Raw genomic sequence first — 71,543 nt, 5'->3', positions numbered from 1 at the left:
GTGGTTTAAGGGAAATAAAGAGAGCTATAAGGCGGCAGTAGGAAACATGCTTATGAGTAAGCCCAATTGAAGACACTGGGGCTGACTTTCCAGTAACCATGATTGATCTGCAATCTGTTTATATTTAGCTAGAAGTTGCCCAATGAATGGATCAACCCGCATCGCCGCCTCCTGCCTCTGGAAGCTCTTTGCTTCTTTGAGGTCTACATATTAAAATCCCATAGTCCAACTGTACTGTTATTAAATGTTTTAAACTGTTACACATAAAACGATTCATTGCTCTGTTGTTCAGTTTCCCATCGATACTAAAGCTGAAAACTTTGCAAAGTACAAGTGTTTTCCGTTGTTATTATTTCTATTGCTGTTATCATCATTCGCAATCGAAAAGTGTTGTGTTCAACATTCCTTTTTTAAAAAGAAAAAAGAAAAGAAAAACTATATATTGACCTTAAGTTGGTCTCTTTCAAGCAACACATACCATGGTATTTTGAAAGGCTCAATGTGCTGGACCGCAACATTTCTCTTCGAGGGTAGATAATGAAAAATAAAACACGACTTTATATTCATTTTATTTGGTCATTCCTGATTCTCCAAAAATGATATCCGATAGAACTCACGTATAAAATATTTTTTGTTTTTTTGTTGTTTTTTTTTTTTGTTTTTTTTTTACAAATGCATTTTAAAAAATCAGATGACATTTCGAGTTCATAACAAAAGAAACAAATCTGTTCTCGGTGGAAGAATTCTACTTTTTTGTGTGTGGGGAAGGGAACCCAAACCTTTTTTTTTACCCTTCTGTACCCTTTCCCACCTTCTCCAAGAGTTGCTGAAAAAAGAAAAAGAAATCACAGCTTTTGGAAGTTGTCGTATGTTACCAGCCAGGCGTCTGGATTCACAGGTTTACGGCCCAAAAGACACGGGTTTGGATAAAAGAGAAATAATCACGGGCAGGGCAAGATCTCAGCTTTAAATAAATTCCCCCCTCCCTCTAGTCTGGCACACATACAGTCAAATACCATACTCACTGAATGGGTTGTGCCCTACTCAGAGAAGACCCAATCGAATTAATGAGCTTGACTACATTCAATTTCGATGGGTCTACCGTGAGCAGGATTTAGTTAACTGCAACCATATTGTAGTTTAGTTAACTCCAACCAGCTGAAATTATTCGTGACATGCAGCACGAAACTACAGAAAGTTTTCTCAGAAGTAAATGCCATTGACTTCAACGCCGCTCAGCCTTTGACTGCAGTCCTGCGTTTACTGACCTGCGAGTAAGTTCCAGTGTACTAAATGGGGCTTACTTCCGAGTCAAGATGCCTTAGGATCGGGCTGTCGTCACGAAGGACTTTAGCTGGATCGGGGACAGTTTGGTGACTTGGAAGAAGTCGGTGGCCAACGGTCAACTCTACTCAGAATACATGGAAGAGATCCGTGTATGGTATTTATTAACCGAAAATAGAAAACAAACATTATTTTTCCTACATCATTAGGTGCACATATATGTGCACATATAAACCGGAAGCTACTCTGAATAGGTTCGCTCACAGATATTTTTCAGAGGAGCAAACTGTTTCAAAAAATAACTTTTGAAGTCCCGTCCCACACCCGTGCTCCGTTCAAACTTGGGTCTTCAATTTTCTGCACTTATACCGAACAAAGGTCAAGAAACACACGCAGCTAATATATAGTTCATTTTATTCAGAGTATCCATTTCCACATAAGACCTATCTTATAGTAAGGATTTCTGAATTTAGCAGAAAAATACAACTCTCGATTTGTTAAAAATTTTTGGTAGACTCTTTTCTGTCTTGGTTTTTGTCTAAAGGCTTGATGCCTTGATTTTAGTTTAGTTTATTTATTTTTTTAGCAGCCGTGTTTCAGGAAAAGAAAAGGAAAAAAAGGGAGGGGGAGAAACCTCATAAGAAAAATAAGTAATAATTATTAATAATAATACTTTTCTGTTGTTTTTTTCCAGGTTTGTTTTATTTGTAGGTGTGCTGGGACAGATCTCCCTGTGGAAGAGTTTGGCGTACAGAAATATTTCTGATGGAAATTAAAAGAATATATATATATATAATTTTTTTTCCTTAAGAAAACATCAAGAAGATCCAACCAAGGAGAATGCTCAGCAAACATACATGGACAGGTAGATAATTCAGTGACACGTGGTTGAAATTCGTAGCCATTTTGCCCCCCTCCCCCTGTGTATTAAAGAAAATATTTACAAACATCTTCCTCATTTATTTTTTGTTGCTGCTGTTTGTTTGCTTGCTTTTGCGTTAAGATCTAAATACAAGTAAGGTGACAAGGACTCGGTGTGTTGGGGTGTGTGCTTGTGTGTGTGTTTTGTGTGTGTATCTCCCTGTGTGTGTGTGTGTTCGGTGAAAAAACAGGCAGTCCACTGTGCGAAAATCACATCCATCATTCACAAAATAAAAAAGGGGCGGGCGGGCGGGCGGGAAAGGAAATAAATCGCTGGAAACTACTGCTCTAAGTTTTCTCTCTTTTTTTTAGTGCTCAGTTTCGAATGCATAGGACGTTTGCTCTGCAAACAATGATACGAAGAGAAAGAAAGAAGGGTAAAAAGAAAAAAAATGCCTTCGACACGCGTTATATAAATTATGAAACCATAAATACTCGCATAAATAATTAAATAAATAAACAAACGAACAAGCAAACCCCCCCCCCCCCAAGACCTGATCATGGAATCTTTCTGCGCCTTCTCAGGACATGACATGCATAATCTCAGTCCCTCCCCCTCCCTCCCACCCAACCCTGAACCCCAAATTTCTTTTTATAGGTATTATATTTTCCCCTCGAAAAAAAACCTCTTTTTCACGTTAAATAAATTCTTTCGGAGATCAAAGCATTTCCTGTAAAAGATTCGGAACTCGCCGCTCCCTCTTTCTTCCTCTTGTCTCCCTCCCTCCCGCGCCTTTCCTTCATTGTATACCCGGCTACCATTTCACAGAAGTTAACAGCCCTCCGGTTACGGATGGTTGTTGCCCAAGAAAAAGGAGAAAAAAAGAAGAAGCAAGAAGTCACGATCCTTCAGAAACTAGAACTCTCCTGGCCCTACGTGGGAAATCGTATCAGTGCAAAATTCCTTGGTCCCCAACATTTTGTCTATCTAGCTTTTATTATCGAGAGGAAACCAAACACGCAAACGCCCCGCGCGCGCTTTCCTTCACCTCTTAAAATCTAAACACCCATCCGAATTCTTTGCGGTGGCGAGTTTCACAATAGGAGTTCGGGTTCCCTTCCTGGATTAAAAAGAAAAACCTCTTCCAGTAGAAACCTCTGCACCCTTAACTCGGAAGTAAATCTCACTGGACTTGCAAATGTGCAAGGAAGGGCGCAGAGGTTTGCAGGAAAAACCAACAAACCCAAAGCAGGACTTTCCGTACCTGCAGGAAGCTAAAATGACCGGTGGGTTATAAGGTGATGCTAAAACGTCCATTCAAACGAACCCGCTTCCCAACACCAGGTACCAGAAAGGTCGTGGGAACACAGTTTTGTTTTGTTTTGTGCTACATAGCTACCCGGGTGCCTGAAAGGGAAGGGGGAATAAATAAAAGCGAATGGGCCACGACTTTTGATTTGTACGCTGCTTGTTTCCAACAGAAAATACAACGAAATAAAACAACTTAATGATTCTCCCCCCCCCCCCCGCAAACTTTCGCAGGGTAGGGAGGGGAGTTTGTAGCTTCTGAAACAGAGACGCTCTTTGGGCAAAATTCCTCACGACAAACATCACCAATAATCCAGGAGGAATCTCCTTGCTAACCACTTCTCCGCCTCGCCTAACCGCAGGCCTCCACGCCCCCCCCAAGTCGCCCGCAATCCCAAGAACATGGAGCGATCCACATCGGTCAACTTAAAAAGAAAAAATAGCTTCAATGAAATAAACCATTTGTGGGAAGGAGGGACAATGACGCGGGGGGAGGGGGCAACGAAAAGCAAAAACTGCAGGACGAAAACAAAACACGCCATGAGCAGCACATCTTCACACACACCCCACAACCCCCCAGCTTAGGTTTCTGCGCTCTCTACTCTCCTGCTTCCAAGCAGCGATTTTGTACAAATCCTTTTGGATGGGATATTGCGCGCGCGCAGGCGCGCCCGTCCGTCTGCAGAACATCTATGTGCATGGGCTTAGGCTGCAATTCGCCTTCTCTTTCCAAAGGGATCACACTCATGAAGTGAACTCTCTATCTCTCCCCCCCCTCTCTCTCCCCACGCCCCCCCACGCCCCGGCCTTTTAGACGCACACACGTGTTTGAGCTTATTTTCGGAATGCTTCCTTTCTCTGAAGCGACTCGCTTTTCGTTTGATTTGTGCCCCCCTCCCGCCCCCCCTCCATTGGTCCTCGGTCAGTCCCCAAGCGGTCGCCTCCTCCCAAGAGTCTCTAGTCCAAACGAGAAGTCCGTGGGGTCCCCCAACTCAGCCCCTCTCCACGCTCCCTTGCCTTTTGCGCCCCTTCTACAAAACAAACGAAGCCCCCCCAAAAAAGCGCGCCTCCTCCCTCTCTCCCTCTCCATTCTCTGGGGGAATTTTGACTGCGAGGGCCTTTTGTCTTAGGTCAAAGGTTGTTTCTGTAAATTTTTTTTTTGCTTGGGTGGGATCGGAGAGGCGGCCAGTTATTATTTTGTCTGTCTTTCTCTCTCTGCGTGTGTGTCTGTGTCTGTCTGTGTGTCTTTATGTCCGTCTGTGTTTTTTTTATTTTTTAAATTATTATTTTTTTCAGTAGGTGGCGGAGAATTTCATTCTCTTTTGCTTCTGTCTCTGGTTGCAAAACCAAACCCTCACCACGTTCTTTTTGAGGTCCAGTTTCTCGGCGATGGCCGCGATCTTCTCGGACGAAGGCCGCGGCTGCACGGCGAAGTAAGCCTCGAGGGAGCGCTTCTCGGGCGCCGCGATGGAAGTCCGCTTGCGCTTCTTCTCGCCCCCGTTGAAAAGCTCGGGCTTGTTCATTTTCTCGCGCTGTGCGCCCTCGGCCTCCTCCAGCCAGGCCTGCAGGATGGGCTTGAGCGCGATCATGTTGTTGTGAGACAGCGTAAGCGACTCGAAGCGGCAGATGGTGCTTTGGCTCAGAGAGCCCACGCCGGGGATCTTCAGGTTCGCGAGCGCAGAGCCCACGTCGGCTTGCGTGACGCCCAGCTTGATGCGCCGCTGCTTGAAGCGCTCGGCGAACGCCTCCAGCTCGCGAGGGTCCGTGTCCGAGTCGCAGATGGACGCCAGGCCAGCGGCGCCCACCGCCGCAGCCGCAGCTGCAGCCGCCTGGCCGGCCGCGCTGCCGCCGTGGTGCGCCGCCACCAGCCCCGGATGCGGCAGCCCCGACGGCATGTTCATGGCGGCCGCCGGGTGCGCCAAGTGGCCCAGGCCGTGCATGTGCGCGTGCGGATGCGCCGAGGTGGAGATGAGGCCCCCACCTCCTCCGCCGCCCCCGCCGCCTCCTCCTCCGCCGCCGCCTCCACCTCCGCCGCCGCCCGCCCCGTCGTGTCCCCCGCCGCCGGTCATGAGCGCCAGCGAGGGGGAAGTGATGTGTTCCAGCAGGTCGCCGGGCTCCAGCGCTTGGTGGTGGTGATGGTGGTGGTGGTGATGGTGGTGACCCAAGGGCACCGTCGACGTGGAGGTGCACGGCACGCTGTTCATGGTGTGGTAGGTGGCGTCGGGTTTGAACGGGTGGCTCTTGCCCTGCGACACGGCGATGTCGACCGCCGCCAAAGCCTCGGCCCTCGCCAGCAGCGTCTCGTCCAGGCTGGCGAAGATGTTGCTCTGCAGCTGCAAGCGACAGGGAAAGAAACGAGGCGGAGAGGGGGCAACGGGGCCGGGAAGGGGAAGGGGAGCGAGGGGGAGACGGGAAGGGACGGAGGGGAAAAGCCATGGGGGAAAAGAGAGAGAAAAAATTAGCGTCAAAACAGGGAGCAAAAGAAGAAGAAGAAGGGGGAAAGGGGGCCGAGGAGAGAAGCAAGGGTCAGGTTGGAATAAAGGAAGGAGGAAATTTTAAAAAATGGGATGGTGTAGAAGAAAGGAGGAATGGGATAAAAGGAAAAGTTGTTCGTAAATGTATTGGAGAGGGGTGAGCAGGTTGGAGAGAAAGGAGGGGAAGGAGGAACGGAAGGGGAAGGCAAGGAGAGGGGAAAGAGGCGGCGCACAGAAGGAAGAAACAGGAGAGCATAGGAATGTAATTGGGGGCAGCGGAGAGAAAAGGGTGGTCATGTTGGGACAGCATTGAGGGGGGAGGGGGGAGATGAATGGGAAGATCAGAAGAAGGGAATTGGCGGCGGGGCGGTGGGGTGGGGAGAGAGGTTAAGCAACAGGAACGCCGAGAAGTTTTTTTTTTTTAAATATATAAATGCAATTGCCCGAGGAGAAGGGTGGCGACTGGGGGAATCCGAGGCCGTGCCAGGGGCGGCGGATGCAGGAGTAAGAGAAAGTGTCCGAGCGAGGAAGAAGGGACCAAAGGGAGCTCAGCCGCTGTCGGCTGGGGCCGCCGGGTCTCTCTCTCTCTCTCTCTCTCTCTCTCTCTCTCTCTCTCACACACACACACACACACACACACACACACACAAGCACATTCCTTTCGTGGGGAGCGGGGAGATCGAGTTCCAGCTAGGAAGCCAAAGTGATGCAGAGCTGGAGGGAAGCCGCGCGAACCCCCGTTCTTAACCCTGGATCTGCAGAGAAGGGGAGAGAGGGAGGGGACGCGGCTGGATCCATGCAAGAGAGAGAGAGCGACTGAGCGGGAGGCGGGGAGCGGGAGGCAAGGCGCCGGGAGGGCGAGCGGGGAAGCCCGGCTGTCGGCGGGTCCCTTACCGGCGGAGTTGGAAGACAGGCTCTCCTTATTGCTTCGGAGCTGGAGTGCAGCGACGGGTACTTGTGCTCGGGGAGGGTGGGGTGCATGGCGAAGTGCGGCTGCTTGCTGTTCATGGACATCATCTTGAAGGCTTGCGGTGGAACAACAACCAAAAACGAAAAGAGGGAAGAAAAAGAAGAAGAAGAAAAAAAAAAAAAAAACAGAGAGAGAGAAAGGAAAAACAACAACCCCGAAATCCACCCAAGGCGCCGCAAGAGTGCGGGGAGAAAAGAGCTCTCCTAGCGCCGGAGCTCAACGAGGCGGCGGCGGCGGCGCATCCGAGGCTGCTTGGCGCTTGGAGCTCCCCGGGAGCGCGCACGCCAAGCCTCCCTGCAAGCCTCGCCGTCTGACTTATCTGCCTGCTCTATCCCAAGGCTGGCAGGAGATGCGCTCGCCTTACACCTGAGCCCCACATCCCGTGGCTCCCCGACCGGCTCTCCCTCTCGCGAGAACTGGCGACGCCAGTTTTGATAGACTGGCCCGCTCTCTCTCTCCTCCTCCTCCTTCCTCTGCACGCTCCCCCCTCCCTCCCTCCTCCTCCTCTCCTCCTCCTCTTCCCCCCGCCCCCGCAGTCGCATCTTCCTGCTCACGTCTAACCAGAGAGCCGGAGTCTGCCGCTCCGGTGACAAAGGCCAAGGCAGCTGCTGTTACACCTGGAGCTCCGACACGTGTGCCGCTGGCACACGGACAGATGTGCTGATGTGTGCGGGGGAGGGGGGGGTCTAGGCGCCGCGCGCGCCCGGTTGTGTGTGTGTGCGCGCGCCCTCCCGCCCATAGAATCCATTAGGAGGAAGCATGTCTTTTTCTAGCGCCAGAAGAGATGCAAAGCAGCGGCTGAGAGCTGGGTTAGCGCGTTTGGATACCTTTTCTCGCTCTCCTGGTTTAAAAGCAGCGGCGGGCTTCTCGCAGAACTGCGCTTTTTTGTTTTCGGTTTGCGATTTGTCCGTTTCCTGGTTGCTGTTGGCCAAACCAGCCATTAACTGTGTCGTTGTAGCAATAGGTTGTGTGAATGTGGTCAAAGCATGGTTGTGTTCTTTAAGTTCTCTTTTGCTGGAGGCGAGTCGTCCTGGTGGTCCTATTTCTCTGGGCCCGTCCTGCCTAGCCGATCCACAACTCCCCCCCGGAAAGAAGCGCTTGAAGGGTAAGCCGAACTGGCTCCATCGCCTTCCACAAAACGATTGTCCCGTCGTCGTCCCCACCACCTCCCTTCCTAAAACAAGCAATTCTGGAAGTAAGTTCCGTTGAAATCAGTGGGGTCTGCTTCCCGGCGAACGTGTTTAGCTGGGCTGGGACCGTAAGACGGAGAGCCCTCATTCTCCGATGGGGTTAGGGGGACTTCATGTAGGAATGTATACAACCCACACTTCACAAAGAAGTCGGTAGGGTTTTCCTTCTCCCACATCAACAAGCCGACAGGATCGGGTTAGCTAAATCAGCTTGAGTTCAGGGGTCTATGTTTAGCCGGGTTGTCGTTGCTCATTGGGAATTATTATTTTTTGCTGCTGCTGATTTCTTTAAAAGGGTTCCTTTAAAAAAGGAGACTTTGCAGCATTTCTATAGATGCTATTTGTCTCTTTGTGCTTCGGGAGGCGACATCTTTCGGGAGGGCATGCCTCTTCGAAGAGACTCCTTCTCATCTGTAATAATGTCATTTGCTAGTCACTCTGCCCAAACGCAGGCTGCTTTAGGAAATCAATAGATTCCTGTTTGGAACGAGTCTCCTAGAAGGTTTCACACACGCCCTCGCTTGTGTGTCTGTGTGTCTGAAGGACCTCAACCTCATTGATCTCCATGTGCATTCAGACCCACGTGGCATCACCTGGGTGCTGAGCGCCCACTCCCGCCCCTCGGATGGTCCTTGCTTGGTGCGGGGCAAAGACACGGCTCTTGACAGTGCAGACGGCTCAATTGAATCCGGGAGTCCAGACAGACTGATTCAAAAAAGACGCGTTCTCCTTCACGTTTACAAAGGGAGTTTGCTTACTCCAGGGAGCGTTAAGGAAGGAAGGAAGGAAGGAAGGAAGGAAGGAAGGAAGGAAGGAAGGAAGGGGTTAATGGAGAACAGGACTGGAGAGAGGGAGAGAGGGTCTGTTCCTCGGGATCTAGCAGGAGCACACTTACTTGGAAGCAAATTCAACTGGAATGAATGGGGTGTGTACGTGTGTTTAGAATTTCTCTTGTGGTTGTCAACTCACCCACCCCAATTCCCGGTTTCGCTTCCACTACTGTTGACACGTGATTTATTCATATAGAGTACTGCCCCTAAGGCATATAGAGTGAGGGCCATTTTTGCTTCATGCAACCTTACAACTGCGAGGCCAGCCCCTACATTATCCCCATTCCCGTGGAAGAAAAACTGAGGCTGAGCGGGCGGGAAGGCGGTCTTGGTAAGCCAAGTCTGCAAACGGATCTGAACCTGTCTCCATCGCTTAGACGATCCCCCACCTCCCACGCTATATATTCTAAGCAAAGGACCTTAAAACAGTGGCGACGACTTTCCGGAGTGACAGGAATGCAGGCTGATACGAATTGTTCTTCTTGGTGGCTTGCTCAGACGTTTGAATGAGGCCTCCGCCAAGCACCCCAAGAAAGAACGGCTCTGTACAAGCTGCGACACCCCCACCCCCCACTTTATCTCAGCAGAATTCCACCGCAGGCTGTAAAACCAGCCTTGCCTCTGAGTAATAACACAAGATAGATATGTAAAATAATTGGAGAAGGAGGCGTCGGCGGCGGGTCTTCAGCAAGGAATCTGCGTCCCCCGCCTCGAGTCCTCCTCCAGGAGCGGTGGGCGAGCCGCATGTTCCTGGCGCCGAGATTTGTGTACACACACCCACCCACCCGCCACGAAAACCCACATTTTCCATCATGCGCCTTCCCCCTGTTTTCTCCCGCAGCCAGAGAGGCTATAGCGCTCATTAATTTCTGTCTCCATCCTTGAATGTGTCCCGTGGGGTTCCTGGATTCAAATTTATCTCGGTGAAATATGTCCTGGGAACTCAAACATTCTGATCTGCTGTGCATGGAGGGCTGGCATTATTTATCTTGCTGATTCTCCTATATGATGGCTAATTATTGTTCTCTTATTAGAGACGTCTGCTTGGTACTGGCTCGAGATGCCTCGTCTTCGGAGCCTTGGTGCACAAATTATGCCTCAGTCGATAGTTTGGAACAGGCTGAGTTGTAAGGGATCCATTCACCAAGAGTAATGTTGGGGGTTTCCTGACCGCTTGGCGAGGGTCCTTGGAGAGATCTGGAAAGACAGAGAGCTTGCGGGGCACACCACCGAGGCAGAATGGCTCAGTCAAATTGTTCGCCTTGCGGGATGTTAAGGGTGAAGACAGGCATCTTAAGGGTGAAGACAGAAGCGTTAAGGGTGAAGACAGACGTAAAGTATTAATTGTGGTGGAAGTGCTTTAGACACACAACTGCTGCCTTCCTGGGCATGTTACTCTTTTCAAAAGAATCCCCACACACTTACAGTGCCAACCTGTGCATATCTAGGCAGGAGCAAGCCCCATTCAGTTCAGTTCAGTTATGGGACTTGCTCCCAGTTAAGTGTGCAGAGGATGGCCGCCTTAGACTATCTTCCCCGCAAATCAAAAGCTTTTCCAGTAGACCTTGTGGATCTGAATCACTTCTGGGACATGACTCTTGATCTTGAGTTGGGAAACGTTGGGTGTAAAGCCTTTACTGATCTTAAAAAAAAAAGAGGGGAGGGGAGCCAGTTTTCAGAGGATGCAGAGAACTTAGTCGTGGCACATAGATTGCAAAAAAGAACAGAGAAGGCGTTGGAAAACCTGCTAAGTTTGTGTGTGTGTGTGTGTGTGTGTGTGTGTGTGTGTGAAGACACAAAGCGGAAGCTGGCTCTGGGGGAGTATTTGCAAGATAAGGAGCATGTCATTAGGTTCATTCATTAAAGGTGTATTCTTTCCCTCTCTATAGATGAAGTTTTTGCTTTTATCTTAGTTTGCATCATAGGATATCTCTTGTCTTCTGAACCATACGTTCAACCATTGCCATTGGGCTTTCCAAGGAAAGACCTACTACTACATAATGTATGTGAAACTTTTTATTAAGCGGTGTACAAATGTTTCTTCTTCTTCTTCTTCTTCTTCTTCTTCTTCTTCTTCTTCTTCTTCTTCTTCTTCTTCTTCTTCTTCTCACCCGCCCCACGCATACTGAAATCTGAAGGCCAAAGACTATATTGAGGCTTTTCAGGAATTTTCGGTGCTGGACAGCTCCCCGTCCCGTCCTTTCATCGCCTCTCCCCAAACCACTTGCCTATAAGGGACAGATATACTGTAACAACGACATCGTGGTTCCCTTCGATCAATTTGCCTGCGTGTAACTTTACACAGCCTTCCCACAGAATTCTTCGCCAGAGACCTTTTCTACTCAACAGAAGCCGGATATTGTGTGTGTGTGTGGCTTTTCTTCCTACAGCAAGGTCTTTCCATAATCAACCTCTTCTCTCGCCCCCCCCCCGCTTTCCTAGCTGATGTCAGATGAGATGTGGGGGGGGGGGGAATGGACCCCAAAGACAGTAGGCGTACCCTACAAATTATATGAAGACGGCTTATTTGCATCTGTGTTTCTTGTCAGATGACTCAGAAAGAATCTCCAGGTTAGGAGAAGAGGGTGGCAAAGACCCCACCTTGGAGGTGCGAGGCCATAGAGGTGTACGTTCCCCCCCTTTATTTTATTTTATTTTATTTTATTTTATTTTATTTTGAGTATTTGTACCCTTCTGTGCAGCCGAAAGTCTCCCAGAGCCGCTTACACGAGATCAAAACAAGACAGTCCCTACGCGCAGGTTTACATTCTAACACAGAAACAAACAAAAATACAACACAAGGGAAAAGAGACAAGGGAGAAAGAGGAAGTAATCGAGAATTACTTCCGACACCTAGTTCCTACACGCAACTTAGAATGCCTTCTTCATCTATCAGCCTGGCTTGGGCTGCACACCTTCGAACACGTGACCTGAGAGTAAGTCCTACTGAATTCAGTGGGGCGTGCTCCTCTGTAGACACTAATACAGCCTTGCAGTGGAGGAGCCCAAAGTTTCCTCTAGGAAGAGGTTCTGATTGCCAGTTGCGCGAGGTTACGGTAAAGCTTGGCTAATCCGTGACACGCAGTCCTGAGAACGCGCCCCGAGGCCCATCATCACCCCTGTTTCCCCCCCCCCTGTTTCTTGCGGCGCTCACCTGGTTCTTGACTGGGTAAGCAGCAAGGGCTTGGGTATAAGCGAGCCCAACCACGATCGAGATCCCCTGGCTGCGTTTCTGAGCATTTGATCTTTCCCGGCTGAGATCAGGCCAGCCGTTTGTTTCCAAAAGGGGGTTAAGGTGGGGAGGAAGAAACAGAACCTGTCCCCGCATTACCAGAAACCAGCTGATCTGCCTTTCTCTGCTGGAAAGGGACCGAGAGGCTGGATAGATGTTGAGTCCCTGCTCTCGTTTGGTCCAGAGACCCCTTTCTGCACAACTTACACACAAAGCGCTTTCTCCCCCTCCAGGAACTTGGCTGACCTGCAGACCGCCTCTCCCACGGGCCTCCTAATATATTTTAATACTCGCGGTTATTCCTAATGGGCGCTTTTTTCCATGCTCATGAATACTGATGGCTATAAACACTCCAGCTTGGAGGACCTCAAGTCCACTGGAGACCCGCGGCTGGGCTGATCTTTTTCTTCTTCTTCTTCTTCTTCTTCTTCTTCTTCTTCTTCTTCTTCTTCTTCTTCTTCTTCTTCTTCTTTTAAATGATCACTCAATAAAACCAGAGGGAGACAAGTGCATTTGGTCTAACAGTCGTGGCGCACCACTTTCTTTCTCTTGCACACACTTGAAAAAGTAGGAAGATTCCCTTTAAAACAAATTGGGGACAGAAAAAAAGATCTTAAATTAGCCTCGTGTTGTCTCGCTTGTTCGGAGTAAAAAATAAAGCTCTTGCTATGTGGAACCCAAGATAGTTCGATTTCCTGTTGGAAGGCCCCGTGAAAGGCCTCGATCCCAAAAGGAAGGAAACCCCACCTTCCTTCCTAGTATTATGGACTGCCAGAGTGTCTTTCTGATAGGGGCAGGGGTGCCAAGTTGAATAAAATATTGGAGAGGGACCCCAGGTAAGCCCCGCCCCGCATAATCGATCACATGACGCGGTGCACGGACACTATGCCCATCAACATTGGGGGCCCTCAAATATTTTATTGGGGGGGACTGAAGACCCCTCGGCCCCTAGGAGTTGGCTCCTATGTCTCGCCATGGGCTTCAGCCCTTAGTGATTTCGTCTCAGCATTTATCCAGTAATGAAAATACCCATATTTCACCCCGAGGTAATAGATCTTTACTTCGAGGTAAGTCCCGTGAATTTGAACGGTACGCTTTTCAGCTGATCTTGAGGTTTTACGGCCCTCGTCCAAATACATCCGGTTTGCGCCACTCTCCTCGCCTCTTTGCATCTTCACCAGGGAGTAACACAGCCAGACTTATTTAGCAGTGTGACGTTACACGTGTTTAGGCCACCCACAGCTCGGTGGTGCAAACGTTGCAGCTCAGTCCTAAGTATGCCTAACTATGAAATAAAGCCCAAAGTCTTAAGGCAGTTTTTCGCGTCACTTTCCCCCCCTAAACGCCTCTACTTGGAAATCTCACTGATCCTCGAATTTGGATTGCGTCCTCTTTTTTGTCCTTTGGTTTGAGCCAAGTACTGATCTTGTAGATCGCTCTCTTCATTTTCCTTGCCTCCCCAGCTGCCAACTCTTCACGGGTGCAAGCCCACCGTTTGAGAACTGTAGCATCCTAGCTGCGACCTGCACGTGTGAATCGGCCACCACCAGGGTTCAAAAACAGCGCGAATGGGACCTTCTCAACTGGCTTAGGCCAGTTGGCTGTTTGAGTAGAGTCAGTTCACACATTCAGTGTCAGCCACCAGGTGCTGAGACATTGAAGGAACCTAGTAATACAGAGAGCGTATGAGAACCAGTCTTCTGTAAGTTTTGGGATATGGGATGCAGTGTTCCTCAAACGTGGGTCCCCAGCTGGTTTTGGACTACAGTTCCCATCATCCCTGACCACTGGTACTGCTAGTTAAGGATGATGGGAGTTGTAGTCCAACAACTGCTGGAAACCCAAGTTTGAGAAACGCTTCATTGGAACAAACTTGTGTGGTCCTCTGGCTGTGGTTGGACTTAGATTTCCATAAACCCTAGAGAGCATGGGCAGTTGCCAGGGATGATGGATGCTGGAGTCCAAGCACATCTGGGCGGCCACAGGTGCCCTATCCTTGTCCTCCAGCGTGCTGGAGGATGGCAAGCGCTGCCACTGAAGACCCGGCTTCCCTTTTTTCAGGATCGAGAGGTGCTGCCGTCGGGGAGGGAACTCGCCAATCGACCTTAAAACAAATCCGCCTGGTTGAGTGCGCAAAAAGTCTTTCCATGTCCTAATGAGGACTTTCCCTGACAACAGCAAAGGCCCTGCTAATTAAGTGGCGCGCGAGCTGCAATGATTGCTTTTGCAGCCAAAGTGTAGAATGTTGTCATATTAAATATGGAAAAGCTCGATTGTGATTGCAGGTCCCAAGGCAGCCTCCCCTTGTCCCCTTAGGGGAGGAGAGGACAGCAGCGAGGCTGGCTGGGTGGAAGCGACTAGGGAGGGGCGTCGAAAGATCACCCGCTTATCCGTCTCCCTGAGTAAGTGGATCCTAAACACACACACAAGCACAAGCACTTTTTAGGCTGAAAACGCATTCCTCTACATGTCCTCTGGCCCAGGACTGTTGGATGGAGTTTACTCCGAAGTGAGCTGGTATGAGGATTTACTTCCCTCGCTGAGATTTACAGTGGTACCTCGGGTTACATACGCTTCAGGTTACAGACTCCGCTAACCCAGAAATATTACCTCGGGTTAAGAACTTTGCTTCAGGATGAGAACAGAAATCGTGCTCCGTCGGCGCGGCAGCAGCAGGAGGCCCCATTAGCTAAAGTGGTGCTTCAGGTTAAGAACAGACCTCCAGAACGAATTAAGTTCTTAACCCAAGGTACCACTGTACTTCTGAGTCAGTGCACAGGCATAGTACCGGCCTGCACCTCCTACAGATTGCCGCGCGGGGAGTCCTGCAGTTATTTTAGTCTAATTTCGGTGGAAATCAATTCGTACCTTGGGCTGGGTCCACACGTGCGTGTCTAATCATTCTTTGGCCACTGCAACGCCGAGGGAATGGCTTGGATGCGTGGATGGGGCATTGCGGATCTCACCGCGCAGAAAGAACTTCCCTCTCACCGCAAGAAGCAAACTTTTAAATGGAGCCCATTCCCACGTTACGCGAGGAACCTCCAAAACTAGAGTTTAAACCAAGAGTTAGTTCATGCACGCAGATTCACCATTGCTGCGCCCTTGGCCAATTGCTGTTGGCTGTGTGAACAGATCCCTTGACGGCCCACTCACTAAGGTGTGGAAGCCATCTCTGAATGTTGCAGACACGTATGAAGCGTTTGCCTGCAGCCTTCTAGAACGCTGAATTTTAAAGATCCAATGATCGTGCCTTGCAAATGCAAACGCGCATGGCATTCTAAATTCAACCATCCTAGTTCAGCTCTGGTCAGTTTCACTTTCTGGACCTTTCCTCCCTTTCCTGGTAGAGACTTCTTCTTCTTCGTTTTTGATCTCTTAGGAGCAGCTAAATCACGCTGCTTCACATTCAAAGGAGGAGGGGGAAGGGCTGGATGGGAGGAGATCGATTAGGAGTTAAAATGCAAACGCCATCCGAGAGGTTTGGGCTTGCCAAAAAAAAATCCAGACCGAATGAGCTGCTCTCCAGTCTCAACGCACCCCCCCCGCCTCCTTCCTTTCTCCTATCTGTGCAAATCCGAGCACATTCAGGAAGGGGGGGGAGAGAGAAGAGACTGGCAAATAGTTGCCTTGTCATGTAACACATTGCGCTGATTTATTATAAAATTTTAACGAAATCATGCATATTTTAACAGCCTTTAATCACTGCATGAAAATTTAATTCATGAACTGTAGCACGTTTAAATAAATGAAGTGTTAATTCATTAGGATTAATTAATTTGTTAAAGGATTGTGGGCAAGGTTAAGGTGGAAGGAAAACTCTTTGTTAGTTTCCTGGCTTAATCACCAGGTTTTGTTAGCAGGAAGAATAATCTAAAAAAAATAAAAAAAATCACAGGAGTGGTTGCAGCTTGGGTTGTAAGCGAAAGTGTGAGATTCGACTCTATCGGTAGGGTTTGGGAGTGCTGCGTACAGGCAGTTGTTATATCAATCACCCCAATAATTCTTCTGATGGTGAAATGAAAGTTCACCCAGTTTGTTCACACCTTACATACACCCCAGGATTGGTTCCAGAGTCACCTCCTTTTTATCTGCTAAATTTGCATGCAAGTCCTCTAGTAATTCATATTGACACTGGTTATTTAAAACCTTTTTCAGCTTTGCAGTGATTTCCAAAAGGGCAGTAGCTGCTAATAGTCTGTTTTGCAACAGAAGCAAAGAATCTTCTGGCACTTTAAACGACTACATTCAAAACAAAACAAAAACAAAACAAAACAGCATTAGCTTTTATGGACTACATCATCAGATGTAGTCCATAAAAGCTACATCATCAGATGTATGGAATGTGATATTCATCTGTAGGTGGTGTGTGTGTGTGTGTGTGTGTGTGTGTGTGTGTGTGTGTGTATCATTAGATACATGTGGTACTGTAAGCACTGCAGTAAGAGAGGGAAGGGAAATGCAAAAATAAATAAAAAATAAATACAGACGGTGGCAATTCTGTTAGAGCTAGAGAGTGTCTGCAACATAAGCAAGTGACTCTAAAGGTGTAGAATGATTTTTTGAAGCGAGGAGTATAGCCAGAAAGTTTGTACCTTGAGCATATTACAGGCAAAATATAAGATACCACCTTGGAAAATGTTATTAAATCACTTGCTAAAGCGGTGCAAGTCGACCACACTCTCAGTCATTCTGTGCACAGGAAGCTAAATTGCACTGTTATGGATCTAATGCGAAATATTTTTTCTTCCATGGGTCGTCACCTGAAGAGTGACATGTAAATACTTTACATTCATTCATCCATCACTGACGTGACGACAAGAACACAAGAACACTTACGTATTCTTGGGGGGGCTGGGGGCTCACAATTTTGAGTCTAAGCAGAGAGTGACTTCCTTTGGCTATCTGTATAATATCAAATAGGAAAATATTTAGCTGTACACCAACCGCCAACCTCATTTTTCCATGATGGTGGAGTTTCTAAATATTTATATGAATAAATGTGTAGTAAAATATGTTCTCTGAGTGGTCTCTGCTAGTCTGCTTTATCCCAGCTCACACTTTAAAAGTCTGGGCTTTTGAGTAACAATATTCTCTTTCTGCCTATTTACAATACATGCTAAACATATAGTAGGCTGTTCAGCTCTGCCAAGGAAATGGTTCATTGATTATATTTCATCTGAGACACATACTCAGCCCCCAAATGGCACATGCAACAACGTACACAGAGCAAAACAAAAACTGCAAAGCAACATCAAATACAGCAATAAAATGAAAGCTTAGTATAACCTGCAGCCAGATCCGATGGATTGTTTACTTATGATTGCATAGGTTCAATTAAGGAGGAAAAGGGACTTTTCTACTGTGGCACCACCATGGAAATGCTCTCCCTGCTGAGATTCAGCAGCCACCAACAGTGGGGCGTTCTCTCCCACTCTGGCAAACAAAAACTTATCTTTTCACCCAAGCACTTCCTGATGGTGAATACTAATGTTGGGGGTCCTGGTCACCGTGTGGTTGTTGTTGTAGCATATCCAGAAAGAGCAGTCAAGTCCAACATTTCCTGTTTACTAGAATGGACACTCAGCGGAATGTGGGTCCAAGAGGGAGGACTTCCTGTCAACCTTGTGGGAGCCACTCCCCCCTGGGTGCAGCCAAGTAGAGATGGGCAGAACTTATAAAAAGACTGGTCAGGTCTCCATCTCTCTCTTCTACTGCATCTTGCTCGCTTGCCTTCATCATGCATCATGCATCTTCTGCCAGGACATCTCTACAGAGAGGTGGTAGTGACTTGCTGAATCTGAGGTCAAAAGACTCAGACTCCATATATATATATATAGTATATATAGTATATATATAGTAACTGCCAACCTAGCAGTTTGAAAGCACACCAGTGCAAGTAGATAAATAGATACTGCTGCAGCGGGAAGGTAAACAGTGTTTCCGTGCACTCTGGCATTCACCATGGTGTCCTGTTGCACTAGAAGAGGTTTGGAAACTGTCTGCGGTCAAACGCCGTCTCCCTCGGCCTGAAAAGTGAGATGAGCACTGCAACCTCATAGTCGAATTCTACTGGACGTAACTGTCCAGGACATAACTGTTTACTTGAAACTGCAACCTAAGCCTGCCTCCAGATTGCTACTGTATACGAACTGTGAGTAAATTGTATTTTATTCCAAGAGACTGTTTTTGTGCTGTTATGGTTTTAAGGAGGATAAAAGGGGGAAATACTAGGAAAAATCCAAGCTGCACCAAGGCTTGCTTCATCAAAAAGGCTATAACCAGCTGAATCAACAGTGTCCTAATTTTGTTGCGAAAGGGGTGTACTCTGCTAAACTCACAAACGTGTACTGTATAAGAAAGGATAATATCTAGCTAATATATCCTGCCCTAGTTTCTACGCACATCCCTACAGCTGTCACATATGTTTGTACGTACATTTGTTTGCACATACCCCACACTTTAGCAAAAGAGGCTCTCAGAGTGGCTTATAAAATTCAGTACTAAGATAACCGCTGGCCTCAGGTTCATCATCTGAAAAGTCACGATAGATGAAGAACAAGGAATTGTGGGGAGGGAAGAAAATGCAAGCTCAAGCAATTCAAGTTCTTCAAGTTATAGTTCTTGTAACAGAGTGTTATGGGTTCTGGCCATCTTGCCCTTGATAAACCAGTACCTGCTTCTCAGTTCAGCTCCAGACACAGAACAGGTGACAATATCTGGGCCAGGAACAGAAGGTAGCTCTTGCCACATAGATTTTCCTATAGCCATTAGCTTTCTCCCGTGCCAATGTCAGCCATGGCTCCGGCTGTCTTACTCTCTGCAAAAGCACTTGTTCATGTTGTTGTTGTTTTCACTGTTCTCTTTCATCCATCAATTTAATGGATTTTGTGTTGTCCTAATATGTTGGGAACTAGTTTAGTACTTTCATATAAACAAAAAGCTGTATATACATTTTTTATAGTGAATAACTATTCTCTCCCACCTGCACAAAGCATTGTGGAGTGTAGTTGTGTTTTTAAATGTCTGCAAGCTTTCTATCAAGGAATTAATTTTGGAGGGTGCACTAGGTAGAGAGAGTCAGCTGAACCCAAATTGTATTGCATTACCTGGTGGTGCAACCACTTTCACCCAAACTTAATTCCTAGCTTTGCTAAAATTAAAGACTGCCACGGTCCTCTTTACTTCTATTCTCTGCCAACCCAGTGTGCTACATTTAAGGGGTTTGTTAAAAGGCTTACAAGTCCAGATTTAATTTTTCAGAAATGGGTAACAGCCACTGCTTCTTGATCCTGAATTCCTAGGTGCATAAACTGAGATCTGCAGCTCCTGGGACGGCCATTTCCACCCTGCAATATTGGCTGAATACACACTATACTTTTATATGCCTGTTGTCTTTGTCCATGGTCTTTGTCCATGGAGTTTTGCCACCTCATGAGAAGAGAAGACTCCTTGGAAAAGACCCTGATGTTGGGAAAGAAGGAGAGCACAAGGAGAAGGGGACGACAGAGGACGAGATGGTTGGATAGTGTTCTCGAAGCTACCAGCATGAGTCTGACCAAACTGCGGGAGGCAGTGGAAGACAGGAGTGCCTGGCGTGCTCTGGTCCATGGGGTCATGAAGAGTCGGACACGACTAAACGACTAAACAACAACAACACACTATACTTTTAAAGCACATTGCCCTGCTGAATCCTGGAAATGGTAGCTTGCCTCCCAGAATTTGTTGTTGTTGTTGCTGGTGCTTTAAAGATGTGGTACTTATGCAGCCACAGTCTACAAGCTGACCCAATGGCTTAATGGCTGCATGATGCAGCCTAATTTTTGCAGTGTGTTTATTTTGGAAACTTTTCCATATCTTTTCACCCCAACCCCCTGAATGGTGCAGCTGGTTTGGCAATGTCAAAAGACACAGAAGTGAGTGAATAAGATTTACCATGGCCAAGATTTCAGCACAGGGATTTAAAAGCCTTCCAGTTTGATTTGGAACCTCCATTTTGCACCCATAAGAGTGATTAGAGGTTCTGAATTCCATTGAACGCTGGTTTTGGGTTGGAGTAGTGGTGGGTTGAGGGACGATGGAAACAGCAATTAAACTAAACCCGTCTTCATTGCAACGGGAGCCATGTTTTGGACAGCACATATTTTGTTTCACTGTCCATTTTCGACTGTGCGACAGTATCAGATGAACTATGGCCCAGCCCTGTAAATATTCATTAAGATCACAGAGACTTACACCCAAGTAGCAAGTTTGAGATTGCATGGACACTGCACAGGAATGCCAGGCCAGGTGAGCACAGCAAATAATAATAATAATAATAATAATAATAATAATAATAATAATAATAATAATAATTATTATTATTATTATTATTATTATTATTATTATTTATACCCCACCCATCTGGCTGGGTTTCCCTAGCCACGCTGGGCAGCTCCCAACAGAATTAAAAGCACAATAAAACCCATCTCTGGGTTGCCCCCATGAGACTGAAGGTTCCTGCTTCCCCACAGCTGCCTAAGTACTCTCCTTTCCAGGGTTTTCACCAAGCAATCTGAGACTATGCCCATGTGAAGCTAACTTCTCCTTATGCCTCTTCATGCCTCTCCTGGTTCTGGGAGACCGGGGGGGGGGGGAGAGGAGCTTGTTGCAGCACGAGGGTGCGGTGCCCGTGCCTCTTCGCCAGCGGGACTCATCTGTACCTCTTGGCCTTCCTCCTCTCTTTCTTCCGCTTCTGCTCCTGATCCTGGACTCCTCTCTGCCACAGACTCTTCCTGCTCACTAAGCCCTGTTAGCTCTTCAGCTTCCGACACCTTCTCCTAGTCTTCTCTCCCTTCCCACTCCTTATGCTTCCACAGAAAAAGGAATTGTTAACTGCGGTCATGAGAGCAGCTATGGAGAACATGTGGTCCTTCAGGTGTCTTGGACTCCAACTCCCATGATTCTTAACAGTTGGATGGTGCTGGCTGGGGTTGATGGGAATAGATTGGGAATAGATTCCACATCCCTGCATTAAAACAGGTATTAGATAGGGAAAGACAAGGTTTAAACCACCTGTGGGAGACCTCTGGATGATGTTGGACTACAGCCCCCATCGTGCTTGGCTACTGATCATGCTTGCTGGGATTGCTGGGAGTTGTAGTTCAGCAACATCTGTAAGGCAACTTCCACCAACCCAGAAAGCATGGGGGCTGAAAGCCTACAACATCTGTTAAAGTCAGCCGATCTGCTGGCTGTTGGGTCAGTTGGAGTGCTTCTATGCAAGCAAGACTACCAGCAAAGGAAGACCAGCTAGCTCCTAGCTGGCTATCAACGCCTCTTTAGGTAAAGGTAAAGGGACCCCTGACCATTAGGTCCAGTCATGACCAACTCTGGGGTTGCGGCGCTCATCTCGCTTTATTGGCCAAGGGAGCTGGCGTACAGCTTCCGGGTCATGTGGCCAGCATGACTAAGCCACTTCTGGTGAACCAGAGCAGCACACAGAAACACCATTTACCTTCCCGCCAGAGCAGTACCTATTTATCTACTTGCACTTTGACGTGCTTTTGAACTGCTAGGTTGGCAGGAGCAGGGACCGAGCAACGGGAGCTCACCCCGTCGTGGGGATTCGAACCGCCGACCTTCTGATCGGCAAGTCGTAGGCTCTGTGGTTTAACCCACAGCGCCACCCACGTCCCACCAATTTGTGTTTGGCATTATCAAGCAGATCTCTCTACTTTTATGCGCTTCCTTTGTATGCTCTCCCTCCACCCCACCATGTCTTTGTATTTTATAAGCCTGAGGGCAGGGTCTATATGTCATTTTGGAAATTATTGATTTGAGCTGCTTTGAGAAGACAGTATTTGCCTGAAAAGCAGAACAGAAGAAAGAAAAAGCCATGATTAAAGATAACAACAAAAATGTAAGAGGAACACCCCAGGCTCAGGCCAAAGGCACATCTAGTCCAGCACCCTGTTCTCTCAGTGCCCAACCAGATACTTAAGGGAAGCCTGCAAGCAAGTCATGAATGGAACAGTACTTTCCCCACTTGTGAGTCCCAGTAACTGATACAGAGACACAGGATGTGGAATGTATCTACCATGGTCAGCACCCATTGATAGCCTTCTCCTCTATGAATCTGTCTATGGGGGGGCAGGGAATGGATTTATGGTGATTCCATCATTAGGCTCCATTGAAAGCAGCTTGTCCATGCAAATCAGGAAGCGAACTCTCCAGATAACGGAACGACTCTTCTTATCTCTGCGGCTGCAGTCTTCTGGGTTGAATGTGCATGTGCAATCTGTCCCTTTCCCTCCAACACACCCCCTCTACCTAGCCCTGGGCAGTGGCAACCCACGCTATGCCACTGCTTAAATAATAAATTATGTGGCGCAGGTGACTTCTTTGATTCACTAAAAATTTTGAAAAGGTAAAGGTAAAGGTACACCTGACGGTTAGGTCCAGTCACGGGCGACTCTGGGGTTGAGCACTCATCTTGCTCTACTGGCCGAGGGAGCTGGTGTTTGTCCACAGACAGCTTCTGGGTCATGTGGCCAGCATGACTAAGCCGCTTCTGGAGAACCAGAGCAGCGCACAGAAACGCTGTTTACCTTCCCTCCGGAGCGGTACCTATTTATCTACTTGCACTTGACGTGCTTTTGAACTGCTAGGTGGGCTGGAGCAGGGACTGAACAACGGGAGCTCACCCCCCTCATGGGGATTCGAACTGCCGACCTTCCAATCGGCATGCCCTAGGCTCTGTGGTTTAGACCACAGTGCCACCTGCGCCCCTAAAAATTTCTACTAGGATGCTAATGCCTGGCAGTGTGTTTCTTCTTCTTTTTTGACACAATGGTTTTTTAGTGTGGGTTTGCAGGTTCCCATGTTTATTGCCCATCTCCAGGTAGGCTCCTGTCAGAAAGCTCAGAGAACCATTGCCAGTCAGTTTAGGAGACAATCTTGAGGTAGATGGACCAATGGTCTAACTCAGTTTAAGGCAGCTTCCTACGAGTCACTGCAAAGTTGCTTGCAGTATTGCGTGAGAGAGGGCTTCTGCTGTTCATTGAGAAAAAGTACCCTCCAATAAGTACACAAAGCCTTGGACAGACCAAAGGTACTGGGGGGTTTTTTGGCTCCTGGGTAATCCTGCAGGAAACCTGAAAGAGACCTTAGTTTCCTGACACATGCCTACTTCTGATTCCCTGCTGGGAACAAGGAGGACCCAACAAGTCAACGCTGCAATTGTATTTTACATGTGCCGCTTGCTAATGTTGAGGTGCAGCGTTAGCAAAGACTTCTGCGAAATCCAGACAGATTAGGCTATTATACACTCTAGTAACCACCCAATGGTACCAGATGTGGCTGTTTGGAATAAAATCTCCAGATGCAAAATAGGGCAACGCTGTTTATACAGACTAGTTTTTGTTTGTGTAGCCCCTTGCCTGTGTCGTAACTATTTTGATACACATCAGTTTGTGTGCAGGCCGCACCTCATTAAATATTTAAACAATGTGCACAGAAATGAACACGAAGCATTCACTGTGCCCTTGAGTGGGTCAGGCAAAGGAAAAGAAAGATCTGAATTTAAAGAGGTTATGTTAATGCGGCCATTTCCTTTTGTGTAACCCTTTGCACACCTGGGTTACAAGTTCAGAGATGCATTTGCTGCTATTGCCTTCTGCTTGCAGAAGGGCTGTATTGCAGGGGCAGGGCCTATGGTTTGGATGCAAGACTGCCCAGGCGCAGGCCTCAGAATTAATTAGGAGCCTTTCTTGACATTCTTGAGCTAATGCCAGGCAGACTATACAGAACTGGGCTAACTGGACATTTTGCCTGTGCTCCAAAAAACATGCTCCATTTAAAATTGCAGGGTCCAAGAAAAGCTCTCACAACATTTCACTGGAGCTCTGATTTGGCACAGTGGTTTGAGAACCTATATATCAGGGATGACCAACTTCGAAGAGACTGCAATCTACTCACACAATTAAATACTGTGATCTACCCCTTTTTTGGGGTTCAGGTCAAAGTTGTTGAGCTTTTTTCTGGGAGGAAAAACCTGGTTTTTTGGGAGGAATAAGTAAAAAATGTCGCTCACCAAGAGATTGCTAATGAAACAGTCAACCTCGCAGCAAAAGCTCCGTCTTCCGGTATAGCGATCTAGAGGGCGGGAGGAGCCAGCAATCGACCGCGATCTACCAAAACCTCCTGGGGATTGACCAGTAGATCGCGATCGACCTGTTGGACATCCCTGCTATATATGACTGCAATTCTTTTGGGTCAGAAGAGGCAGCAGAAATTGCCCTCAAAAAGTAACATTGACCTACAAAACTGAGCTCTGGATCATGATTTGGCAAATGACCCCTGCTGTCCACAGTGCAGGGCGGCCATGCTCTCAGCTTCTTTCCCTGTCATTCATTTATAGGCCACTGACCACAAAAACAGGTTTCTAAGCAGTGTTTGAAATTAGCCAAGTGCCCACTGCATTTTGCACTTGGCTTTCAACCACTTGTGACCAAGTGAAGATGCCTGGGTACCAGGATGGCGCCTGACATATTCACCACCTGGGAATCTTTGGATCTGGACTGTTTTCACAAATTAATACCCCATCCTGTAAAATTCTATGTTATTTTTTATCTGCACAATCAGAATGAATTTTAGGAACCAAAAATGCTTTTTCTGTGCAGTCTGAGCAGGAGCAGTCGCCACTAAGAAAAAGAGGTCGGAATAGGCCAATATACCGTATTTTTTGCTCTATAAGACTCACTTTTTCCCTCCTAAAAAGGGGAAACGTGTGTGCGTCTTATGGAGCGAATGCAGGCTGCACAGCTATCACAGAAGCCAGAACAGCAAGAGGGATTGCTGCTTTCAATGCGCAGCGATCCCTCTTGCTGTTCTGGCTTCTGAGATTCAGAATATTTTTTTTCTTGTTTTCCTCCTCCAAAAACTAGGTGCATCTTGTGGTCTGGTGCGTCTTATAGAGCGAAAAATACGGTACATGTCGACTGTCCCTGGATCAAGTGACTTTTGATCAAGTGACTTTTCTTCTTTAAGTCCTCAAAGATCTTAACCTAGCTCAAGGTTGTCATCTGAACTAGCCAGAGGTTTAACTGAGAATCAATCAGTCAGTCCATCATTTGAAAAACAAGACTTTAGAGCTATCTAGCCCCCAAATGGCAACTAGACATTCCATTTTGGACTCTAACCTTGGTTTAAGGAGCTGTTTGGCATCTAGCTTACGTATCTGAGTTTCTAACACTGCTTCCAAGCATTTTACAAGTATAAAAATCAAAAACATTAAACTACAATAAAAAAACCATAAAAATATGAACCTCCACAATGAAAAACACACAATAAAACATCCTTGGTCATTGGGTTTAGTTGACAGGGGATGATGGGATTTGTAGTCCAATAACATCTGGGAATACAAGATTCAAGAACACTGGCTTATTTTTTGTTTTGCTCATCAGGAAAACGGCTTGCTGACAAGTAATACATTCCTGATGGGAAGGTGGATTGTACATACATTATTCCTGCCTGGCTTTTCAATGATGAGGACTATTCTTCCATATGCTGTTCATCCTTTTCCGTTTCCCTGATCTGTGCACTCAAAGCTGAAGACCAATGTTGAATTAGCTCTTACAGTACTTACTCTGACAGAGTTCTTGGAAGAAGTTCGTACCTTCTAAGCACAAGAAAAGGAGCTTGGAAGGGTGGGGTGGAAGGGAGCAAAACACTACTGACCCCATTGAAGAGCCATTGATAGGTTCTATAGTAAGGCTGGACCAAACAATCCCTTTGATGATGATAGCTGGGTTGAAACCCATAGATCAGCCTCAAAACTCAGCCCCAAATTACACGTTACAGGGATATGGGTCAGCTGTAGCGATGTGGGAGAAACTCGTCTTGGTCCGGCTTTTAAATGCAAACCTGCATAATAATTATAGTTATCTACTGCATTGGTTAAGGACGTGGGGGCGCTGTGGTCTAAACCACAGAGCCTAGGACTTGCTGATCAGAAGGTCGGCGGTTCGAATTCCCGCAACGGGGTGAGCTCCCGTTGCTCGGTCCCTGCTCCTGCCCACCTAGCAGTTCGAAAGCACATCAAAGTGCAAGTAGATAAATAGGTACCGCTCCGGCGGGAAGGTAAACGGCGTTTCTGTGTGCTGTTCTGGTTCGCCAGAAGCGGCTTAGTCATGCTGGCCACATGACCCGGAAGCTGTACGCTGGCTCCCTCGGCCAATAAAGCGAGATGAGCGCCACAACCCCAGAGGCGGCCCTAACTGGACCTAATGGTCAGGGGTCCTTTTACCTTTACCGCATTAGTTAGTCACTTTGCTTACAAGGCAACTCAAAGCAACCTGCCAGAAAACCAATTCAGAACAATAAAAACATTGATACACAATTCAAATAAAAGACTAAAAACACAGTCGAACTAAAAGAAAGGAATACAAGTCCTGTCCCACTAAAAGAGGCCACAATACCCTTCCTATTAAGGATCAAAGCCGGGGGGGGGGGAATTATTTGCACTGCACCTAAAACTGAATAATGATGGCGCTAGGCGCAGCTTCTGAAAAAAATATTCTACAAGTTCACTTTCTTGAATGGCATGGAAAGCAAAACAACACTATCTGTCAAAATTTGCAATTGTTTGAATTTTGGGAAGTTCTCCAACCAAATTACAAAAAAAGACAAATCTGTATGTAATAGTGGAAAAAAACGCATTCTATCTGGAGAAATTTCTTGCAAAAAATAAATAAATATGTGCCTGGCAGGTATAAACGCATCTTTGGAAAAGGTTCATGCTAAGATGCTGATGAAATTTCACGAGGATTCCTCCCATGTGTGGTAAACCGTTGCGGAAATGTGGAGAATTGAAATCAAGGTTGGAGAATGCTAGAGGAAGCGAAATTGACAGATTCAGCTATTCTTGGTAGGTTGTCCCTCCTATATCCCCCAGTGCCACAAGCCAGTAAAATAGACCACAGAATAAGAAAAAACTCTAATATGATGCATCACACATTCTCAGCTGTACTAATTATGAGGGGTTGATTATGCCGTAATGTGTAGTTCAGGCCAGTTCCTCTTGCTTGACCCAAGTTGACAGGAGTTGGGATGCAAAAAAAACCCATACACAAATAAACAGCAATAGCCCCTTGAACATTTTGCTACCCGGAGCTCTTTGAAGGCAAGAGCAGAATACAAGCGAATTTGAAACCAAACATTAATGCTGGATGGAAATCAAAAGATACCAGCTACATTATTCGATACCACATTGACAAAACTGGTACGCGCTGCTATCGCAGGGAACGACTTAATGAACATTCCGAGTAGGATTTCTAATTACCAAAGTCTCCAATTCTTTGTATGCTAATTCAGAATCTGAAGCAGCATCAAGGAAATGCGGCGCTTGTGACATTTTTTTTTATTCATTCCACATAGAAAAAAAGCATGCAGTATTAATGTAAAACAGTACAGTATTCATGTAAAATGCTCAGTGCACATTTGGTAAACAAGGCATTAGCATAGCAACCCATTTTTATGAACTACACAGTCACAAAACAACACGGTCTTGTACAACAGTGGCACTTTCTCATTTTGGAAAGTTGAAAGCAGTGTTTAATTAAAAAAAAAGGAGAGCAAAGAAGCAAAAAGGACTGGGTTCTGTGTCTTCAGCAAAACAACATTATTTTTCCAAATGAAAACTGCCAAAGAAAAGAGACTAACAGCTACAGATTCAAAGCTACAGATTCAGCAAAGACTCATGCAGGTGCGAGCAAGCAAATGTTTTGCGGTGGAAGCCAGGTTCGGAGAGAAGCTGGGCTTTGTGATGATAGCTCCTGTCACATTTTTGCAGAAGAAAACGAGAAGCAACGCAGCCACCCCACTGGTGTCAAACCCATATCACGATTTGTCTCCACAAGAAACTGCTTTGAAGATCTGTCAAGGCTCAGTAACTGGGCATTTAACAGCTCCTCACAGGATAGAGACCTCCTATAACCCAACGCTAAAGAAGCAAAAACAAACCCCGAGGTGCCTAAACCTGAAGACATCTATCAAGAGATAAACATTACGAAGATTTATTCTTCAAGAAAATGTACTCCAAAGCAGAGGGGGAAAGAACCTGTGGATCTACAGGTGTTGCCAGACTCCCACCAGCCCAGCAGATTGCCAGGAATGGTGGAAATTGTAGTCTGGATGAATCTGGGAAGGCCACAGGATCCTCACCCCTGCACCAAAGGATTTCCACACTCCGTCGCTCAGTGTCAAAGTAGGACAGACTGAGGTCACTGGAGAACCCAAAAGGAATTTGCAAGGGATGGTGAAGGAACGACCATTTTCACATTGGCACTAAAGTATTGTGTTTAGGAAAACAAAACAAAAAAAACCCACTGAAAGTCAAGAGGGGAATCAGTTCTTGGTCGTTTTTGATGGACTCGCGCTGGACAGGCTACTCTGGATTTTCCTTTTCGCCGACGCATGGATACTTTTGGCTTTTCTGTCGGGTATGAAGGACGACGACCAAGGAGACTGGAGTTGGTTGTGGAGGGTCTGCAGCTCGGGCGCCACCTTATAGAGAGGGGACCCAAGTTTGTGCTCTTCAAATGACCCTCGAGAGTTGCTAAACAGAAAGCTTGGGGAAAGCTCTCTTTGGAAGAGGAAACTCCGAGGTTTCGTTTCACTTGTTTCTGAAGTCCGGCTGGCAAATAAGGGGAACGGCTCTGTCGTCTCTAAGGCAGATGGAGAAAGGATGGAAAAGGTGGCAGACTTCCAGTCGCTCCCCTCTTCCGAATTGTCACCTGCAAGAGGACATTTCAGAGCGTTTTGCTCCTTCCTCTCCTTGACAGTCTTATCCTTTTCATTGAGGAGGTCAGGACACTGCGTGGACTTGCAAGAGTTATCCAGGTCAGAAGACGACTTGGAAGTGTAATAGGGGCTCTTGCTATTGTCCGACTCGGACATCATCGAATCCAGCTCGGAGATTTTATCAAGGTAGGCGGCATCCATAGACGCCTCGCTGGACGTCCTGGTCCGATTCATTTCAGAAGAGCGGACAGGATGCAGCTTTTTCGGGACGCTCGGGTTGTGCGTTTTGTCGCTGGATTTCGCCAAAGGCTCGCCAGAGTCGCCGGGGGCCGCGCTGGGCTCGGCGCCCTCAAAGTTTTCATCATAGCGTGGCTGGCACCTGTTCCAAAACACCGGCTTGTCTGAAGCAAAACAGGCCACCTTGGTCTCGCCGCCCTCACAACTGCTGGCGCTATGTTCCGGAGAGTCTTTGTTCCCGTCATCCGACGCCTCGCCGAAATCCTCAAACTCCAATTTCCTCAGAAAGGTGGGTGTCGTTCTGGGATCCTCCTCTTTTGTGGCAGGGTCGTCTTTGTTGCCAGGAGTGTTCAGCTGCAGGCAACTGAGAGACAGAGGCGTGCAGGGATCCGGGAGTTCATAAAGCTCTTCTTTGTACGGTACACAGTCTTCTATTTTATCCCAGGTTTGCTCCGAGCAGGTGTCCATTTCGGAGCCCCCTATATCCAAGAGGCCCTCCTGAGAGCTGGCGAAAACGTCCGTGCCAGACGAGCACTGGGCAACGGGCTCATCCGAACAGCCCCGGCCGGCTGAATTTAGGCACACGTCATTGCTGCTCCCCAACAGCCCGCTACCCGCCGGCTGCTCGAGATCATCCGGGCTGTGGCTAGCGCACAAGCAGCTCGGGTCTATGGGCTCTTCCGGGCTCTCCAGCAGCGCTATCTCGCTGGCTGCGCTTCGGCGACTCTCTTTGTCCTCCATGGGATCCGCGGCGTCGCTTTCCGGGCTTGTGCTTTTCCGTTGGCTGCCTTCCCTCTTCAGCCGAGCGACCTGAGCTTCCAGGTCTTCGATGTAGGCGTCGCTTCTCTCCAAAGCTTTCTTCAGGCGGTTGGTTTCGCGCTCGCACTGTTCCAGCTTGGACTGAAGCACGGCGACGGTAAACCTTCCGAATCTGCAGGAAACCAAAATGCGAGGCGTTTAAAGAGGGTTAAAGGAAACAGAGAGTCAAACAACACCCCAATTCTTACCGTTTCACTTATTTATACAAGAAGCAACTGTCTACAATCCCATTTACCCTGGCATAGCTTTTCGGCAGAGGCAAGATCAACAAAACATGGTTCTATAGGCCTCCTAGAAGAAACCTGTGGCTTGAAAGTTAAAGGTAATTAAATAGACAATTTGTTATGTGCAAACAACTCATAGCTCTGACGAAGGTGGCTCAGAAGACAGACACGTTTATGGAGTTAGGAAAAGTAAGAGGGACTCTGAGAAGGAAGGGAGAATGGAATGGGAAGAGAGATGAGGAATCTGTGGTCTTTCCAGGCATTGCTGGGCTATTTATCTAACTATTGTAAGTTGTGCTGAGTTTACATTTCATTTAAAAAGGGGGTTTCGTTTAAAGAAGGGACTAGTAAGTCCCATAATTAATAATTACTTAAATGTATATCCTGCCCATCTTCCCAATAGATTCCTGGCCAACATACAACAAGCGATAAAACAATATCGTCATCAAAATAATTCCAATACAGATTCTTGCCCAGGACTGGCTAGATGAGGAGGAATGTGGGGAGGCAACAGCCTAGGGAACCTCCCATGGAAATATCAGACTGGGAAGGCTCTGAGGCAGGAGAAAGCCCTCAATGGCTTCGGCCCTGTATATCTGAGGGAGCATCTCCACCCGTTCTTCAGCCCGGACACCAGATCCATCTTCGAGGGCCTTCTGGCGGTTCCCTCACTGCGAGAAATGAAGTTACAGGGAACCAGGCAGAGGGCCTTTTGGGTAGTGGCGCCCACCTTGTGGAATGCCCTCCCACCAGATGTCAAAGAGAAAAACAACTACCAAACTTTTAGAAGACATCTAAAGGCAGCCCTGTTTAGGGAAGCTTTTAATGTTTAATAGACTATTGTATTTTAGTGTTTTGTTGGAAGCCGCCCAGAGTGGCTGGGGAAACCCAGCCAGATGGGCGGAGTATAAATAATAAATTATTATTATTATTATTATTATTATTATTATTATTATTATTATGGCCCTGGCAACACACTCGTGGTAAATCCTAGTTTCTTGACCCTTCTTTCCTCAATGTCAAGACCTCTGTAGCATTATTTTAACAGTAAACGGCTGAAGGATAAGAGTGCTGAACATCCCAATCACCCCTTCATCATCCAGCATAAAATTTGTCTGTGGAATGCCCTCCCATCAGATGTCAAGGAGATAAATAGCTATACAACTTTTAGAAGACATCTGAAGGCAGCCCTGTATCGGGAAGTTTTTAATGTCTGATGTTCTGCTTATGGCTTTCTATCTTTTGGAAGCCGCCCAAGAGTGGCTGGGCGAACCTAGTCAGATGGGTGGGGTACAAATAAATTGATGATGATACCATCTCCTCCATACTTAGAAGCTGTGCCCACACTAGAACAGGACATGCCCATGTCTTTAAAAGTCAGCAAAGCACCACTCTGCGACAAAACCGAGAGCATGGCGATTATGCCCTAGTTAAGCCCCCAAATTCTACATCTATGATAAAAGGGAGCAGAGAATACTTTAGAAAAAAGAGAGTCTATGGCTGAAAATTAAACCATTAGCAGCACTAAGGCAATAACAAGCAGAAGATTACCCTACCAGGGGCTGGACCTATCCATTCAACTCAAATATGCATGAAGAATTATCCCCTAAAACAATGGCAGAGATTTATGATAACATTTGAACAGCAGTCCACATCTTGAAATATTTACATTCAATCATTTTCTTACAGCTCAGCAGTGTTTTACAATATACATTTCATCCACAATGTCACCTTGTCAAATATAAAAATGCCAATATGAAATTCAGTAATTGTCACCATCCTTTAGAGATTTTTTTTTTTTTTTAAGACTCATTTGGAGCCTTGCGATTATTTTCCTCTCTGATGTACAGCTTTCTCCCGGCTTACGCAGTGCTGGAACTTAAAAAAAATAAAATAAAAAATATTTTGCAAAGGTGCTTGTTTCCTTGGAACTCCAAACCCGCACACTTCAAAAAAAAACCACAGCAGTCAGTTGAGCAGCAGTGCTTTTGATGAAGAGTTTGTGCTGACTCCCTAGAACGCTTTTCTTCACAAGTTTTAGTTAGACTTCTGGGCCTAATTCGAAGTGCTGGGGCCTGCCTAAAATGGCTTGGTACCTAGATCTCTGAAGGATATGCCCTTTCTCAACCTGTAAACTCAGGCTTATCTTCAGAGTTCCTCCTCTGGCTGCCCCAAGCCATCTGACGTGAGGCACGTGGCAATTAGGAAGAGAGCCTTCTCAGTGGTATTACTATTATGTTATTATTATTTGAATTTGTTATTATTTGAATTTGTTATTATTTGAATTTTATTACTGTTGAATTTTTATACTGCCCTATACCTGGAGGTCCCAGGGAGGTTCACAGAATAAATCAAAATATAAAACCACAAAATACATCATCAAAATAACAACAACAACAACCCCATAACACCCCCACTCGAAAAAGCCCCACATTTTAAAAGGGCATAGGATGGGGTGTTAGCACCCCAGATGCAGAATATTCACCCTGGGGAGGTTTGACTGGTTCATCACCATCATGATGATTAATAATAATAATAATAATAATAATAATAATAATAATAATACTATTTATACCCACCCATCTGTCTTCCCCAGCCACTCTGGGCGGCTCTCAACAGAATTAAAAGAACAATAAAACACCAGACATTAAAAACTTCCCTAAACTTGGCTGCCTCCAGATGATTTCTAAAAGTCAGATAGTTGTTTATTTCCTTGACATCTGATGGGAGGGTGTTCCACAGGATGGGCGCAGCTACCAGGAATGCCCTCTGCCTGGTTCATACTGAGAGCTGCTGCTCAAATTTCACCCGAAGCAAAATTGGGGGTAAGTCCTTAGACAGAAGAGCTGATAAATTCTGAAGGATGTGGCTAGAGAAACTTAAAAGCATTCTGCAATTGCTGAAGTGCACACCCGACCAAGAGACTGAAGATGCAACATGAAGCACACCAACAGGTGCAAGAAATAACAAAAACTGATCAAAAATTAACTGTGTCGGGTGAACAGACTACAAGCTGAACCCTTCTTGCACAGATTTATAAATATATTTAACATCTGTTTTGGTGCTGCAGTTAACAAACGCTACTTTCAGTCACTATATTTGAGGTTTTAATATTGCATATTGGATTTGTGTTTCTTTTCTAAGCCTTGCTGAGTATTCATTTGAACTGAAGAGCTAGGTAGAAGTATCAGAAACACACACACATACATAAATGTATCGGTTATCATTTTTGTGCTGGACAAAGTTCTTCCTGGTTTCTTTCTGTCTCTCATGCCTTGTTACACTGCCCTTTCTACGAGGCTATACACTCAGTATTTATTACCCCTGCTATGCAAAAATCTCCAAATGAATCCGAACAAGGATCCTGAGATCACATTAAGGGTAACCAAATTCTGTGCATTTGCCATAAAACTTAGGGAACAAGCTGTGCAATCGTAATGATTAAGGCCTTAGGTTATATGTTAGTGACTAAGTTTTAATTTATATATTTTTAAACTGTTGCTATATATGTATTGTCCCTGTTATACCTAACTGCAAATTCAAATGTATCCCTATCGTGTTTTATGACTTCCTTGATATTGTATGTGGGCTGGAACTGGTCTGTGACCAAAATAATAAAATTCATTCACTCCTGGTTTCTCAAGATGTCTGAATTTAGGTGGCGGGGGTGGGTGGGTTGGCCACTTTTACTTGCCATTTAAATTTTTGCTATTTTCCTGTTTATAAGCCGCCCTGAAAATATTTGCCATCAAATGTCAGTGACTCGTTTGCTAAGCCACCTTAGCTCAGCACGGCAGCAAAAAGGACCTTAGTAAAGGTAAAGGGACCCCTGACCATTAGGTCCAGTCATGACCGACTCTGGGGTTGCGGCGCTCATCTCGCTTTATTGGCCGAGGGAGCCGGCGTTTGTCCGCAGACAGCTTCCGGGTCATGTGGCCAGCATGACTAAGCCACTTCTGGCGAACCAGAGCAGCGCACAGAAACGCTGCTTACCTTCCTGCCGGAGCGGTGCCTATTTATCTACTTGCGCTTTGATGTGCTTTTGAACTGCTAAGTTGGCAGGAGCAGGGACCGAGCAACAGGAGCTCACCCCGTCGCGGGGATTCGAACTGCCGACCTTCTGATCGGCAAGTCCTAGGCTCTGTGGTTTAACCCACAGTGCCACCCGCGTCCCAAAAAGGACCTTAAGGAAGAACAAACTGGCTGTGGACTCTTCTCTGGGATCTCCTACCTTCACATGGTCTCAGTAAACCATTGTTTGGCTTACAGCAGTGGTTTTCAACCAGTGCGCCGTGGCACCCTGGGGTGCCATGAATGGTGGTCAGGAGTGCCCTGGGCAACACTGGCCTCAGTCCCTCTTTCCTCCCCTCCCTCCTCTGATGCCCTCTTGCATCTCTGCCTCCCAAAGGCTTGCACAGCTGTTTGTTGCAGCAGCCCTTGCTACAAGCTCCCCAGGTGAATGGTGCCTCTGGGGCTGGCTGGGGGGTGCTGGTTGCCAGGAGCTGAGGCAGCTCTGGAGTAAGCAAGCAAGTGGGCGAGGGAGCCCTGGCAGCCAGTCCACCAGCCCTTGCTGCTGGGAATGGACAGACAAATGGGAGATTGGGAACTGTGCTGGCCTTTCTTGTGCTTCCTGTGTGCAAGGCCTGCCTAGGAGCTGAGAGTCCGGTGCTGAAGGGGAGCCTTCCCGCCATGCAGGCCCAGTGAGGCCTGCTGCCTCCCAAGGTGAGTAAGATGGCCTCACATTCACCTTTGGCCAATCCCCATCAGGCTGCTAAGGCTGGGGGTATCATCTTCCCAGGCCCCTCTGGGGCAATGTGAGGAGGCACTTCTCTTGGGGGCGGCTGCTCAAAGACCATGGGCAGTGGCGGCTGCTGCCTGGAGGACTCTCAAGGTGAGGGAAGAGAAGTGGCTGAGGCAACACTCCACAAGGGCGTGTGCTTGAAAAGAGGCGAGGAGCTGCCATAACTGGGCTCCTGAGCCCCACAGGGGTGCCAAAAAAAGAACATAGTTGGTCAAGGGAGCCGTGGACTCAGAAAGGTTGAAAATCTTGGTACAGTGGTACCTCGGGTTAAGTACTTAATTCGTTCCAGAGGTCTGTTCTTAACCTGAAACTGTTCTTAATCTGAAGCACCACTTTAGCTAATGGGGCCTCCCGTTGCAGCCGCACTGCCGGAGCACGATTTCTCTTCTCATCCTGAAGCAAAGTTCTTCACCCGAGGTACTATTTCTGGGTTAGCGGAGTCTGTAACCTGAAGCGCATGTAACCTGAAGCGTATGTAACCCGAGGCACCACTGTATCATGCAAACCTGTTGCATGTTCAAAATGGCTGCCGAGCTAACTCTGTTTCTGTTTCAAGCAGAAGCACTTGGGGGAAGTTGGAAATTCTCTCGTGGCCTTATTGTCGTCCTCCTAAGCAGAGGGGGGGGGGGAAGGGCACACAACGAAATGCAAGTTTCAGAGGGGGGCACCCTCTCCCTGCTTTCCAATGTGCAAAAAGTACTGTTGGACTCTGCCAACAGAGGCCGAGGCAGCCTCTGAACCCAGCCTCCGCTGTTCATATTCCAACAACACTCGTTTCCCACTGGAAAAGCAGGGAGTGTGTTGCTTTCCCTTCAGGGTGGTCACCATCTGTCTTCAATGCATCAGTAGCAGCCCCCCTTGGAAGGATAGCCTAGCTCGTACTTGTCACATTCACAGTGCTGAAAGAAAGGATTCATGGTGAAAAGACACGGGGGCCTGTTAGCAAGCAAACTTTGAGAGCCAGACGTAGTTGCCATGGAAGAGAGAGACTTGTCTGTGCAAAATATGCACAGTTCACTTATATGCAGATCTAGCAGAAAAGTCCAATGGAAGAAATGTGTAAGATGTTTATTTAATGCAACCTGCATTAGAGGCAACCTCTAATTTGCTTACCAAGAGAAAGCATTGTACTCTCAAGCGCAGGTTCTCTTAAGAAGTGTCTCTGGACCTCAGAAAGACCAACATTCTAGCAGCCATAAGGGACACACTGAGAAGTACAGACTGAGCAGGGCTACATCAGCACATTAACTAACCCACCAGTCTATTTCTAGTGCATTTAACACAGGAAGGAAGTTAGGCAGGAATGTATCTCATGTCCGACCCAACATTGTGGTTTGCACACATCAGACAGTCAAGATGAGATGACCACCCTCTCTCTCATAGGATCATAGAACTGTAGAGTCAGAAAGGACTCAACAAGGCAGGAATCTTTTGTCCAATGTGGGGCTCAAACCCACAACCCCGAGGTTGAGAGTCTCCTACTCTACCAACTGAGCTCTCCCAGTCTCATCACATTCTTTGAAGCAATGGTTCTTTTAACATAGCAGATCAGGAGTGGGGAACACAAAGTTCTCCAGATGTTGGGACTCCAACTGTCATTACCTCCAACCACCATGGCCAATGGTTAGTGATAGGAGCTGTTCACCACACTCTTTAAATTCAACAAAGGAAGAAGAAGAACTAAACATTGGAAGAGGCTGGTGGGCCTTGGTAGGTCCCGATGGGAATTTCCAAGGGTGCCACTGTGCCCACAGATGCCATGTTGGGGACCCCGGGTTCCAAAACTTGTTGTATGAGTGCTGGGGGAAATGGACGATGGCCACAAAACTACTGGAGGAGTCATTGTGGAAAAGGTGGACAATGCGATGATCTGTTTCAACCAATGTTTTGAGAAGAGGGAACAATATGGCTTTCCACCAAGTTCTCTAAGTAACCTTGAGAGCAACCAGGAGTAGGCTAGACTTTCCCACCTCTGAGGCCAACCTGGAAACACTACGGGTTGGTGGAGGAAGAATGGATGGTACCCTTCAGATGTTGTTGAACTATAGCTCTCATCATCTCTGATCATCTCCCATGGCTGGGGCTGATGGGAATTGAAGTCCATCAACATCTTGAGGGTACCATGTTGGCTATCCCTGCTCTACCCTTTGCCTGTCCATTAATTTACCTCCACAGATCCCCTTGCCACCCATGGCATCCAAGCATCTGAATACAAGGCTGTAGTTAGCAGTACCGTTGTCATGAAGGAATGGGGAATCATTTTTAACTGCTGTTGATTTGATTGTCCTGTTTTTGCATCTCCACCCTTGGACCTTCGGGTTGCAGGGTGGGCTACAAACACTTTTAACAAAACCAATAAATTTCCACCTGAATACCTGTGGTGCAAGTTGTTTTGAGGACTCAGGAATAAATCTTTTTTATTATTATTATTCTATAGAACAGCACAGGGGGTTGTGGTGGTGGTTGGGCGGGGGAGGGGAAGTAGGAAACAGGCAAATGTCAAGCAGTTTTTGTAATATCGTTGTAGGTGGTTTTGAAACAAATCTAATATAAATCACCATGCATTCAGACAGAGACAGTATGTAGCATCTAAGTCTGAAGGAAGACAAGCCGTTCAGAATCCCTATTTAATCTCCACACACACACACATACACACACAAAACAAAGACAAAGCTCTCCGTTCCTGCAACGGCGGTTATGGTCCTCCAGTAGCTGCGTATGATGGAATGAATAATGCACGACAGGTTTTAAAATATTTACATACTTCTGGGGCGATCGGCTTCCAACCTCAGCCTTTAGCCGCAAGTTCTCCCTCACAAGGCCACTGTTTTCGAGCCTCAGCTTCTTATTTACCTATATGGAAATAAATAGGATTATAAGCGCGCAGGGAAAAAACCCCCAAACAAACTCACTTGTAATGTTTATAAGACTTTAAAGGAGGGGAAGCATATTTAGACAGGAGCAACAGTTAACTCCGCTCCCTCTTCTCCGAGACCCTCGACAGAGACACCACTTAAAAATTACCCTGGGAAATGGTTTGCAAAAACTGGAGAAAGAACAGGCATTTTTAATTTATATTCCCAAAATACACCGCAAGGCTTCTACCCAGGGAAATAAACAGAGCCATGTTAGTTCAGCCTGACAGTCATTAAGGGGTGGTGGTGGGGAGGTACTAATGGCAATTCCATGTTCCCCCCCTCCTTCTCCTCCACATGACTAAATACTTTAAATGCATTAACATTACAATGTGCAGGTATCAGCAAAATGAGTGTCGAACAGCTTCCCGACTCTCCCAAACCGAGTTAAGATTGTCAAGCGGCTTTTTCCCCTTATAGAAAAAATAAAAAGAGAGGCACAGACACACACACTCTAGAGAACAAAATCCGCGATGACAACTTATTTGCCAGGCCCCATTGGTGTCGCTTGCAGAATGCTGCTATTAATAAGCCTCAGGATTTAAAGCCCCTCTTGTCTCCTCAAACGGAATCAAGTGTCTCGTTTTCCGTTAAGGGCAAGGAAGCCACAGGCACACACGTTCGCACACTCCCAACAAAGAAAAGGTCAGAAATTCAGTTGCGCACCAGGGCTGCGGCCCACAGGCCGAATTTTGACCCATATCCCTGTTTCCTCCAAACCACACCTACTTGCCCCGTGAAGCACAGCCGATACCTGCAAAAAACAGGGGCTGAAGTCATGGCTCTACCAGCTGATGGGCTGTTGGTTCAAGCCTGCAGGACTGGCTGCAGGACCCTGCAGCTGACAAACAACACAAAGCAGCTCCACCAACCCAAGACCTGGCGCTCGAGAAACGCAGACATGGGGCTTGCAAAGCGTCTTTGTGCTGCGTTTCCGACAGACCAATTGACTGTCAGCGGCTGCACATGGGTCTTTCGTGGGCAGGCGGAGAAACCCCCCTGCCCATCATCTGGCATCCAGGTGACGTGCAAACAGGTTGCCCTGCCTGTCAGAGTCAGCCTATTGGGGTGGGCACAGATTGGACCTGCAAGGTCGGACAAATTGCACTAAAGCAAAACGGGAAGTGTCTTAACGCTTCCTTCTGACCATGCAAGAGGAAAGGTGTGTGAGCACAGCATGAGACAGAGGCTCCTTACAGCTTGTTTACATTATGCTAAACCAGGATAGGGATGCTGTGGCTCTTTGGCACTGAGCAAATGTCATGGGGGTGCGGAGAATCTGGAGAAAGAAAAATTGGAGTGGGGGAGCCAAAACAGGTGGAGCGAAGACATAGAGGTCTAAGCTTTCAGGAGGGACAGTTACAAGATTGTGGGCCCTCAATGAAGGGAACATGCATGCACCATCCTGTAATAATAATAATAACAATAATTTATTATTTATACCCTGCCCATATGGCTGGGTTTCCCCAGCCACTCTGGGCGGCTCCTAACAGAATATTAAAAACACGATAAAACATCAAACATTAAAAACTTCCCTAAATAGGGCTGCCTTTAGATGTCTTCTAAAAGTCAGATAGTTGTTTATTTCCTTGACATCTGATGGGAGGGCATTCCACAGAGAGTGCACCACTACCGAGAAGGCCCTCTGCCTGGTTCCCTGTAACCTCATTTCTCGCAGAGAGGGAACCGCCAGAAGGCCCTCGGCGCTGGACCTCAGTGTCCGGGGCTGGATGGTGGGGGTGGAGACGCTCCTTCAGGTATTCTGGGCCGAGGCCTTTTAGGGCTTTAAAGGTCAACACCAACACTCTGAATTGTGCTCGGAAACATACTGGGAGCCAATGTAAGTCTTTCAGGACTGGTGTTATATAATCTCGACGGCCATGAAGGGAACATTCAGGCGCCATTAAGCTAATTACAGTCATGGCCGATACGTGCGCAATCGCACACAGTGCCGAGCCCCAAAGTGACCCGGAAACGTCATAAAAGATATCACGAAAAGGGCGGAATGGGGGACGGGGTATTTCAATCGCACACAATTTCACTCAAGTGCGCAATGACCCAGAACTCAGTCCCTGCATGGATCAGGGCTTGCCCATGCCGTCCAATGATGGTGTGTCGAAAAAGACGACAGAACATGGACCTCATACAACCACATTCTTGGTTTCATGGAATATTGGACAATGGCCAATTAACAGGAAGTCCACTGATCCAGTGCCTCAACCCTATTTCGCTTCTCAACCCACCTAGGAAATTACACAAGAGGTCACACCGCCAGTTATCCCTGCCCATTCAATATTGTCAGATTTCGCATTCATTACCTCCGTTAGCGCTCCCATGTCCTCCTTCACTTTTTCATACATATCATTAGCCGCCTGAAGCTTCTGTGTCCATACCGCCAAAGTCTCTGGATCCACCTTGTGCTTGTCCTCCGAGAGTCCTGGACTCGCCCGGGTTTTGTCAGACACGTCAAGCGTCTCGGGGTGCAGGACAGATTTGAGCTGCGCCTCCAGGCTGAGCTTGCTCCCTTTTAGCTCCTCCACTTCCTTCTGCAGAGATTCTATTTCATCCTTCCGAGTGAGGCAAACCCATGGCCGATTAGGGAGCAGAAGAAACACGTTTTTGCAGGAGGAAGGAAAAGAAGAGGGAAAAACAACAACAATATCGGCTAAGTTTCTTTGTTATACTGCTCAATTCTTCAGGTTTTTATAGGCTGATCCCGGTACAGAAAATGAGGTGGCTTTGAATCTGTCATCAAAGAGAACAGTGGTACCTCTGGTTAAGTACTTAATTCGTTCCGGAGGTCTGTTCTTAACCTGAAACCGTTCTTAACCTGAGGTACCACTTTAGCTAATGGGGCCTCCCACTGCCACCGGTGCACGATTTCTGTTCTCATCCTGAGGTAAAGTTCTTAACCCGAGGTACTGCTTCCGGGTTAGCGGAGTCTGTAACCTGAAGGTACCACTGAGGTAAAGTTCTTAACCCGAGGTACCACTGTACATGTATATATAGGGTGAGTCTTTTAAAACAGGCCCTGTGGAACATGTGTACTCTGTATCCATGGGGCCTCTTTTAAACGACTCATCCTGTATGTGTGTGAATGAGAGAGAGATCTTATAGTACTGGATCAGACCAAAGGCTGATCTCAAACAGCATCTCTTTCTCAGCAGAGCCTAGGCAGATGCACAATTCAAAGTGTTGGTGCAGACCTTTAAAGCCCTAAATGGCCTTATCCCAGTATACCTGGAGCATTTCCACCCCCATCGTTCAGCCTGGACACTGAGATCCAGTGCCGAGGGCCTTCTGGCGGTTCCATCACTATGAGAAGTGAGGTTACAGGGAACCAGGAAGAGGGCTTTCTCGATAGTGGCACCCACCCTGTGGAACGCCCCCCATCAGATGTCAAGGAAATAAACAACTATCCAACTTTTAGAAGACATCTGAAGGCAGCCCTGTTTAGGGAAGTTTTTAATGTTTGATGTTTTAAAGTGTTTCTAATATTCTGTTAGGAGCCACCCAGAGTGGCTGGGGAAACCCAGCCAGATGGGCGGGGTACAAATAATAAATTATTATTCTTACAATTATTATTTTAGCCAGATCTGTACGGAACAGCACCTTGGAACACAAAGCAGTTTCAAAATATGGGCTTCCATCCAGCGTACACCTTAAGCTCCTCAATATAGAGATAGTGTACAGGCTGGGTTTCTGACACTGGACCAGAGAACCCACTGATTCGCCAGGGCTTGTAAAGCCCCCAGAAAATCCACAAAGACCCTCTTGCGAAGCCTTGTCTTGTGGAGTGTTCTGCAAAAGGCTGGGCATGATAGCTGAGTCTTGTGGAGCACTTTGCTTTTAGCTGAGCCAGGTCATTACCTGCCCCACACTTCACAGGTATAGGGCAGGTGGGTGTGGCTTGGCCAAAATGGCCTTGCGGACCTAATAAGATCCATAGGTTGTTGGTTCCCCATCCCTAATGTGTCCCAAGGCAGTTGGCTCCATACAAACCAGAACCTCACAAACCACCCTTCCTGACACCGTCTTACCTCATATTCTTTGTGCATTAGCTCCAGCCTCGTTTTGCGGAGCTGTTTCCTGACCGTCGGGCTGAACACAGGGTTGCTTTCACTCGTCCCTCCTGCAGCAACACAACAAGCAAGGCTCCGTTCAGCGCTCAGCTTTAGAAGAAATGTGCAGCCCCTCCAGATGTCTCCAGACTACAACATCCCTGCCTCAACATCTGGAGGGGCAGCAAATTTTGAAGTTTAAATGTAATTTATTTTAAGATTACGATTCACAAAGGCTTTCACATCCTAAGGTGACTCTCTGGGGTTGCGGCGCTCATCTCACTTTATTGGCCGAGGGAGCCGGCGTACAGCTTCCAGGTCATGTGGCCAGCAGGACTAAGCTGCATCTGGCGAACCAGAGCAGTGCACAGAAACGCCGTTTACCTTCCCGCCGGAGCGGTACCTATTTATCTACTTGCACTTTGATGTGCTTTCGAACTGCTAGCTTGGCAGGAGCAGGGACTGAGCAACGGGAGCTCACCCCATCGCGGGGATTCAAACCGCCAACCTTCTGATCAGCAAACCCTAGGCTCTGTGGTTTAACCCACAGTGCCACCCATATACCTGACAACAACCCTGTGAGGTAGGCTAAGTAGAAAGAAAAAAAAGTAACTGGCCCAAGGTCAAGCAGTAAACTTCACGACTTGAGCGGAGATTTGAATTCAGGTTTCCCAGGCCAACATTTCGCTTCAGGGTTGCCGACTCTGGGGGCATATTATTTGCAAACTGGGGAAACGTTCCCTGGCACAAACAACAAACTCAGCACATGTTGAATCTATTCTATTGGCTACAACAGAATGCTTCTTTCAAGCCTCATTTCAGCACCTGTGGGTGCCAGGAATATGGTCTTGGCACGTGCCCCTGCGGGTGCTGCATTGACGACACCTGCTCTAACCACTACACTCCACTGCAGCGCACTGGCTGGAGAATCAAGGCTATGGCTGGGAACACCTGGGTTTGCTGGATAACATGTCCCATTCACACAATCACAGTCAAATCTGTTTCTCGGGGATGTTGCGAAAACAAAACGGGATATAGTGAAACGGACGCCACCGTTGCGAAAAGGGCAGAATAAAAATACAAAAGCTGGTTGCGAGCCTCAGCAGAAACAGTGCAGCTGGATGCTGCACAGGCTCCATGCCATTCAGAGGATAAAAAGATTATGCATGCTGTCAGAGCTGCCCAAGGTCCCAGCTCACAGAGGACCAACGCTGCTTCGTTGTTAAGTACAAAAGTCTTTATTGAAGTTCAGTTTCACTTCCAGAGCCGCAGCGCGCAGCTCTACGTCTCAACTGTCAGACCACTGATGATCCGTCTGAATCTCCTCCCCCTGTACACCAGTTTAAGACCCTCGCCTTGCTCCACCTCTTCCGCTGCTCTTTCCTCCTCTGGGTCCGCCTGCCCGCCGGGGTCTCACCCTTTCTAGCCTCTTCTGACGCTGATTCCCCTGAGCCTTCTCCCTCCCTCCGGCGGGCTTTAGGAGCTGGTTCCCCATCCGGGTCTCCTGCTGTCCCCCGCGCCTGCACATTTGAACTTGGCGCGCGCGCCCAGCCAGCAGCTTTCCTCCTGACCGTTTCACTGCTGCTGTCACCGCTTCCCCCTTCGGGTGGGCTAGCTGCAACTGACCTCCCCTCCATTCCCCCACTCTCCGATGGAGGCGTGGTCAGCCCTGACTCCCTCTCTGGAGGAGACGCTGGCCCTGACACATGTGACTCTTCCCCCCCACTACGCTCTGGTGGGGAAACTGGTCCCAATCCCCCACTGCTGCTTTGGGGTTCCCCTCTGGCTCCTTGTTTCTGGTGCGTCCCCCCTGGGACCCCCCTTGCTCTGACCATCGGCGCCCCCTTCTGGGAATCTTCTGATTCGCTGGAGAAGCTCATGGAATCTCTCGGGCCACTGTCATACTCCCCTACGCTTCCCTCGGATTCTTCCCCTTCGCTCTCCAATTCCTCTCTCCCCAGTGCTCCTGCTCCTGATTCCCTGACACATGCATTTGATGGGAGGGGGAAAGGCTGCCTTACCTAAGACCTCCTTGCAAGGATTGTCAGTAGTGATGGGGATCCTACAAGCAGGACACTGACTGTTGTTCTTCAGCCACACTTCGATACAAATGGAGCAGAAGACATGGTTGTTGGCACAGATGACCGGATGACGGACCTTGCAACGGAGAAGGTATAACAATTAAAAAGGTATTCTAGCAGCAATTGCTCTTTTCCCTTTTTGGCTTGGAACACACATAAAAATCATGCAAGGAACATAGAATCTTAGAGTTAGAAGGAACCCAAGGGTAATAATAATAATAATAATAATAATAATAATAATAATAATAATAATTTATAACCAGAGCATGCACCACGCTGGTGAGGCAGTCCGCGGGCAGATAGGGTCTCAGCCTGTGTACCAGATGGAGCTGGTAAACAGCTGCCCTGGACACAGATTTGACCTGCCCGCCTCCTGTCCCCCCAAAACAGTACTTCTGTCTTGTCAGGATTCAACCTCAATCTGTTAGCCGCCATCCATCCTCCAACTGCCTCCAGACACTCACATGCAATGCTGGAATCTCAGATAAAGCATCCCTGACAGATGGCCGTCCAAACTCTACTTAAAAACCTCCAAGGAAGGAGAATCCACAACCTCCCAAGAGAGACCGTTCCACCGTCAAACAGCTCTGTCAGAAAGCTTTTTCTGTCTGTTTAGTCAGAATCTCCTTTCCTGCGCTCCAGAGCAGGAGAAAACAAGCATGCTCCCTCTTCCATGTGACAGCCCTTAAGATATTTGAAGATGGCTCTCCTGTCTCCTCTCAGTCTCCTCTTTCCCAGGCTAAACATATCAAGCTCCTTCCACCGTTCCTCACAGAGCTTAGTTTCCAGACCCTTGATCATCTTGGTTGCCCTCCTCTGCACACGGTCCAGCTCAGGCTTCCTCAACCTTGGCCCTCCAGATGTTTTGGCCTACAACTCCCATGATCCCTAGGTAGCAGGAGCAGTGGTCAGGGAGGATGGGAATCGTAGTCTCAAAAACATCTGGAGGGCCGAGGTTAAGGAAGCCTGTTCCAGCTTGTCAACATCTTTCTTAAATTGTGATGCCCAAAAATGGACACAGTATTCCAGGTGTGGTCTGATTAAGGCAGAATAAAGGTAAAGATAAAGGGACCCCTGACCATTAGGTCCAGTCGCGGACGACTCTGGGGTTGCGATGCTCATCTCGCTTTACTGGCCGAGGGAGCTGGCGTACAGCTTCCGGGTCATGTGGCCAGCATGACTAAGCCGCTTCTGGCAAACCAGAGCAGCGCATGGAAACGCCGTTTACCTTCCCGCTGGAGTGGTACCTATTTATCTACTTGCACTTCATGCTTTCGAACTGCTAGGTTGGCAGGAGCAGGGACCGAGCATCGGGAGCTCACCCCGTCGCAGGGATTCGAACTGCCAACCTTCTGATCGGCAAGCCCTAGGCTCTGTGGTTTAGACCACAGCGCCACCCACAAATAGAATAGATTAGAATAGAATAGAGTGGTACTAATACTTTCCTTGATCTAGACGCTATACTTTTGTTGAGGGAGCCTAGGATAGCGGTAGCTTTTTTTTTGCTGCTGCATCACACTGTTGACTCGTGTTAAGCTTGTGGTCCACCAAGACCCCTAGATCCTTCTCACATGTACTACTAGTAAGCCAGCAAACAGCAGTGCCACCAAGGCAGAGAGGGAGAGAGAAAGAAAGAAAATACATGGGTAAGGAAGGGGTATACAGAGCAGAATGTACAAAGTGAGGGGAGAGACTTCAAGGCTTCTTCCACCTACCTTGGTCCCACCCTCCAGTCTCTGCTTCTCAATTTGTATTGTATTATTTTATGCACTGTGGCTTGCCATTGTTTTAATGAAATTATTCATTGTAATTGTTAAGAGTGGATTTCTGTTTAATTTTTATACGCTGATATTTTATATTATTCTATATTCTAATGGATTGTTGAATGTTACTTTATTTGAAGTAGGTTGCTTATTTTAAGGTTATGTTTTATTATCACATTTTTTTTGTATTGCATTAGATTGTTATAAGGTGTACATTCTTTGTTTCTTCAGCTTGTAAACCGCCTTGGGTATTGTAAAATAGAAAGACGGTATTGCAAATTTGAAAAGTGATAAAAAGTGAAAGTTATATCAGGTCCAAGCAGCTAGAATATTACATGCACAGAAATGGAAAGAAGAGGAGTGGCAGTTTTTGAAAGTAATGGACTATGCAGAAATGGCAAAGCTGACAGGGAAATTAAGAGATCAAAATGATGAACTTTTCATAGAAGAATGGAGGCTCTTTGTGGACTATTTACACACACACACACACATCAAATGAAATCATGAGATAAAAGCAGCAGAAGAAAAAGGAAAAATTAATTGTAATAGAGAAGCTTTCTGTAACAGATAAATATATATAATGCAGTAGAAAGGGTTTGAGTAAAAACACTGTGGGAGGTGAGGGTAGGAAGTCAATTTATGAAACAATGTAATTATTTGATTTTGTGAAAATGTTCGAAAAAAGTAACAAAAAAGTATAGATATTGCTTGCTAGACTTTTAGAAGATTGCCCCTGACTGCTTCCGGCACAATGGCCCAATGTAACCCAAGTTTCCAGGATTTCCGCCTTCCCGGTTTTACACCACACTGAGAACTAGAAACTTTAGAAAATAAATAGGAAGTCCAGACTGTCCAAAGCCCAAGTTATGCACCGTGTTTCTTTTGCACAGAACTCCAGGACAAAAGACCCAAGAGACGCAATGATAAGTGAACTCAAAACGGAGTTTAGACTTGCTGAAGAATCTGCATCACAAAAAACTCCGCCAGTTTGCCATTTCCCTGCAGACAAAAATTAGTGAAGCTACCAGGGAAGGGCAAGAGGTTTTCTCCACCCTGCTGAGATGTTCTAAGCACTGATAACCATCCAATATAATATGTTCTATTGTACAGAAGGCAGAAGTAAAGAGCTGCTATGCCACAGAGAATTGGGGCTTTAAGTATTTGTATCTTAACAAGATGCTTATATATTTTCCTAAAGGAGCACAAACGGTTTTAGAAAAATAAGTTTCTGAAAGGCATTACTAATAAGATCTCCCTTTAATTTAAAATTCTGCTTGGAGTCCAACCCTGGGATTCAATAATCAACTATAAACAGAGAAATTCTGCATTTCATAATGCTACTTCGCCCACTGCGAAAACTTCTTTAGAGACCAAAACAAATGTTACTTTTGCTCCCAAAAGCCTTTGATATATTTGTGCTTCTAAACTCTGCTCTACTTCCAGAGATGAGACACAGGATAAAATAAAAAAAAGCCTAATTTCTCAAGCATTGTGGTCTACTGCTCTGTCCTAGGCAAACAAACCTAAGTCTACAATGCCTTGCAACGTGTGTGGGGTGTCTCAGGGGCCAAATACAGTGGTACCTCAGGTTACATATGCTTCAGGTTACACACGCTTCAGGTTACAGACTCCGCTAACCCAGAAATGGTGCTTCAGGTTAAGAACTTTGCTTCAGGATGAGAACAGAAATCGTGCTCCAGCGGCGCGGCAGCAACAGGAGGCCCCATTAGCTACAGTGGTGTTTCAGGTTAAGAACAGTTTCAGGTTAAGTACGGACCTCCGGAACGAATTAAGTACTTAACCCGAGGTGCCACTGTATAGCCATCCAGGGCTCTCTATCTGCCCTCTGAACTCTCCTCATACCATACCAGCTGGTTTTCCATGCGCTTCTCAAGTGCCTTTGTCCCGAACAGTTTTTCCCAAACTTGGATCTCCAGCTGTTTTTGGACTACAATTCCCATCATCCCAGACCACCGGTCCCGCTAGCTAGGGACGATGGGAACTGTAGTCCAAGAACAGCTATAGCCCCAAGTTTCGCAAACCCTGGTCTAGAATGCCTTTGGACTGCTACAAGCCTGGGTGGAGAAATGGCTGCCAAAAAACCTCAGACAAGTCAGAAACCTTTTGTATGACCAGTAGCGGATGGCATGGGAGAGATGCTTAACTGTGCTCCTGACAGCTGAACTGCTTACTGGGAACGCGCGGGGGGGGGGGGGGTAGACAGGAGGGTCTCGCAGTGCAAACACATGGCTAGATTGGCTCAGCTGGTGTGTTTGCACTGGGCCAAACTTGTTGCCACCTCTCTCCCTCCTGGAAGCTGCAGCACCTGCCAGGAGGTCAGGTATAAATCTCTCCTCCACTGCATTGTTTGCAACTGTCTCGTTTTACAGGATACCGTATTTTTCGCTCTATAGGACACACTTTTTCCCCTCCAAAAATTAAGGAGGCGCTCTGGAGGCTTCGCGTTGCTTTCGCTTTCGCTGAAGCCTGGAGAGCGAGAGGGGTTGGTGCGCACCGACCCCTCTCGCTCTCCAGGCTTCAGGGATAGCCTCCTGAAGCCTTTGGAGTGCAGTGGGAATTCACGCTGTGCTCCAAAGGCTTCGGGTTCCTTTTGCTGAAGCCGGGAGAGCAAGACTCTCCCGGCTTCAGCAGAGAGGGAGAGCTGCGCAGCGCCCCTTCAGCGAAGCGGGAGGAGAAATGGAAGGGGCTCCGTTTCTCCTGCCGCTTCACTGAAGGGGCGCTGAGCAGAGAGGGGGAGAATTTTTTTTCTCCTATTCTGCTCCTCCTATGGTCCGGTGCGTCCTATAGAGCGAAAAATACGGTAAGTGCAGGCTTGGGGCCAGAGACTCTTCTGAGCATCCAACTTCTCTGTGACAGGCTACGGATTCAACCACAACCAGAAGTTTCACATCACCCAAGACAAAAGTCCCCCAAAGCAGCACATTATACGATAGATTGTCCTACGCACAAATCATTCAAGGGCACACAGTAGTGCTGTTTGTGCATCACAGAGAGTGTGCCTCTTCTAAGATGGCACCTACCAGCTGTGGTTTCTCTAAGGGCTCTTATGAATCGCTGTTTTGAGAAGTCTGCCGCATATCTGGTCTGGGTCAACTTCTTCTTAGATTCAGTACACTTTCTCAAGCAAGAAAATCTAACCGCACGTGCCAGTTGCAACCCCAGCCTCCAAATGTTAATTATTTTATTTTGGAGCATTATTGTTTCTCTGTAATGAGAGGGTAGGTCCCTACCACAAGAGGCTTTCAATTTATAAACTGACCCAAGGAGTAAAGGTAAAAGTAAAGGACCTCTGGATGGTTAAGTCCAGTCAAAGGTGACTATGGGGTTGTGGCGCTCATCTTGCTTTCAAGCCGAGGGAGCCGCCATTGGTCCATAGACAGTTTTCTGGGTCATGTGGCCAGCTTCTGGCGCAACGGAACCCCATGATGGAAACTAGAGCTCACGAAAACGCTGTTTACCTTCCCACCGCAATGGTACGTATTTATCTACTTGCACTAGTGTGCTTTTGAATTGCTAGGTTGGAAGGAGCTGAGACAGAGCAACGGGAGCTCACCCCGTTGCCGGGATTTGAACCGCCGACCTTCTGATTGGCAAGCCCAAGAGGCTCAGTGGTTTAGACTACAGAGCCACCCACATCCCAAGGGGTGAGAAACACTAAACGGGAAAAAAATAAGCAGAATACGCCATTGTTTCAATTACACACAGAGTTTGTTTCAGAAGGAAGGTATCGGGGCTAGGGAGCTGTCCAAAGGTTTTGCGGAAAATATGAGTTTTAAGGTGGGGCCAGCAACCAAACGCTGCTGTTTGATGTGTTCCTGTTAAGTGCAGCCGCTAGCCAGTCGTGCCCTCTCAAAGGACACTCTGTTCCAGCCCTCTTGCAGGAGACTCTATTCCACTCCCGCCCCCGCCCCCATGATTTTCTGTTTTATTCCTTGCCCAGGGAATTGGCATTTTGTGTCCACTGAGCATGCTCAGTTCTCATTCAGCTTTTTCTGGGGTTGCCCTCTATTACATTTTTTAAAATGCAGGTACTTCTGCAAACCTTGGAGATGTTGCCATTTTGGCTACATAAAGACCTATGCCAGGAGAACATGTAAACAGAAGATATAGGGAACCTCTGGGTCTCCAGAAGTCACTAGATCACAACCCCCACTATCTCTAACCAGTGGCCATGCCAGTTGGGTATGATGGAGTCCAGCAAGATCTGGAAGGTCAAAGGTTGGTCACTTCTGGTACACAGGATTCATACTTGTGGGGTGGAGTGGGGTGCACACAAAAATCACACAGGCGAGTTTTGCCTATTGATTCTTGGGCGTCCATTTCCCAAACAAAGCATCATTTGCAGCTTACAAAACACTAGCTAGTGAAGAACAAAGGATGCTGATCGGGTCAACCTGAAAGACACTCTTTGGCCTCAAGCTCCCAGGTGGCCTACAATTAAAAAACAACAATATACATCAATAAAAGCCAGTCAAATTATGGCCAGCCAGTCCAGAAGCTTGTACCAATGAAAGTCTTCATCTGGTCCTGGAAAGTAAGTTGAAACAGGTGCGCTTCTCTGGCGAGGGCATTCCAAAAACCTTCTCTCTGATGGGCAGGAAAACGTTCAGTTTCAACCTACTGTCCCAACCTGCCTGGAGCTGATGGGAGTTTTAGCCCAAAATATCTGGAGGGACCAGGTTGGTGAAGAATGCTCTACCAAGTCCTAGTCTTAATGTCCTCTCTGCTTCAGGTGAAAATGCCTGCAGACAGCAAATAAAGGCACAGTAAAAAGCAGAGACATCCCCTTGCCAACAAAGGTCCATATAGTTAAAGCTATGGTTCTCCCAGTAGTGATGTATGGAAGTGAGAGCTGAACCATAAAGAAGGCTGATCGCCGAAGAATTGATGCTTTTGAATTATGGTGCTGGAGGAGACTCTTGAGAGTCCCATGGACTGCAAGAAGATCAAACCTCTCCATTCTTAAGGAAATCAGCCCTGAGTGCTCACTGGAAGGACAGATCCTGAAGCTGAGGCTCCAATACTTTGGCCACCTCAGGAGAAGAGAAGACTCCCTGGAAAAGACCCTGATGTTGGGAAAGATGGAGGGCGCAAGGAGAAGGGGATGACAGAGGTCGAGATGGTTGGACAGTGTTCTCGAAGCTACCAGCATGAGTTTGACCAAACTGCGGGAGGGAGTGGAAGACAGAAGTGCCTGGCGTGCTCTGGTCCAAGGGGTCACGAAGAGTCGGACACGACTAAATGACTAAACAACAACCACAACAACAACAACATGGTTTGAGGCCTGGCTAGTGCCTGGATCCTTACATTGACTCAGTGAACAAAGGTATGTCAGAGGTTCAAGCAATCCATCAAACAGATCCCCCTAGAGTTTCAAAGTGACTCAACGTTTAGAAGATACCGGTATATAAACACAACTGACAACACCATTCAAATGTTGAATGGAAGATTTCAGCAGTTTCATAATTAAGAATGCATTGCTTTTAATACAAGCAGATCAATCCACTACAGCTTTAGCAGATTACTGAAGACCAATTTATCAGTGGGCCTAACTTGTTTATTCTGAGGTTATTTTGGTTCTACCGAAGCAGGGGAAAATATTTAATGGTGGCTTTTCCGTCTAAAAACAATAATCATTATTAAAGATTTATAGTCCATAAGGACTCAACCTCTACTCATGTTTCTGTATCAGTAATTAAAAAAATCAGAATGTTCTCATATTGGTGTATGGTTTTTATTCGGATATGTTTCTAAGTTTTTAACATGTTTATAAAGCATTCTGTTTTATTTTATTTTTTTAAAGGAAAAACATAAAGAAGCTATTGCATTGCACTGGAAAGAACATTACCAGCATCTCCTTAACTACAACACCCCTGTAGCAGCCAAGGTCCTCTCACAAATCCCGCAAAAACAAATTGAAGATGAGCTTGCAGTATCTCCAAACCTGGGAGAGTTGTGCACAGCTATTAATCAAATGAAAATCAACAAAGCCAGTAGACCTGATGGGATACTTGCCGAAGTCTTCAAAGTGGGTGGAACTGAACTTACACAACAACTTCACAAGCTCATCGAAAAAATCTGGGAGAGGAGATCCCAGCAGACTTTAGGGTTGCCAAAATTATCAACCTTTTTAAAAAAGGTGATAGAACGGATAGCAGAAACTATGAAGGCATCTCTTTATTAGCCGTGGCCTGCAAAATTCTTGCAAGGATCTTAGCAAACCATCTCCTAACTATATCCAAGGCTACCCTTCCTGAATCCCAAAATGGTTTTCAACCTTCTAGGGGGACAGTAGATATGATTTTCACGGCTCAACAGCTTCAAGAAACATGCAGAGAGCAAAACCAACCCCTGTATATGGTGTTTATTGACCTCACTAAGGGCTTCGACACTGTAAATCGTAATACCCTGTGGACTGTTCTTCTGAAAATTGGCTGGCCAGATAAATTTGTGAACATTCTTCGGCGCCTCTGTGATAATATGACAGCAACAATTGCAGATAACAATGGCTCTCAAAGTGAACCATTCACAGTGGGATCAGGTGTTAAACAGGGATGTGATTTCGCCCCAACTCTATTTATTATTTATTTTCATTGCCATGATCCTACACATTGTTGAAGGGAAACTCCCCACCAGGGTAGAAACCATATATCGAACAGATAGAAAGCTCTTTAACTTGAGCAGGCTGAAAGCAAAGAGTAAGGTTACCATAACTTCCATCATAGAGCTTCAGTATGCTGATGACAACGTAGTGTGCGCACGCTCAGAGGATGACCTCCAAACCATCCTAAACATCTTCGCAGAAGCTTATGAAAAGCTTGGCCTATCGCTCAACATCCAAAAAACCAGGATGCTGCACCAACAAGCACAAAACAACCCCTCTGCAGTGCCACAAATCCAACTCAGTGGTGTAACGTTGGAAAGTGTCAATCACTTCTCCTACCTGGGCAGTTATCTTTCCACAAGGGCCAACAATGATGCCGAAATCCAGCATCACCTGAGCTCTATGAGTGCAGCTTTCTCCCGATTGAAGTGCAGAGGTTTTGAGGACCGGGGCATTCACAGGGAAAGCAAAATGCTTGTTTACAAAGCTATTGCACTACCAACCTTACTGTATGCTTGTGAAACATGGACCACTTATAAATGCCATCTCCAACTCCTTGAAAGTTTCCATCAACGGTGTCTCTGAAAAAAACTGCATATTACTTGGGAAGACAGGCAAACTAATGTCAGTGTACTGGAAGAAGCAAAGATCACCAGTGTTGAAGCAATGATTCTTCAACATCAACTTTGTTGGGCTGGTCATGTTGTGCAGATGCCTGATTATCGTCTTCCAAAGCAACGACTCTATTCCAAACTTAAAAATGGAAAACATAATGCTGGTGGTCAACAAAAGAGGTTTAAAGACTCTCTCAAGGAAAATCTAAAAAAATCAAGTATAAGCACTGACCACTGGGAAACACTGGCCTGTGAGTGCTCCAATTGGAGAACAGCCTTTGCCAAAGGTGTCATGGACTTTGAAGATGTTTGAACTCAGGACGAAAGGGAGAAATGTGCTAAGAGGAAGGCAAACACTCACCGTGATCAACTCCCACCCAGAAACCTATGTCCCCACTGTGTAAGGACATGTGGATCCAGAATTGGCCTCCACAGTCACTTATGGACACATCATTAAGATCGTGTTCATGGAAGACAATCTTACTCAGCTACGAGTGATCGCCAAAGAAGAAGACACTCCTCTCTCCATGAGAAAAGCCACCACCAGATCTGAAAGAGGGGAAAAAATTTCCAACAAGCTCCATCATACTCACGGCCACAAACTTTCAATGTGTATACAGAGCCTGCTGAAAACAGGGTTGCAGGTCTATTCGGCGAACACAGTTTCCCATAAGTATCATAACAAACATGGCAGAAAGTGAGGAGAAATTAAAGAACCTTTTAATGAGGGTGAAAGAGGAGAGCACAAAATATGGTCTGAAGCTCAACATCAAAAAAACGAAGATCATGGCCACTGGTCCCATCACCTCCTGGCAAATAGAAGGGGAAGAAATGGAGGCAGTGAGAGATTTTACTTTCTTGGGCTCCATGATCACTGCAGATGGTGACAGCAGTCACGAAATTAAAAGACGCCTGCTCCTTGGGAGAAAGGCAATGGCAAACCTAGACAGAATCTTAAAAAGCAGAGACATCACCTTGATAACAAAGGTCCGTATAGTTAAAGCCATGGTTTTCCCAGTAGTGATGTGTGGAAGTGAGAGCTGGACCATAAAGAAGGCTGATCGCCGAAGAATTGATGCTTTTGAATTATGGTGCTGGAGGAGACTCTTGAGAGTCCCATGGACTACAAGAAGATCAAACCTCTCCATTCTTAAGGAAATCAGCCCTGAGTGCTCACTGGAAGGACAGATTGTGAAGCTGAGGCTCCAATACTTTGGCCACCTCATGAGAAGAGAAGACTCCCTGGAAAAGACCCTGATGTTGGGAAAGATTGAGGGCACAAGGAGAAGGGGACGACAGAGGACGAGATGGTTGGACAGTGTTGATGGTTGGACAGTGTTCTCGAAGCTACCAGCATGAGTTTGACCAAACTGCGGGAGGCAGTGGAAGACAGAAGTGCCTGGCGTGCTCTGGTCCATGGGGTTACGAAGATTTGGACATGACTAAACAACATCATAACAAACAGATTGGGAGGGAGGAAAAGAAGACAGTAGACCACAGAGTGGTTGTAAATAAGATCTGAAATCATAGCTCAGGATCATTTCTTGCAGTGCTAGTCAACATTTTCTCAGCATACATGCCATAAACGAAGGTAGAAAGCAAGAGGAAACAAACAAACAAACTCCAGCTGAACTCCTATAACATTATTGGTTGTGGAGAGCTTAGTGAAGCAAGCAGGGCTGTCCTTAAACGGGGGGGGGGGGGGAGCCTCTCTGGCCTAGGCTTCTACTCCAAATTATTTGGCCTACCTTGTTACTAGCAGGTTCTCAGCCTGCAGAAACCCAGATTGAAAAGCTCTCTCAAAACCACTGACAAGGCATCGACTCTGATCCAAGCAATTTCCAATCACTCTAAAATACTAATTTTAAAAAGCCCCGAAACAAACGAGGAGGAAGGGGGAAGTCTTCGTTTCGCCCCCACCCCCGGCAGACCCTTCATCACAGCAGCTTCCCTTCATTTTACAAAAAGTGAACGCGTCCTCATTTAAGTACTGTACAGCCCAATAAGTCTTGAAAAGCGGAAGCGAATCTTTCCGACACGGCAATGGTCTAGCTAAGGCCTCCCTTCCTCCTCCTGGCTCTAAAAGCAGCCACACACACGAGGTTCCGGTGAAGTGCAGGGACAAATCTGGGAACCGGGGAACAATCGGCTACGTGTCAGAGGGAAACGCGACAGCTTTTTGGGGGAGAAGAGAGAGGAAATCCTCCTTGGAATCCATTCTCGCTCTCCTCCCTGGCAAGGCATGGCTTTCTCCCGAGGACCACGCACGCTTCAAAGTGTCCCTTCTTTGGGGTGGGGTGGGGGGCGGTTGCATCTCGAACGCAAGGTGCCGTTACCTTTCCCAGGCAAATGTGGCAAGTGATGGGCAGCGTGAGAGAAAGTGTTACATTCTGAACGTTCTGAGCCATTGTGACGTTTCGAATCCCGCGAGCGTGGAAGTTCCAATCCACAGGCGGCGGCGACCGCGGCGGCGGCGGCGAAGGAAGACTCGCTCTCTTCAACTCTCACGCTGTTAGGGCTCCCAGTACGGAAAGCCAGCTAGGCCAATCTTCCTCGCGTTGACGCGGACGCTTTTTAAGACGACTTCTCATCGGAAGAGGGGGAGGAGAGGAGGGAGGGGCCGAGAAATCTGAGCACGTAGAGCGTGAAAAACGCCAGTTTGTCGCCGGGTTTGTCCTCTCTTGCCTTGCCTTGGCAGACACGGATGTGCGCACACGTATCTATTTCGAATGTGTAAGAATTTCAGTCGGAATTGGTGCAACAGACCCAGGCTTACCAAAGCCCCTCCCCTTTTGTCCTTACAATAACCCTATGAAATAAATGAGGTTGAGTGTGCGACCGGCTCAATGTCAGGGACATTAAAGCAAACAAACAAACAAACTCTTAACCCAAATGATTTAAAACACACTGCACTTTCTCCAATTAATCCTCGAAGAGATACAAAAGCCACGCTGAATTCACACGCTGGCTTTTTTCCAGCAGTGCAAGCGGTTCTTGCTTGTGTATACTTGAGTTGCTGTGAATCCCACCTTGTTTCTCCTTGAATCACAGTCAGAAGAATTTGCATCAGCCACTAGCCATAGCAATAAAATAAAATACAATGTATTGAAGACAATGTATTATAATTGCCCCTGCTAATTTTTTATTTTGCTGTCACCAGGTTATCTTCATCTGTTAGAAGAAAACAACACAGTAGCAATGGTCGTGAGCGCTGGTATGGATAGTAGTAGAGGGGGAATAAACTCACTCCTCAAATCTTTATAAAGAGTGAAAGCTGGCAGCACATGAGCTACTGATTCAATACTGCCATCTCCACATGGGCATAAGCGTTTTTCCAGCGGGATTTTTTGAAATCGGCCCTCAAGTTACAGCTGAAGGCAGTATATTTAATCTTGCAAAAGTGAAAGCACACCTGTATTTTGGAACTGTTACATTTTGCAAATAGGGGGCCAATGTATTGAAAGGACTAGTTGGAAAATAATCATACCATGGACAAAATTTCCTTATTGTGGCCAAATTATACTTGAGCTGATGTAAATTCCACCATGTTTCTCCTTGAAACCAGACTGCAGAACTTGCTTCCGTCATGCATGGCACATTCATACGTAATACATCTGTTGCATATAGGTCTGATCCACAAAAGCGTCTCTCGGAAATGCCGCCCACTCCATAGCTAGAAAATTTAATATTCAAATTTGCGCTACGGAGTGCAAACAATACATTCAATGTGAATTTGATATCATAGCAACTAATGCTGCTATCTAGAATCTATCTGCTTGCCCAAGTGAACAGAGAGATCCAGCTAGTACTCAGTCTTGGAATTGCCCAAGAACGCTGAGGACTAGCACATTGCATCTTCCTTGCCTGGAAGGAGATGGTGTGTATGCATGTGCAAGGCTGGCCTGAGACGTTTTGGCATCTTTATTTAATTTATTTATTGAATTTATATACCGCCCTATACCTGGAGGTCTCGGGGCGGTTCACAGAACAAAATCAAAATATAAAACAACAAAATATATAATCAAAATAAAAACAACAATCCCATAACCCTCACATGTTAAGTTGTGGGTGAACATATCAGACAACACAGTGATTCTTCAAACAGCTCTTGTTTATTCACAGGCCAGGACAGAACTGAACAAGAGCTGTTTGAAGAATCGCTGTGTCGTCTGATATGTTCACCCACAGCTTAACACTGGCGACGAAGGTGTAGGTGTAATTGACTCCCCCTCCGCCTGGTTCCGGTGGTAGAACACATGGCAGGCAGCACCATGGGACATGATTAAAGAGAAGCTCCACAACCACTATGCGCCAAACCCGTCCAAGATTGCTGCCCGCCATGCGTTCTAACACCGAAACTACCCTGTACCATGTACACTACCCTGGAATCAATGTTTTGGATGAAGACACAAGCTGTATACACCCCCAAACATTTAAAGCACACCCTTCCAAAGAACCGTCGTTCATTCCTCCCGGAGCTACAACTCCTAGCACCCATAACAAGCTACAGTTCCAACCATTCTTTGTGGGGTGTTTTAAATGTATGGTGCGCAACAAGCTGCGGTCTGAATTCTTTTTTCACTTCAAAATAACAAGTAAATAAACTGTGTCATGCACAGGGCTCGAAGGCGCACCAAAGTCAATTGGTTTTGATGGATTTAGACACCCCTGTCTGTAGAACTAGCATGCAGCCGGACTCTTTGTGTTTGCTATTCAAACAGCTACCTAACAAGCTGGTGATCTTTGGGCCTGTCCATATGGCCATTTTTGTGTGCGTAATAAATGTGTGTCTGTTTATCATATGTCGGCGTGGTCTGTGTGTCTTCTTTAATAATAGCCATAAAAAAGGAGCTTCTGTTGCATTTCCCGGACTTCAGATGCAATAGTTTGAACCTGAGGAGATGCAATTCTGCATCCATTGCTATGCTAATTGCATAATATGCATTCGTCGCTTTCTGTGTGCAAACTCCTTTTTTTTTAAGAAATATTTATTAAGATTTTACAAAGACAAATATACAAAAACACATAATAATAATAATAAATAAAAATAAGTAAAACATACAGAAAAAACAAGAAAAATTAAAAACAATTATTTTTCATAACTTAAAACTCATTTGCTTGTTTCTTTGACTTCCTCACACCTCCCCTTCTTGTATTCCCATTTAAATAATCAAATCAGCAAATCCTTACCCTCTTTCATTTATCTTATCTCTATAACTTAACATTTTATAACTCAGTATTTTCATCCATTATCAATTCATTCTGTGTGCAAACTCCAATGCTTTCTACCCACCAATGTCTGCCAGCTTCCATTAGGTCCATTCACTAGATCAGGGATATCAGCAGCCTCCAAGATGCAAACCAGCTCAGCAAGCAAATTTGCCTTATTATTGTTCCACAACATGCTACTGCTGGATGATTTCCTCCAGTTCTCCTCCTCCAAGTGTGCCGAGAGTTATTGGGAGGTTCCCCAGAATTCCCTGGGAAGAGGGATTTATTGTTAAACCACTCAGAATTGTAGCTCTGTGAGGGGAACAGCAGCCCTTCCAAGTGTCCCTGTTTTCCAGGACAGTCCCAGATTTACAGAAGTCGTCCCGGTTTCTAATTTGATCCTGGAACGTCCCTATTTTCCTTAGACATTCCTATTTTCATCAAAGAAATGTTGGAGGATATGGAGTTATACGACCCCTGAGCTAGGTAACTATACAGCTTTTAGAAGACATCTGAAGGCAGCCCTGTAGATATATCTATATCTATATCTATATCTATATCTATATCTATATCTATATCTATATCTATATCTATATCTATATCTATATCTATCTATTGGGAGCCATCCAGCGTGGCTGGGGAAACCCAGTCCGATGGACGGGGTATAAATAATAAATTTATTATGATTTTGATTATGGAATAGGACTTCATTATTTTCATCGGAGAAAGGTTGGAGGGTAGGGAACAGATAGTACACTTGATCTTATCCAAAAAGCCGAGAAGCGATACAGGAATCTCCTAACTAACAACTCTCACCAAAGTGCAATTCCTAGGATTCTTTGGGGGGGGGGGAGCCATGGCTGTTTAAAGTGGTATGATATTGCTTTAAATGCTTTAAATTTCATTTCAGTGCACATCTGGCTTAGGTTCTTACTGTAAGTAACCTTTTACACCACAAATGTTCTGGTTTATTTAAGTGCCGCTTATTCTGTTGCACTATAACCCCTCCGGACAGCAATAACGTGGCAGCACTGGGGAAGCATTGTGGAACAAACTAAAGCAGAATGAATCCACTACTAATGCACTATTATTTGTGTTAAGAATACATTGCAGAACACAACTGCAATAAAACACCAGTCTGGAGGGACCCTGTGCCATAAATACAGCCTTCTGAATCAATAAAGTTTCACTAGCAGAGCTTACTGCTTTGGGGGTTATTATTTTTAAAATCATTTTCAGAACACTTGTTTGACATGGTTCTTTGTATCCATTTTGTTGGGTGTGGTGTTTTTTGTGTTTTTTTCTTTGCATACTTTGTTCTTGAAACTTTTTATACCTTGCTATAAAATAATATAAAAATAAGACCTGGTGAATCTCCCCATGTTAAATCTTCTCACCAATATAAGGCATTATATATATATATTATATAAGCAGTGTCAATTAAACCAATTATACTTAACGTTGGCTCCACGTGGAAGTGACGCCACACAATTCTCCATGAGAAATGGACCTTGCAGAGCTTTCTGAGCCCTGCTCCAAGCGATTATTGAATCAGGCTCAACACAGCAAGCTTATGTATACTTGGAAGTAAACCCCATTGAACGCACACACCTGTTTCTGAATAAAGACGCCTAGGACTGGGCAGGACCATTCTGATTTTGAAGAGAGGGGTAAATGGAACTCCACATCCATCCCAAGAAGGCAAACCTGGCAAAAAAAAAAAGTCTGTGGGATATGGAATTTAGTATCATCTCAATTTAAGAAAGATTATGGGGTGGGAAGGGAAGAAAAATATCATTCTGGTTTTCTTTGCTCTTTTGGAGTGAGAGAATAAAAAAAACACACCATGCTGCCTTTCAGGAGGAAAAGAGAAAATTGGATCTGAAATCAATATTTATGAAGCCATGATTAGCTGACAGATGAGAAAATGATTACAAAGCCAGGTCTGAAACATCTACCCAAATGTATTACCTGTGATACACACACACACACACACACACACACACACACACACTAAATGGGTCAATGAAAGAGTGAAGTCAATCAATTTTTAATAGCACTTAAGATTTTATGATTTTTTAAACTTTCCTTTTAATAATTAATCGGAAAAATGAATCTAATTTAAACAAGGTGGTGGAAGGTGTTCTGTATCTATTTGATGGTGTTCTTAATGAGGAAATTCAATTAAGGTTGACTTTTCATTATAAATCTGTTTGGATTAATGGAACACTTTGATTGGCTGAAAACATTTGAGACAGGCAAAATCGCTAAAGCAAACTCAGCAGATATAATAGCTAGATTTTGTTTTTTTGTAGGCCTCTTGTTCAGTATTCCGTTCTCTCTGCTTTTTTCTTCCTTATAACATTCGAGAATAGGATTTCAGTTTTTGATTCATGGGGGCTATAGTTTAATATTCTTAAATTTTACAGATTATTTATATGGAATCCTGAAGGCTGAATGCTGGTTGTGTGAAATTTCTGCACGTACTAGTAGGATCTGTGAAAAGGAATGTGTAATGGGATGGAGATAAATTTGCACTTCCCAGAAAAGTAGCCAAACCAAAACGTAAGTCTCCTTAGAAATGCACACATCACAGTTGTCCAAGTGAGTAACATGTACAAAAAATCATATATTAGGGAGGGAAATTCCATAAAAATGCACAGTTAAAATTACATCAGTTCTTCATGTTCGAGGAAATGGCTTGCAGAAATGTGTCTGTTAGGTAAAGGTAAAGGTAAAGGTACATTTTCTCAAGCAAGAAAATCTAACCACATGTGCCAATTGCAACCCCAGCCTCCAAATGTTACTTATTTTATTTTGGAGCATTATCGTTTCTCTGTAAAATGCCCTGGGCATAAGGAGAAGGTGGGTCCCTACCACAAGAAGCTTTCAATTTATAAATTGACCCAAGGAGTAAAAAGAAAGGACCCCTGGATGGTTAAGTCCAGTCAAAGGCGACTATGGGGTTGCGGCGCTCATCTCACCGAGGGAGCTGGCGTTTGTCCACAGACAGCTTCCGGGTCATGTGGCTAGCATAACTAAGCCGATTCTGGCGAACCAGAGCAGCGCATGGAAACACCGTTTACCTTCCCGCCGGAGTGGTACCTATTTATCTACTTGCACTTGATGTGCTTTTGAACTGCCAGGTGGGCAGGAGCAGGGACCGAACAACAGGAGCTCACCCCATTGTGGGGATTAGAACTGCCGACCTTCGATCGGCAAGCCCTAGGCTCTGTGGTTTAGACCTGTTAGGTAAGGTTGCCCAATTTCAGAAGTGCACTGAAACACTTGCGAATTTTCATGAGGATTTAGAAAGAATCACTAAGTGGTACAGAACCGTAGTGGGCTGTATTTAAAACTGGAAAACAGAGAAAATAAACCGAAATGGACAGATTCCTCCATCACAGATTGAGAGGGAAGGGTTAACCGTCCAACTCTCCATGTACTTCAGCCTGCCTCCTCCACCAATAAAGGTCCTCACATGAGAATTATATTTAAAACAGTCTTCACTTAGTGCCAATGGAAGCCTAGCCATGGAGTGAGGTGGTCTGCAGGGATTTATAACTGTGTTAACTAGAATATGAGTAGAGATTAATTATGTTCTTAAATGCTCTGAGATCTATGGGTATAGGGTGGCATACAAATTTTAACAAAAACAACAGAAACAACAACAGTTGTTGTTGTTGTTGTTGTTGTTGTTGTTGTTATACAAATAATAGAACCTTCTGTGCAACCGAAGACCCTGATAATGCAGACTCTCTGATCACAAAGATTTTGCTCACATAAGTATGAGCATGGATGTACCACTCTTTGCAGTTCCTTCAACAAATCAATAAATCAGCTACGAATGCTGAGATGTTGGTTAAGAGCAGTGTTTCTCAAACTTGGGTCCCCGACTGCTATTGGACTACAACTCCCACTATCCCTGACCACTGGCCCTGCTAGTTAGGGATGATGAGAGTTGTAGTCCAACAACAGTTAGGGACCCAAGTTTGAGAAACTCTGGTTAAGAGGAATGAATCAACAACGAGGCTCCTGAGGAATCAGTAGAAATAATAATAATAATAATAATAATAATAATAATAATAATAATAATAATAATTAAAAAAACCTTTAATGAAAATACCGTGGAACCTCGGTTTTCAAGCATAATCCATTCCGGAACACTGTTCAAGTTCTGAAACGTTTGAAAGCCGAAAACTCAATACGGAAGCTTCAAAACAGAAAAATGAAAATGAAAATCTCAATTCTGAAACTGCCTTAGAAGTTCAACTTCTGAGGCACATTTGAAAACCGAAGCAGTTACTTCCGGGTTTCCAGCGTTCGAGTTCTGAATCGTTCATCAACAGATATGTTAGAAAACCAAGGTTCCACTGTAACCATATTCACACATTTTTTGGGGGGGTGGGGGTGGAATGTTTTATTAATTTTGTAGCAAAAGGATCCATTCCAACTCTAGAGCAGCGGTTCCCAATTAGCTAATCACTCAGGACCCCTTATTTTTCAAAAGCCAAGGCATGGACCCCCTACTTTTGAAAATGTTGACAACGCTATGCTAATTACCTCTGCAAAGCAATTTTTTGAACAAAATGTGAAGTAGCCCCTAATAAGCAAAGGATTTTAGGTATATTAAAAAACAGACCAGGGCTGAGCAATGTAAGCATTTCAACATTGTGATATATCAGCAGCTAAACACTGCTCTGCCTCAGTGCTGGGGGAAGTTAGTGCTATGGTTGCCTTGAAGAGAGGGCAATCAGCTGTCCTGTTCTCCATCAGCATGAGGGAAGGCAGCTGAGATCAGCAGTGTTATCAGGCTGAGATCATCATGCGATATTGACTGTGCCTTAAAATCGGCTGCCCTGCTCTCCCTCATGCGAGGAGCGATATATTCCTGCGTATCGCCGGATCAAAATCGTTATTGCGGTGTGATTTCAAAAACCCATTTTGGGCCAATATATTGAAAAATCACACAGCGCTAAAGCAGACCATAACATTTGTGATATTACCATGCAAAAATGACATAAATTTAGTTGGGGGTGAAAGGCAAGGGATGGGGCTGCGGACCCCCTGGGTGCATTCTGTGGACCTTCAGGGTCCCCGGACCCCTAATTGGGAACCACGGCTCTAGAGTGTCCTGGACTGGCTAGATGCGGAGGAATGGCAATAGCTGGGGAACCCCCTAGGGAAAATGGCTCAGAGCCAGGGGATTGGTAGTGGGACAACAATGAATGGTCAGAGTGAGAAGCCTGGGAGGAGGAGATGTCAGAAGCTGAAGAGGCAACAGGGCTGAGTGAGCAGGAAGAGGCTGTGGCAGAAAGCAGCCCAGAATCAGAGGCGGAAGCAGAGGCTGAAAAGGGGGCAGGGGTCCAAGAGGCAGAGATGAGTCTGGCTGATGAAGGATGCAGGGTAGCTCTGCCTCCTACTGCAACCAGCTCCCCTCCCCGCTGGTCTCCCAGAACCAGAAGAGGTATGAAGAGGGAGGAGCAAAGAGCCAGGGGATTGGTAGTGGGACAACAATGAATGGTCAGAGTGAGAAGCCTGGGAGGAGGAGATGTCAGAAGCTGAAGAGGCAACAGGGCTGAGTGAGCAGGAAGAGGCTGTGGCAGAAAGCAGCCCAGAATCAGAGGCGGAAGCGGAGGCTGAAAAGGGGGCAGGGGTCCAAGAGGCAGAGATGAGTCTGGCTGATGAAGGATGCAGGGTAGCTCTGCCTCCTACTGCAACCAGCTCCCCTCCCCGCTGGTCTCCCAGAACCAGAAAAGGTATGAAGAGGGAGGAGCAAAGACAGGCATGGCGATGGAGCCTCAAATTGCTTGGGAAGGACACAGGGGAGGAGGAAACTTTTTTAAAAAAATATAAATTTTTATTAGTTTTTTAACATATTATTTTCAACAGTAAGTAAACATACTTTTATATCTTATTCATTTTTTTTACTTCCATCAGTCCTGTCTGAAAATTTTCTGATCTAATCTCTTTGTATGCATTTATTATTTTCCCTATGACATTTCAAACTCATAACCAATATCTCAATCTTTTTCTACTTTGTAACACTTCGTATATTTTTCCTTACAAAACTTCTTGTAGTCCTACTAGCGTAATTTGTTGATTACAGTTGCTCTTCAAATAATTCATATACTTCTTCCAATCTTTTGTAAATCTCTGGTCCCGCAGGTTTCAAATCCTTCCTGTCATTTTGTCCAATTCTGCATAGTCCATTAATTTCGTCTGCCATTCTTCGTTCATCGGAATTTCTTCTTCATTCTTTAAGCTGTATATTATATCCAAAATCTTTTGCCCAGTGTATCATTACTGATTTCACTTCCTCATCTTTCAAATGCCATTCCAACAGTATTTTATACATTTTTGACATTATTTTACATTCATTGTTTAATATTTCTATTTCAAATTTAGATTTTTTTTATCATCAAATCCTTTTTCCTTTAAATCTTCTTTATACAGGAGGAGGAGGAAACTTAGATAAGTGTGGGAAGGCGGGGACCTTCAGTCCCAACTACTACCTCACAGGAGCAAGAACTACCAAAACGAGTTGCTATGCTCACTAGGCCTAGCCTACTGTGCCGATCTCATTTCCTTGAAAGAGTTAACTGCACTGACACCGTGTGATTTATTGCTATCCATTTTTACTTGCTTATGTCAATCACATATGAAAAGAAAAGCTGAAATCAAATAAATAAGGAATATTGGGTGTTATGTTGGAGGGGATGCCAGGAAATAGGGAATTATGTTCACATGTGGTGGGGGTGTAAATATGTACAATTTTTTTTGGCAAAGGGCATTTAAGGAGATAACAGAAATCACTGGGTTAAAGCTGACCGAAAGTCTAGAGGTAACATTATTATCAATTTACAATGAGGGGGAAGGTTCACAGGCTATGAAGGACTTGCTCACAATTTTTTGGACAGCTGCACGAATTATTATAGCCAGGAAGTGGAAGAGGCAAGCAGAATATGAAATGGAAGAATGGTATAAAGAGGTGTGAGATATAGCTATTAACGATTAATTAACATGTGCCATTAAGGTAAGGCCGGAAATACGTAGGAGAAATGATTTTGAGGAGATATGGAAGGTGTTTGTAGAATTTGTAATGTTAAAACGGAAAGGGGACAAACCATCGCAAGAGGTGTTGAAATTTTGGGAGGTTGGATACTGACAATAGAATAGTCCCGGGGGCGGGGTGCACATGTTTATTCTTATTTTTTAATGATTATTACAGTGGTTTTGTTGTTTAGTCGTTTAGTCGTGTCCGACTCTTCGTGACCCCATGGACCAGAGCACGCCAGGCACTTCTGTCTTCCACTGCCTCCTGCAGTTTGGTCAAACTCATGCTGGTAGCTTCGAGAACACTGTCCAACCATCTCGTCCTCTGTCGTCCCCTTCTCCTTGTGCCCTCCATCTTTCCCAACATCAGGGTCTTTTCCAGGGAGTCTTCTCTTCTCATGAGGTGGCCAAAGTACTGGAGCCTCAGCTTCAGGAGCTGTCCTTCCAGTGAGCACTCAGGGCTGATTTCCTTCAGAATGGATAGGTTTGATCTTCTTGCAGTCCATGGGACTCTCAAGAGTCTCCTCCAGCACCGTAATTCAAAAGCATCAATTCAGTGGTACCTCGGGTTAAGTACTTAATTCATTCTGGAGATCCATTCTTAACCTGAAACACCACTGTAGCTAATGGGGCCTCCTGTTGCTGCCGCGCCGCTGGAGCACGATTTCTGTTCTCATCCTGAAGCAAAGTTCTTAACCTGAAGCACCATTTCTGGGTTAGCGGAGTCTGTAACCTGAAGCGTATGTAACCTGAAGCATATGTAACCTGAGGTACCACTGTACTTGGTGGAAATAAAATAAATTTAAAAAATTTAAAAATTTAAAAAAGAAAAGAAAAGCTTGAGAAGGGACACTGTCAAATATCAGATCCTTGATTCCACCATTCAATGCCTGTCTGGTGCCCTTTACTGAGAATGGGATATGGGAGGAGAATAGTCCCAAACCTCGTTTTGCGGTTCTTCTAGTCATTTACGCATCCGTCAGCTGGAGACCATCCAGAGGACGATTGCTGCAGGTGTCTCTGCTGTGAGATTGCCTGCCCTAGACGAAGAACGGAGTATTTTAGCACTGGCTCCCATATTAAGGAATTACATCAGAGGGAGATTTGTCAGACTCAAACTGTTATTGGTAGTTAATTAAAATTCCACCAACCGTTTGATGATCTTTGAACCTTTCCTTATCGTTTGGCTTCTTGCCTTTTGCCCCGGTGTTGCTTTCAGAAGTTGTCATTTTGTGTTTGACTGATTTTACTGCCGTTACAACAACGGGATTAATTGCCGTACTGCTTCCTGTTGGGTTTTCTTTTATTGCTGTTATTGTAAGCTGCCCCCCAAAAAAGGCTGCGGAAAGGTGGCAATGCGCACAGATACGGAAAGTAAGAGAAAGTCGGATTTGGGTTTGAACGTGGGGTAAACCTGCAAAAGCAATTATGTGTGAAATACACACACGCACAGCTTAATCGAGGAGATGTTTCTGCTACTTGCCCATTTAGACCAATGGGATTGTGCTAATTGGGGGAGAAATTTCATGTTCTCTAATCTTAGGGCTATAAAAATTGTTCATCTGTTCAGTCGCAGGCCATTTAATTTTGGATGCATCATTGCCAGTTGGTAACAGTAATTAGCATTCCCTGTACTGTGGCAGCTTCCCTGAAGCGATGCTAAATAGGGTTGCCCTTTTGTGTGGAAACATAAGCAGGGTTGTGCAAATGAGCCTGGCCACCCATCTTAGAGACAGACGCTCTAGCTCCTGCTTCTTGGCTCAGGACCGGGTGCCTTCAATGCCCACCTGCAGATCTTATTTACTGATTATTAATGACACGAACTGTCGGCAACTTTGAAAGGCACAGCATGGCAACATGATGCTTCAGCCCCAAACTGTCCTCAACAGAGTGATAATTTCCTTGAATGACATCTGATTCTACTTTCATCTCTCTCTCTCTCCTACTAATCAATGTTTTCAGAAGAGGACTCTGAAAACTGAAAGGCGTAGGAACACACACCTTGGTTTGAAGTTAGTGCAGCAATGAAATTTTGCGGTGCGGCTAGCTTGGGGTCTCAACAGAGGTCCAATATACTGTAAAATGGAATGGGATTTGCTGCAGACTGAACAAAACATCCTTGCCTATGATATCCTTTCCAAGAATACTACTATATTTATTTTATTTATTTTTTTGGTTCATGGGTGATGCCATTCGAACTATATTTTATTTACAGTCGTACCTCAGGTTATATACACTTCAGGTTACAGACTCTGCTAACCCAGAGATATTACCTCAGGTTAAGAACTTTGCTTCAGGATGAGCATAGAAATCGTGCTCCCAGCGGCGCAGTGGCAGCAGGAGGCCCCATTAGCTAAAGTGGTGCTTCAGGTTAAGAACAGTTTCAGGTTAAGTACGGACCCCCGGAACGAATTAAGTGCTTAACCCGAGGTACCACTGTACTTATTTAGCAAAACGTATGTACCATTTGAAAGAAGATCTCCAAGCAGTTTACAAAAAACGTAAAACAAAACATTGCATTCTCTATTTTTTTAAAAAAACCCATATACACAGAGTTAAAAACATTCAAAAACATGATTAAAACTACAGCTCCCAACATCTGTAAACATTAGAAATGTTGGTTGGAGTTGATGGGATTTGGAGTCCAACAACATGAGAAGGCAGCATGTTGGCTATCCCTACTCTAATCCATGCCAAAATATCTACCGCATTGAACTCATCTCAATTTGAGCTGCAGAATTGGCTATTTCATTTATTATTTTCTCAGATTCTTTAACCTGTGGAACCCAAGGCAGCATAATAATAATAATAATAATAATAATAATAATAATAATAATATCTTTATTGTCATTGCCCCCTCTCAGGGACAACGAAATTACTTGACTGCTCCATAAAAACACTAATTAAAACAATACAGTATAGTACAGCAAGGAAGATTAGATGACTTTCAAAGTCCAGGCTTCCCATTCAGGGCCGAGATCGCTCTGGAGAAGAAGCTGTTCTTAAGACGGCTCGTTCTTGTCTTCATCGCCCTGTATCTCCGTCCCGATGGCAGGAGCTCGAAGAGACAGTGACCAGGATGCGATGGATCTTTTACTATATCCAGTGCCTTCCTATGGCACCTTGTGGCATAAATCTGCTCTAAGGTGGAGAGTGGGCAGCCAACAATGCTCTCTGCTGCCTTAACAACTCTGCACAACCCCATCCTCTCTTGGGTAGTACAGCTTCCGTACCACACACATAAGCCATAAGTGAGCATAGATGTGATTCCTGGGAGGTTTCCCATCCAGGCAGTGACCAGGCCCAGACCTGCTTAGCTTCAGCAAAGTATTGACCCCTGGTGTCTTCAGACCATAGCTTGGAGACCAATTATATCAAGGAGGTTTCGTCAAGCCCCTGACAAACTGAAGACCCTGCCCATGCTTTTGCAAGGCTCTCCATTCTGCACTGCACGTCTCCCCAGATCACCATTTCTCCCTCACAGCTAATGCCGCTATACTGTATGAAATTGTTAGCGGTCTTGCATTTAATCAATTCACATTATTACCTATTAACAGATTAGATGGGTCAGTAACTAATATTTAATAAAATAAAATGTACCTATGCATAGTTGATCATTCAATTAATCAGAGGGAAGCACATCCCCGTGTAAGATCCATGTAAGGCTAATGAAAATAAAAGAACTAATCTTACTACCACTAGCATAATAGTCCACTGGGACTAAGGATGATTCAGATGAGAAGGATGAGGTTCCATAGCCTGTATTTCAAATTTCTGATATAATTGAGACATTTTGTTCCCATTAACACTAATATCCCAGACCATGCATAACTTTAAGTATGTATAGCCTATTGAAATCCTTCCCTTTATGCCCCGATATATCTTATCACGGGAAATACCACCAGAAATTTCAGCTGTGTGGTAGATCCTTTAGAGTTAAGTTAAGATCAAAGTTGTATAGTAATAAAGGTAAAGGGACCCCTGACCATTAGGTCCAGTTGTGACCGACTCTGAGGTTACGGGGCTCATCTCGCTTTATTGGCCGAGGGAGCCGGTGTACAGCTTCCGGGTCACGTGGCCAGCATGACTAAGCCGCTTCTGGCGAACCAGAGCAGCGCACGGAAACGCCGTTTACCTTCCCGCCGGAGCGGTACCTATTTATCTACTTGCACTTTGATGTGCTTTCAAACTGCTAGGTTGGCAGGAGCAGGGACCGAGCAATGGGAGCTCACCCCATCGCAGGGATTCGAACTGCCAACCTTCTGATCAGCAAGTCCTAGGCTCTGTGTTTTACCCCACAGCGCCACCTGCGTCCCTTCTGTATAGTAATACCTGTACGTATTTACATACATCAGGTATGGGGAACTTGTGGTCTTCCCGATGTGTTTGGACTCCAACTCCAGTCTCAGCCATCACGGCCAGTGGTCAGAGATAATGGGACCAGGCCTGCTGACTGGTGTGACAGTTCAAAATATTTTTGAACAATTGAAAAACACTTCTAAGAAGCTTGAAAATTTTAAATTACAAGTTGCAGTGTACTTCCACTTCTCCCGCCTTAACAATACCTAGGGAGAAGTAGAGTGAACCCAAACACATGCCTACAAACAACCTGTCAAAAATTAAAGAAATGGAAAGGCCTCCTCATTCAACTAACCTGGTACTGAGACCATGTGAGGTTGTTCTACAGATATTTCCATATGAGGGACCCTTGCCTTACTGGAAGTCAGCTAATAATAATAATAATAGTAGTAGTAGTAATAATAGTAGTAGTAGTAATTTATTATTTATGCCGCACCCATCTGGCTAGGTTTCCCCAGCCACTCTGGGTGGCTCCTAACAGAATATTAAAAACATGATAAGACATCAGTGGTTAAGTCCATCAAACATTAAAAACTTCCCTTAACACGGCTGCCTTCAGATGTCTTCTAAAAGTCAGATAGTTGTTTATTTCATTGACATCTGATGGGAGGCAGTCCACAGGATGGGCGCCACTACCGAGAAGGCCCTCTGCCTGGTTCCCTGTAACCTCACTTCTCACAGTGAGGGACCTGCCAGAAGGCCCTCAGGGCTGGACCCCAGTGTCCGGGCTGAACAATGGGGGTGGAGACACTTCTTCAGGTATACTGGGCCCAGGGCTGTCTTAAGCATATGCAGCGCCGGGGTGCAGAGATTTGCCCAGCCCCCCCAGTTGCCCAGTCCCAGGCACGCAAGAGGGCGGAGCCGGCCAGCCGCCTCAGTGTCTTGCTCGCTCAGTCGCCCCCGAACTCGCAGCGCAGAGCTGCCCACAGCAGAAGAGGCCATCATGGTGCTCCGACTGACAGACGGGCTCTTCCCTGGACTCCACTCTCGGGCCCTAGACTCTTGGTCTGGCACTTCTGAGAGCCTGACACCCAGGTGCCCCACATCCCTAGCGCCTATGGGTAAGACGACCCTGACTGGGCCGAAGCCTACTGGGCTAAACAACATTGGGACTTACCCCCTGCTAGAACCTCCAAACAAGCTAGATTAAATATATTGCCTTCAGTTGTAACTTGAGGGTCGATTTCAAAAAATTCCTCTGGAGAAACGGTTATGCCCATGTGGAGATGGCAGTATTGAATCAGTAGCTTAAGGGCTTCTAGCTTGCGCTCTTTATACAGATTTGAGGACTGAGGTTATTACCCCTCTACTGCTGTCCTTACCAGGTCACTCAACCATTGCTACTGTGTCCTTTCTTCTAGCAGATCAAGATGATCAGGTGACAACAAAAACGGCAATTCTTTTTAGCAGGGGCAATGAGAATAAGCTCTGTTATTTGATTATTGATGCAAACCTCCAGAATGTATTTTGTATAGTTAAGTTTTTACCTCTATCTTCAGTACATTTTATTTTATTTTATTGCTATGGCTAGTGGCAGATGCCTCTAAAGTAGAGACATCACCTTGCCAACAAAGGTCCATATAGTAAAAGCTATGGTTTTCCCAGTAGTGATGTATGGAAGTGAGAGCTGGACCATAAAGAAGGCTGATCGCCAATGAATTGATGCTTTTGAATTATGGTGCTGGAGGAGACTCTTGAGAGTCCCATGGACTGCAAGAAGATCAAACCTATCCATTCTGAAGGAAATCAGCCCTGAGTGCTCACTGGAAGGACAGATCCTGAAGCTGAGGCTCCAATACTTTGGCCACCTCATGGCCAAAGACTCCCTGGAAAAGACCCTGATGT

The 71,543-nt window shown here is 46.0% G+C and overlaps 2 protein-coding genes across 3 annotated transcripts; both read right to left on the bottom strand.

The window, feature by feature from the left end:
* Nucleotides 1-4,218: 4,218 nt before the first annotated feature.
* On the bottom strand, nucleotides 4,219-7,344 carry POU4F1 (POU class 4 homeobox 1). The gene is made up of 2 exons (XM_083611900.1): nucleotides 6,823-7,344; nucleotides 4,219-5,787 (listed from the first exon to the last, which is right to left on the bottom strand). The coding sequence occupies exons 1-2, from the start codon at nucleotides 6,943-6,945 to the stop codon at nucleotides 4,747-4,749; spliced, it is 1,164 nt and encodes a 387-aa protein (XP_083468026.1). The 5' UTR covers nucleotides 6,946-7,344; the 3' UTR covers nucleotides 4,219-4,746.
* A 20,191-nt stretch (nucleotides 7,345-27,535) lies between these two features.
* Nucleotides 27,536-55,595, bottom strand: OBI1 (ORC ubiquitin ligase 1). 2 transcript variants are annotated; one of them, XM_083610667.1, is made up of 6 exons: nucleotides 55,409-55,595; nucleotides 44,011-44,146; nucleotides 41,969-42,060; nucleotides 40,247-40,495; nucleotides 37,778-37,866; nucleotides 27,536-30,100 (listed from the first exon to the last, which is right to left on the bottom strand). In XM_083610667.1, exons 1-6 carry the CDS (start codon nucleotides 55,478-55,480, stop codon nucleotides 28,537-28,539), a joined length of 2,202 nt encoding a protein of 733 aa, XP_083466793.1. In that variant the 5' UTR covers nucleotides 55,481-55,595; the 3' UTR covers nucleotides 27,536-28,536. The 2 variants fall into 2 exon arrangements, with proteins under 2 accessions (XP_083466793.1, XP_083466794.1); XM_083610668.1 differs by lacking the exon at nucleotides 55,409-55,595 and adding an exon at nucleotides 54,821-55,238.
* Nucleotides 55,596-71,543: the final 15,948 nt, after the last annotated feature.

The sequence above is a fragment of the Podarcis filfolensis genome (assembly GCF_964270895.1).
Source record: "Podarcis filfolensis genome assembly, chromosome: 4".
NCBI lineage: Eukaryota > Metazoa > Chordata > Lepidosauria > Squamata > Lacertidae > Podarcis > Podarcis filfolensis.
Note: the sequence above shows the minus strand (reverse complement) of the source record. Positions and strands in the feature narration are given on the sequence as shown.

Bases quoted from the DNA above. Each gene is read 5' to 3' on its own strand.
- POU4F1 (XM_083611900.1), bottom strand. From the start codon at position 6,945: ATGATGTCCATGAACAGCAAGCAGCCGCACTTCGCCATGCACCCCACC. The intron at 5,788-6,822 runs GTAAGGGACCCG...TGTCGCTTGCAG, and splicing joins CCTGTCTTCCAACTCCGCCG to CTGCAGAGCAACATCTTCGC.
- OBI1 (XM_083610667.1), bottom strand. From the start codon at position 55,480: ATGGCTCAGAACGTTCAGAATGTAACACTTTCTCTCACGCTGCCCATC. The intron at 44,147-55,408 runs GTAACGGCACCT...CTCCGTTGCAAG, and splicing joins GCCACATTTGCCTGGGAAAG to GTCCGTCATCCGGTCATCTG. The intron at 37,867-40,246 runs GTAATGAATGCG...ATTTCCATATAG, and splicing joins ACATGGGAGCGCTAACGGAG to GTAAATAAGAAGCTGAGGCT.